Genomic DNA, 63,234 nt, shown 5'->3' with positions numbered 1-63,234 from the left:
CTAACCCAACTACCTCTATATTTTATTACTTTCTGACTATCTTTAATATTTCCTAAATCTCCGCGCATAGAAAAATAAAACAAATATATAAAAGCGGATGGAATACTATTTAGATTATCGCTTTTTAATACTAAATAATTTAATGCTTAAATACGAGCTTTAAAAAAAAAGATATGTATGAAAATGGGAAGAATCAATATAAATGGAGAGAGTATGGACGTATGGTAGATTAGAAAGCTAGTAACTCATATGAATATGAGAAGTTTAGTTTAAAAAAAAAAATAAAAAAAATATATATATTCCAAGAGGTCTCGAAAGCGGCAGGATGTTTCAATGTTGAAAGCGGCAATATGTTTCATATAATAAGTTCCACTTATAAGGTTACTAACAATATGACCATATATGGTACATAGGTTCTACAGCTGTCGTACCACTAAAAATATTTAATGTATCGGATTTGTGATAGTTACATGAATCATGTATTAGTTGCATTTTAGGTTCTACTCCGTATTCTTTTATGTTACGAAGACCATTTTTAAAAGGTTAACTTAAAGTATTAATACACCAATACATGCATACAAATATATACTCCGTAGTACAAAAGTGGGCCAAATACATGATATAATAATAAAGATTATTGCACGTGAGATTCTGTGATAAGTAAGGTTTTGTCTACAACCAAAATAGGTTTGCTAAAACAGAATTTTTGTAAGAAGAAATAGACATCCCATAATATACAAGTAATTTACTAAAGTGGTAAAGCATATTGTGTCAACTGTCAAGTATGTAGTTATGCAGTTATTTATCGGCTAATGGCTGTATTTGGCAAACAACTTATTTGAGCAAAATTAGCTTATTGATTATAAAATAAGCTACTTTATCGGCTAATGTTTTATGAAATACAATGTTTTTAAGAATTATTAATCAATAAGGTGTTTAAAAAAATTGGGTATGCAAAATGAAAATACATATTTTATTATGATTAATAATTCTTAAAAACATCAAATTTCATAAAACATTGAAATTACATTCCCGTAACTCTTGTTGAAGTAATTACACCAGCCGAACCATTCAAAACAAGTACCCAACCAATCAATTAGATTTTTTTCCCCAAAATTTTGTAATATTTGAATGAAAATAGTCATACAATTTAAGAAAAATATAATTTGATACAAATAAGAGAAGTTGATGAATAAAGTCATGTATGCACCATTCAAAAAAAAAAAAAAGTAGGGTATGCAAAGAGAATTATATATAATTAGATAAATTCCCGTTGAAAATTGAAGAGTAAAAAGACCGTTTATTTTAGTTTTCATCTTCAATTGAATCAAGAAAGAGAAGGAATTTAACTAATTGAATATTGTAATGAGATACATTTTGAAAAATAAAATTATCAAAAACGGGGATATAATTAAAATTAATGACATTTTTTTTGTTAATCAAATTCACTTAGGAAAGTGAATAATTTGGGAAAAAAATTAGGGAAGAAATACGTTGACAAAAAATGTCATTTGATATTTTGGAGTTCTACGGTACTATTGTAGTGTTACAGTATACACTTTTTGTTTTCTTTCTTTCTTTTTTCTTAAAAATATATATACATAGTATTACTTAATGCGAACTGTGAAGTAAATTTTTCTGGGGCCTTGTATTGTATTGAAGCTGGGCTTTTTAACAAGGGGCCCAAGCAGCCGCCCCAGCTGCCCTCCCCTTGCTACGGCCCTGGGTGTTTAGTGGAAACTATTTAAAGAGTTTTTTCCACTAAATAAGTTTCTTATTGAAAAATCTTAATTTAAAATCCTACCTAAACTACCTATTCCACAGTTAGGTTTTTAGTCATTTCACATACTCAAACAACTATAAGCTATCGGCTATTTACCAAACACAGTTATACAATCGGCTAATAAAATAAGTTAGTTTAATCAGTTAATACAATCAACCAATTAAAATAAGCTATATAGGGCGTGTTCGGCGTTAGCTTTTGAGTAGCTTTTAGGTAGCTTTTAGTGGTTTGACCAAGTCAAACCACTACTCAACAAAAAATGTGAGTGTTTGGCAAAGTAGTGGTTAGGGTAGCTTTTAGTGGTGGAGGTAGCTTTTGTGAAAAGTTAGAAACATTAGCTTTTGAAATTAGAGGTAGCTTTTCAAGTAGCTGTTGAAAATTTAATCTAAATAAAAAATTGATTTTTATATTTAACAGCTAGTCAACCACTACTTTACCGAACACTCATATCTAAATTATTTATCTTCACAGCTAACAGCTTGTTGACAGCTAACAGCTACCTACACAGCTAACAGCTATCTCCACAGCTACATCTACCTTCACAGCTATATTTTGTCGAACACGCCCATAATCAATTTTAACTTTCAATTTTAAGTTATTCACCAAACACGGCTATAATTTTTTGATACTCTCCGAGTCTCATTTATGACTTTTATGCGGAGCACGTAAACTTTATACTACTAGGATGAGACACTAATAACCGCAAAATCTAACTGAATGATTTATCACTTGAATATTACACTAATCATATTTAATGAATTTCATTGCCAATTTCAACACGGTTTAAAATCATGTCATGTAAGTAAATTTTACGAGTAGTACTCAGTTTTAAAAAATTCGAACTAGGATAAACAATCCACACCAAACAATGGCCATGTTATGAGGGGACATAGATGGGAATTCGAGGCAGGTACAAAAACAGAGGACCTCTTCCTAAATCATGCACATTAGATTGTCCTACACTACATTGGATACCATTACCATCATCACCTATTTTCATTGCTTTCTCTTCTCTTAGATTACAAGTTTAAATTACAACTCGTGACCACCAACAAAATTCTACAAACCTTAACCCTTTACTCCGTCTAGAGCTATCAAGTTAAGTCTATGGTCGGTCACAAATTAAGTCAACAATCGGCTACAAAACAAGTCTAATTAATTCGAGTCATATCATATAATGGTTTATACAGGGTTCATGTGTCGATTTAAATTGAATACGATGAATTTTTTTTTAGGTCACTACAATAATTATCGGATAGCGGGCATATGGGGTCATTTTTCTTGAAGGCCCTAAATCCACCTACCTTAAATTTTTCGCCCGTGATTGCATCATTGTAATGCTCGTGCAAATTGAAATTCTTTCAAAGTTTGGTTACAAAAATAATGAAGAGAATAAAGCCAAAACATTACAAAGAAAAAGCATGATTATTAAAATGCAAGAATAGGCAATATGAATTGTAATTAAAAAAAGAAAAGACTACTAAAAGTGGTAATTATAATAATAACAATGATTCCAAAGTAATAAAGTCTAAAAGAGCATATTATCATTAACAACCACCCCTCTAAAGCTACTTTTCTCACACTCCTAATCTAACCCCACCCCATTCTAAACAACCTGGCTAATCCTACTAATTCTATATTTCATTTTACATTAATCAATAAAAAACTCTCATTTTTATATTATTGTAACTATTACAATAATTACATAACATAGAGGTATTACTCCTTTGAAAAATCCCATCAACTTCACTCCCTGAAAAAAAATTAACAAAGTAAAAGGGTGTCAGTAGTAATTAATTACAATTAACAGAGAGCATAATAGTTTATAGTAAATCCCTTAAATTTGGAACAATCCAAACACACTCCCAAAAGGTTGCATTCCAATGCTATTTTATGACATAAATCCAAACAATGTATTGTATATGTATGACTAATTGACATTAGTTATTTTTAATTTAGACATTTGTTGGCTGTGGCCAGCTAGTCTTTGAAAGAGGGATATGAGTTATATGACTCATGATGATCCCAACCCGCAAGAAAACCTTTATTAAGTCAGTCGGTTTAAAGTCCAAAGGTGATGAGAATCGATCGCTTGAATGGATTCCTAATAACTTGACTTAAAGTCGGAGGTGATGAGAACGGACTCCTAATCTCGTGGTTGGTTGAAGTGGTAGCTCTACAAGCTCTCACTTGAATTTTTCTCTCAAAACTTGCATATTTATTAAAGCTAAGAATCCAATAATCATTGTTCATCATTTTTTTTTCTTTTTTTTTACGAGATGTTCATCATGTTAAATATATTTAAATTTCCAAAATTGACCCAATTATTTAAAATTGTAGAGTAATCATACGAACCACGACCCAAAATCCAAAATTAACTGACACAAGCACATAATTAACTAATAAGGATGTACAATAATAATAAGCCAAAAGCCTAAATGAATCCAAAATCACAAGGATTCTTTTCGTAAAAACTTCAAATTGAAATTCACCCGAACCAAAATCAAATCCATATACGACTTAGGCCTTTTTCTACATGCCTAAACAAAAAAAAATTGTATTCTCTAAATTACATTCTACTTCATCACGTAATTTAGAGACGGAAGGAGGGAGTATGAAGTAATATTAATACTTGCCGCATATTCTATGTACTCGTATTGTTTAGTAGGTAAGATGTGAACGGTTCTAAATTCTATGGTAATTGAACCATAATTATTTTGTGTTCTTATGTCTAATTTTATTAATCTCAATTCAAAATAAATTGTCCTTTAACTGAAAAATCTCTTTATCTTCCAAAAATAGAAAACCCCAATTAAATTAAGCTAAAAGAGGAAAGACAAAAAATATACCTGAGAAGAAGAAGTTTGATTAGCAGAAGTTGGGAAAGGTCGAATAGTAGCAGAATCAACTTCACCAGTAGGCAAAGGAACCGCCGGATTGCTATTAATAAAGGGTATACTTCCCATCGCCGCCGGAGACGCCGTCGGCACCGGCGAGATTCCGATGTCGTTGTAACTTGGTCCGGGACTAGCTCCTTCCTTCTCTCGTGGCTGAAATGGCCAAGGGTACGACGGAGAAGACGAAACTACGCCGCCTGGTGTCGCCGGCGGTGGAAGTTCCGGCGCCGGAGAAGTTGGGGTTGTTGCTGCTGCTGTTGTTGTGATGTTAATGGCTAGTTTTTGACCTTGTTCACATGGGATTTTGGTGCCATTGTTGAAGGCGAAGTAGAAGTAGCCTGTTCTTGATGGGTGCCACTGGGAAAGAAAAATGCAGATTAAGTGTTTGATGAAATGCGTGAATGAAAAAGTAAGGAATTAGAGAATGGGGGTTTTGTGGGGTGTTTTGACTTACTGTGTAGGTTGTGGAATTGTGGTTGGAGAGTGGTGTTGCTTGAGTGAAGTTGCAGGTGTTGAATGCATCTTTTGTTCTGAATATGTAGAGATTGTACTGATTCTTGTGCTTGAAAACTGCAGATAAATAAAAGCATTTTGACATTAGTATAGTATAATGTAGCTCAAAATATGTACGCCGACTAGCTTAATTGGTAAAGTGTTGGTGTCTAACTATCTAACATTCATGAGATCAAATCCCGCTTACATCATTATCATTTTGCGACTAATTAAGAGAATGTAAAGTGGTGAAAATTGAGAATGCTTACTGATAGTATCTCCAATGTTGGCAGAGGGATGATTCCATTGAGTGACACCATCAACAACAACAGTTGCACAATTAGATGTTTGCAATTGCAAAGCAAGCAAGAAGATTGTGAAGAAGAAGAATATGGTACAACAGAATCCATTGAAAACTTTCATGTTTTCTGTGAGTTTTGTTGCAGAGTTTTTTTCTTGAGTTAAAAAAGAGGAATTTGAAGAGAGAATGAAGTAGTTACAACACTCACAAAGTCACAAGAAATGGGATATGTGTAGTCAATAGTGGCGCTCACTTTAAATGAGTGTAGGAGTAGTCTTGTGAAGAGAGAGAGAAAGAGAGTAGTGGTGTTGTTGGGTGTCAGAGTGTTTGCCTTTTCATGGCAACAGTTTTAAATGGATGACAGTCATCATACTTTGGTTTCTGTAATTTTTTTCTTCTCTTTTCATTAACACCAAATTACGGACTATAATAGGACTATTAGTAGAATACAAGGCCATGTTCTTTTGAGCTGCTCTACTTTATTGCTAACACTTATTCTGCTCTATTGAAATCTGTTATGCTCAGAAGCTTAAACATACAGAGCCAATCCTGTCTCACTAAAATTGCCAAACATTCTCTATTTTGATATATCTTTGAGTTTGCCTCATATTGTAGGAGTTACTATAATTTAGTTTTAACATACAAGACTATGATCTTTTTACTTTTCTCTTGTCAGTTTATCAAGTTAAAACGTTTAAAAGTAACAATTCTCTTATGAGACAACAATTGAGACGATGGTAGTACATGCTTAGGGCCTGTTCTCATACGTTTATTTTTTCAGTTCAGTTCAGCTCAGCTTAGTTTATTTCAGTTCAACTCCTAATTTTCTTCTCTTATAATATTCATTTCAGTTCAGCTAATTTCAGTCTATTAGAACATGCCTTTAGATTAATTAATGTAGGAGTTGTTCACATTTAAATCTAATCAAAGGTTTTTATAGACTATTCATCATAAACTTTTTCTAAGAGAGTTTTATTGTGCTCGGAATAAATTGAGATCAGTTAGAATCTATTAGATATTATGAACTATTGATTTACCATAAAGTATGTACTAAAATTTAAATGCACTATCATAGTACTCGTAGTAAATTGCTAGTGCAATTATTTTCAAGCCAAAAGTATAAATGATTATGTATTAAGAAATAAGGAAAATAAGGAAAAAAAAAAAAAAAGGATTATAATTTGGGAAGAAATGAGTGGTTGTGATTGATGGTATGATAAGATGATTATCATTCAAAAATGATTACAATCGTGATTATATTTTTCTTTTGGATAACTTTCATTAATGTAGTGCAAAATATTTTATGATATTTTTTATTGGGAGTCGAGATTGTTAGACGAGTCTTTTTTATTGCAGTACCATTTTAAATTTTTCACTGCTCTACTTTTTCTTTTCTGCTTATCTTTTCCTTTTTATTAACCCATGTTTTGACTTTATAAAAATGCTCTAATCCTCGAGTTTTAAATCTTAAGGGATTTAAATTATTTGTTTAATCAGAGATTAGTTTTTAATGAACTGAAGATTTTTTGTCTGACACAGAATATACCCGTGAAAAAAGTAATGACATATTCTAGAGGCAATAATGTACGTAGTATATTGTATTGTACCAACCTTCCATAATTAGTTTATCAGAAGAAAAAATGAACATAATTTATATCCCAAATTCCCAATCAATCAAGCCAAAAATGCGAAAAGGGTACACATGTTATTGTTACTAGATTTTTACATGGTTTTCGTACGTTGTAGATATTTGGTGTAATGATGTTTATTTGAAAGTTTTACCTACCATGTTGTGCAAAAGAGTCTAAAAAAATTTTATGATTAAATTTTGTTACTCGTATTCATAATATTTTTTCGAAAGTCAACAACGGCGATTGTTTATTAAGTTTAAAGATAATATTTGGTAATCGTCTTTACATGTTTAGGGTTTTTTTAGGTTTGATTGGGAAAGCACAACTCTCTAATCATGAATAGTGTCTAATTGTGCCATAACCTTCACATATATATCATAGGTACAAATTTTGATTGTATTAGTCATGCCTCAGCTCGAAGGAATAATAACTGTTGTTGTAGTTTATTATGCTTAGTATGTTGTGTTTTGCTTCTTTAATTTGAAAAAAAATGTATAAGGTCCACACACATCCAGTACAACTGCACACACATTAACGTATATATTTTTTTTCGTGTTGAAATATTTCATACGTAGTGTCATTTGAGTCTAGGTCAAGGCACATAGATGAGAGAGCCTAGGTCAAGGCACATAGATGAGAGAGCAACTAATAACTTGTGAGAAAATGAATTGGACCTTATAATTGAAGGTAAAAATTAAGTGTAACCAACAAAGAAGAATAGTCGGAAGTTGAAACCGAAATCAACATAAAAAGACCAAATATAATATCAGTTAAAAGTTATGATTAAGGTGAGTTATGCAGATAAAACTTAAATCTTATTACTCTAAACTTTGAGCTATCTACAAATCTCCAATAATTCTACATGACTACATTCACAATGTCTAACCTTTGAGTAACAGAAGATGCTTATTATTAGCAAATGATAGGAATTGTTATTGTTGACTCGAGGAAAGACCTACATGCTATTTTCCAACTAGATTTCACTTATCTTTAGTCTATTTTATTAATTTTCTACCACTTTTAGCCAAGTAAACTAAAGCCTAAGTTAGCTATTTAGCATGGAAAGACGTGAATCAAAAAGTGTAGATGACAAATAAAAAGGTACACCAAATAACATCCTAAGCAAAAAGCATATCGCATGAAAAACAAGCATTGGAAAAACAAGATTTCCAAGTTAAATAATTTTCATGAAAAATTAGTCTAAACGCATGTGTGGCCGTAGAGATGTCCATTTCGGATGTTTGAATGAGGTTTTGTGAAGTCAGGTCGGTTTGATTTAATTTCAAAACTGAGTCATGCTAAATTATTGTGTTCATGCAAATCGAAATTTAAATCGGATATTTTTTATATCAGTTTAGGATTGAGTCGATTGGGTCAGGTTTTAACACCTCTAGGTGTGGGGGGGATAAGATCTTGTAGGTTATAGATATTGTAGCCCAATAATAATAGGGTCAATGTCAAAGTTAAAGAGTCTATAATCGACAATATCTTTAATTTAAAGAGCTGTGATGGGTAAGGTCAATGTAGCGTTAAAATGTTCACCCAATTTAATTGATAAAGAAAATCGATGGTTTTAGAAATTTTCCATCAATATTTTTCGTATTCGTATATATACTTAATAATTATGGCTTTGTCCTATATTCTTTTTAATTAATACTTTATTTGCTTGTCCATTATAGATCCGCTATTGATCCGTGACCACATTATCCACCTTATAGCCAGCCTGGAATCAAATTCAACGGATTTACGGTATTGCAATAAGAATTTTACCAAGTGATCCAAGCCTTGGTAGATGTATGTATCAACCCTAAAATTATTCATACTTATATCAGTATCTATTTAACCGTATATTATTATATATACGTTGTCTTATCATTATAAATTATCTTGCCAAATGGTTTCCCTTGGCAATGATCCCCTTGCACAAGGCATCATTTGAGCAATCTCTCTTTTAAATTTGAGTAATCCTAGACTATGTGATTGGAAACTTTAGATTTATTTTAATCACCAAATACATTGGGAATTAATAAGACTTAAATTACAAAAAAAATCGCTCATTATTCTAATCACAAGTGACAAAGAACTTTAAAGATGTTTAATTTTTAGAAGCAAGGAAGAGCAGAAGATAAAATCAGGCCATTAACGTCCAAAAATGAAGAGCACACTTGTTGGTATGCTTTTAGATATTGTAGGATTCCATGGTATTTCATGTTGTATGTTATGTGACGACAAAAGCTTATGGGTAGTACGAGAAACAAAGGCGACAAGACAAACGAATAACACCAATTTCCTATAAATTAAGCCATACATAAATAAATTGAAACCAGTTTCTTATAAGATTACATTTATATTCTACCACCGTTTTATATTATTTGTAACAATTAGCTATTTTTTTTATCTTTAGTTTATGTCAAATTGTTGTAAATAATATGAAACGGGGGTAGTACAAAGTTTAATAATTCTTGTATTGCAAATCGGTCCTAGAGTAAGTTTTGGGGCGTAAAATTTATACGAGTATACAAAGTTCAATAAGGCTCTGTTCTTTTGAGCTTCTGGGCAGAGCAGAGCAGATTTCAGCAGAGCAAAACAAATTTTTTTTTTTTTTTTTTTTTTTTTTTTTTTTTTATTATTATTATTATTATTATTATTATTATTATTATTATTATTATTATTATTATTATTATTATTATTATTATTATTATTATTATATCTCAAAAACAAAAAGTCATACAACCTACAATAAATTAGTGGGAAGCCGAGATACAATCTGGGCCCCCACTCCTCTAGCTATAGCAAAGCCTACCCTAGTAAAAATATGAGTTGCAGCACGTGCTCCAATGTCTTGCGTCGTCGAGAATCTCTGAATTCGCTTAAGCAACGCAACAACCTCCTTCTCTAATTCACCAAACGAAGAAAAGGAGAAGAGAATGAACCCATATCCAATCGCCTGACAACGAGCCTCATACTTATCCCGCTTCCGCTGAGCTGCATCAGCCACAACCCGTCCAGGAATAAAGTCAGATAGCCTTGACTGTGTCAAAGGAGAAGATCCTGTCAAATCAACACAGACATCGCGACCACGATCCCAAGAATAAAGTAACACATCAGCAGGTCTGAGGGCATCACCGTTCCCTCCAGACAACCCAATATTATTATTATTATTATTATTATTATTATTATTATTATTATTATTATTATTATTATTATTATTATTATTATTATTATCATTACTACTACTACTACTACTACTACTACTACTACTACTACTACTATTACTATTACTATTACTAATATTATTAATATTATCGCATTATTACTATAATTATTAAATATTAATATTATAATAATAACTGTTAAATATTATTAAATTATTATTTTATTATAAATATTAAAAATTAAAAATTTTTATTTTTATTATTATTATTAAAAATTTATAATTAGTATTATATTTAAATACTAGCTTAGAACCCGTGCGATGCAAGGTTTATATAAAACCTATTTTTAATTGTACATTTTAAAAATAAATGGCTATTATACATGAATTAAATAAGAATTACGTACATTTTGTAATTTTAAAATTTTTTATTTTCATTAAAATTATGATGTAGTATCTGTTAAACGTTGTCTAATTCATAGATTAATGTAGGAGATCATTTATTAGTGTGCCATTTAAAATTATTTAAATTTCTTATGATAAATTGATAGGTTTTTAGTTATTTAAATTTTAAAAATGTTTAAATATGATAGCTCTACAAAAAAAAAAAAAAAAAAAAAAATGACAACATCATTGCATTTAGGCGGGAAATTTTTAATTAAAAGAGCGACACGTGGGCAGTGGTGACGTCAACATCTTCTATTTTAGTAATAGTTAAATAAATTAGTTATTATCTTTAAATATTAATTTTTATTATAAAAAATCAATTATTAATTTTACTAATATTATTAATAATAAGTATTATTATTACTATTATTTTCATTTTTTTGAGAAAATATTATTATTATTATTAATTTTACTACTACTATTATTATTATAATAATAATTATAATAATAAATATTATTATTATTATTATTATTATTATTGAATATTAATTATTATTCTTAATATTATAATTATTAAATATTATTATTATTATTGTTATTATTATTATTATTGTTGTTGTTATTATTATTATTATTATTATTATTATTATTATTATTATTATTATTATTATTAAATATTACTTATTTATTGTTGTTATTATTAAATATTAATTTTAAATAATATTGTTATTTTTAATATTATTTATTATTATTATAGTAATAATTCAATATAAATTATTATTATTTATTTATTATTATTAAATATTAATTATTATTATAATAATTCAATGTTAAGTACTTCCTCCGTTCTATTAATATTGCAACAATGGACTTTTTGCACTATTCATCACTCTTGTTTGACCATATAATATGAGTTACGTTAAGCAAAATATAGTCAAGTGGGATCTTGTTGGATTCGTCTCATAAAATACTTTTACAATATCAACTTTTTATAATTTTTACTCTCACACAATTATAGATATTTAGCATATAAAAGGTGTTTCGGGATGCGTAATTTACTCCTTGTTGCAATATTAACAGAACGGAGAAAGTATTATTTTTAAGCAGAGAAGGGCAAGCAGGGCGGAGCAGAGCCAAGCAACTCTGAAGAACGGGGTCTAAGTCTTTTAAGGCTTAATGTGTATCTTTTAATGTGATAAAAGGATAATATGATTAATCTATTTTATTATGAGATTTTTTCAAGAATAAAATTTATGTTAGAAATTGGTAACCTATATGGAGCAGCCAAGCAGTATATAAGGTGTAATTTTAAATACTTTCAAGATAATCTTAAGGTTCTTAACCTGTTTTATAATAAGTTAATGAAAATAATAGAGGTTAGAAGGGTTGGGAAAGGTTTATTTAGAACAAAAAAGAGAAGCTTGACTAATCTAAACCTCTAATAGAAATTAAATTTTTTTCCAAAAAATAAAATAAAAAATGGAAAATGTTATACTTAGTCCTTAGGGCTACATATAAGGCTACATATAATCATTAAATTTATACTTGAAAATCGTAAAAAGTTAAAAAAACATCAAAATATAAACACTAATAACACTGATTTATGCGTCTTTGTGTCATGAATTCCTAATTTTATACAATTTTCAATAGTACATTTAATGCTTAGATATAGCCCTTAGGCTACATATAACATTACCCATAAAAAATTAGAACAGTTGAAAAAGATGTGTAAAAACTAATCTGTGATAAAGAGAAACAAAGCAAATTTCAGATTAGTAGATATAATTAAAAACCCAATGTCAATTACATAAATGTAGCAACATACGAAGCCTTTTTTTTTTTTTTTTTTTTTTTTTTTCACAAAATATGACTATTTTACAAGAACCTAGTTAATTTGTGAACAATAAATGTAACAAATCTATTCACCTAATGAAATTACTTTCTTCAGTCGGACTTCCTAATGTAATTTTCCAAACATAATTTACAGAATGAAATGAATAAAATGAATGGTTAATTACAAATAATGGTATATTAGTATTAACCAACACTGGAAGGCAAAAGCTATACAAAAACCCTACTCTAACTCACACGGTCACACCTACAAAACAGTCTAAGAACAAACACCACAGCAAATTGTCCCAATTTGAACAAAGAACCACTGAATAAGATTTGGACAATTGTTTTCCATTGATGCAGGTGGCACCGGCAATTCATTGGGTAAATGTCGATGAAATGCATCGACAGCAGCTGCAACACCATCTTCATTATCTATCAACCGAGCTATTTCCATTGCTCGACATTTGACCTGATGAGAGGAAGGAGAGTGTAAAGGTTACTACAATGCAATTATGAAATGCATCAATTTAACAATATTAGCACATAATAATCACTTATAACATACAGAAGATTACATTTTGGATAGTTAGCACCAAAACTCAAATAAAGGCTCAGTTAATACCTATGAATCCTATGATACATATGCATAGATGTCTCAGGACTCTGAAATCTATTTACTCCTATATCATTTGAAAGGCGATAACTTTTTATAGCTATTATAGACACGGAGGTTACACTCAGTAAAAGCTAATGTGTTTGTAAGGCGTTGTTAATTTATATCAGAATTCTAAGATGCATTATCCACTGATTTCCCTCCTTGTATTGATCAGAAAAGTTCCTTATCCTAATGACAATTGCCAAACTGCAAACGTCGTAGGCAAAACCTATTTTCAACCGTTCTGGCCACTGGGATAAACATATTAGTATATAATAGTCTAAAACAAGTTAGATGAAGTACAGAGAATGTCTGAGAATGAAATTACCTCTGGCTCTAGCATGAATTCGATAGCATTAGAGAGAGCTTCGACAGTAAGCTCGTGAACAGGTATAGGTTCTGGCCCCAATCCTTTCTCATGAATCCTTTCACCCCAGAAAAACTGATCTCCAAAGAATGGAACAATTGTAGTGGGACACTGCAATTAATCAAATTTTCAATCAAATAATGTCACAACTTCTAAACACAAGCATGAAGTGAAAAATAGAATTATCTGATTTGCATTAACTTGTTAGGAATATACAAGTGAAAAAATATACATATAAACGTGAAATCATTTACAGTAGTTTTGATGGTCTGATATTATAACTGGAGCAACTTAGGGGGTGTTTGGTATCAAATTAGTAAAGGTAACGGATTGGAAACAAATTAGGGGGGGGGGGGGGGGAAAGGGTAATATATTGTGTTACCCTTACTAATTGTTTGGTATTCTTAAGGAAACGTAAATGATTACAACCAATCCGTTTCCTCTTGTTTGGCATAGATAAATTGGAAACAAAAAAGAGCAACAATGAGCCTAGTATATGAGCAACAACAATTTTCTATTTACTGATCTTCTTGATCAACTTAAAGATAAGATATAAGATTGTTTTTTCTTGCTAGGTTCTGTATCTTCCCTTCATCTTAAGCTATCCCTTCATTAATTAGAGAGTATTAGGGAGTAAAAAAGATTAGCCGAATTCGATAAAGTGGATAGAATCAAGCATTTCTGGTTCTGATCATATACAATAAGCAATAACATGCTACCATTTATAATTTTGTATAAATGCAAGAACAGATTTTGTGGTAAAACAGAGACAAACTATCATGTATTCATGTAGTTAAATTTTCAGCTAGGCTTTTTATCAAACAGGTTATGAGCACCCAAAAATGAATTCTAAATTTAGGAAAGATCAAACATGTAGAGATTAGTGTATGCTGTAAGCAATTTGCATTTCAGTTACAATCGTATAAAACAATATCATTAAACTATATACTATAATGTTACAAGACTAATTACAGAATTTTGTTCATTATTAAAAATGAATACCTGGAAATTGGATAAACGTTGGAAGCATCAAGATTATTCAAGCATCATATTAGCAATAATAACATGAAGCAAAAAGCAGGAGATTCAATTAAAGTAAAACTCAAATAGAACAGAAAAATCAGGATAGAACACCCTAGAAATTAACACCATAGATGGAAAATAGCAATCAACAAATAGATCAAAAACTCAAATAGGAAAATTTAACAACTTGATCAAAATTGAGATGTTTTTTTGGGAGATATGTCATATGAGAGCCTGAGAGGATAGAGGAGAGAGAAGAGGTAGAGTTGTCTTTTTGAGTTAGAGGAGAGACGGGATTTGTTTCCCCATGTTTTACTTTGGAAACAAAGTGGTGGAATGGGTTAGAGGAAAGAAACGGTTTCTGTTACTTAACTCATTAACCAAACATGTTCTAACGGAAACGGTAACACGATTCCGTTTCTAACCCTAGAAAAACAGCATACCAAACATCTCCTTAGATAGGAAACTAATGGAATTTAATTGTCTTCTCTAGTTGTATACATCGTCGTCTTACATAAATGTAACAGTCAGTAAAACATACCCCAGCTTTTAGTCCAGCCGCTGTAGTTCCACCACCACCATGATGAACCTGCAAATGCGAAACACAGTTTATTTTATAAGCATCTAGGTTGAAAACTATTACTATCTCCGTTAACTTTTATTTGCAACTTTGGAATATTTTATGTCTCACAAATAATACCCTAAAGTTGCAAATAAAAGTTAATGGAGGTAGTACTTGAACTCTTCATTTCACTACTACAAAAAATTGCCGAGTTTGATGCTTGGACACATACCACTGAATGCATAGGTTAAATACTAACATACATAATAACATTGATATAATGATTAGAACGGGTGATCTTTTGCTACAATGGTTCTTTTTTTTTTTTTTTTTTTTAACTAAATAAATTAAGCCTTCAAAGCAAGGATGTTACGAAAATCTTGTTCAGCTTAGTATTGCTCTAAATATCTACCAGTATGGAAATTCCAATTAGTTACTACTTTGACAGGAACTCACCACTGCAGAACATAGAGGAAAAAGCCAATCGTGAGGGCAATTCTCGAGAAGGAAGACGTCATCTGGAAGTTCAGAAGCTGCAAGACACCAACTAGGCTATAAAAATCCAAAGTACATCATATATATAACAGTCACTCCTTAGAGCATGATATCAAGAACCATTGTTCAACAACAGTGAAAGAGATGGAAAATAGAAAAGCAAATATGAGAGCGAAAAAAGAAACAAAGCTAGATAAGGATACTCACCAATACCAAGGCCTCCCCAACCACAGTCAATTATTCCACGCTGTCCGGTATGCTTCAATGCTTCAAGAATGATATCTGTAGTTCTCTTGGAATCATCAAGAAGCTAACAAGGGGAAAAAAATTACATTTTTTTGTTTTAGTAAATTACAAGCACAAGTAATCAATAAGGAAGCTATTACAGCTAACTACAATCATAAATAAGACGCTGGAAAAAGAGAAAAGGATCTTACCATGCTTCCAAAGCCAACATATATTGGCCTCGGCCCTTTCTTGATCCAATCTACTAACTCTTCTTGAGGTTGATACTTGGACCCAAGGTTTAAGAAACAATAACCAACAACATCAACTTCAGGTCCCCAGTCTGCAAGTCCATTAGATTTTATTAATAACTGTTAGTTAAGTCGTCTAGGATAAAACAAATGATTGAGCAAATGATACAAATTACACTTCATGCATTCTTCATTTTCAACAGCACAATTGTCTCAGCATACTTATTGTTACAGCCGTTGCTACTGTATCACCAAAAAAATCCAATTCCTACCTTTAGGTTTAGGTAAGACATGACGACTCCACATGTATGTCGTTGGCAAATGGTATGTAGATCCATAGTATGTGCTAAAGTATGAAATGGGAGGAAGGTTCAACTTTCTCTTTCTGATGTCATTTATGTGACCCCTTATCAGCCACCAAATCATCAGATCAACAATTACATATGACAACTGCATCAGTTCCACAATATAGAAGGGTCAGTGAACTAGCCAGGTTACTGGTGTACTGGGGCAATTAAGGAGTGACAGGAGCATACCCGGTTACCAGGACTTTGCGGTAGATGAGCAATTGGGATGGGAAATTCATAAGTTGGCCTGCCTATTCAAAAGAATTGTAAGAAGATATTCTTTGTATACAGCAACAATACTCATTACATGGAATTTAATTAAGCACAACAGATAATTCATGTCATTAAGTTTTGATCAAATCCACTACAAATGCTAAGATCACCAAATCCTTATCTGAAGGCATTTTGATCTTCTGGCTTTCAGGTTGTGCCCTCATATTTAAGTCTACTTTCTTTTCTTATCTTGTTTTCCTGTGATACATAATTGATCTCTCCTTATTAAACAAATTTAAAAAATCAATTTTATTTCCTTTAGGAGGGTAAGTCAAGGGGAATGAGCGAATGACATTTTAAGAATCTAAGCAACGAATAATAAAGCTTTTTTTAATCATCTGAAGTTGTCAATATGACCATACTAAAACGGCTCCTCTCACAGCCAGCCCAACTTTATATGTCAACGCTTGAGAGTGAGAGGGGGGGGGGGGGGGGGGATCCCCCAGTCCCAAACACGAGTTAATGGTGAAACTCAAACATGTGACCTCAAAGTCAAAAGGTGAAATGCTAAAAATAAAATTAAAAAAAAAAATGCTTTTTCGTAGTAATACATCTTACAGGAATCATATCTTCCTGTTTAACAATAAAATTCTAATCACGCAGAAATATAAACAGGTAGACCTTAAAAGCTCTAAGCTATTCAAAGTGAATGTCATCTGAGCCTCGTGTTTCAATGCCTCAACACGCTTCTTAACTAATTAAAAAGAAATCAGCATCTCAAGTCACCTTTTTATTGGCTGTAATCTTTAGTTGTTTCACTAAGGTGCCAAAATGACCTTACAACAGTGTCTAAAAACTCATAAAAGTTGCCAGGATGGTTTTAGAGATTGGCAGTCCCACTCTTCGATAAATTATAACCCTCAATCAACATATAATCTACTCTAAAACAAGAAAAATCTTGAGAAGAAAATCATCTAGTTAAAATATATTGCACTTAGTCAGAAAACTTACGTCCATGGCACAGTGAAGAGTATATGTAGAGGAACATTTAGAGCTTCAGCAACATGTAATTGTCCTGCAAGTTATAATGTACTTTCATCAGTGAATCAAGAAGTTATACATTAATAGACATATGCCAAAATACAGCCCACTCCCTCCAAAAAAACACAATGCTCAGTTGCACGCAATAATTACATAACTCCAAGCTCACTCTCTCGTAATGCATTTTAGAACACATGAATTTGCTCTTCGGCATACACCACAGAGATGCAGTTGTCCCATAAAGACTCTTTTTCTTTTTTTTATTATTATTATTTTATTTTTTTATTTTTTATTTTTTTTTGGGGTAAATTGTCCCATAAAGACATTGGTTAATTACATTCTGCTATCCTAGTGGCCAGTGAACACAGACATAGGAATTATGGCATTTAATTAAGATATGATGCTGAGGCATAAGCACATTAAATCACTCAGCACTCAAACCAAAACAATACTCCCTTTGTCTCATTTTAATAGTCAATTTTTCCTTGTTTATTATTCCAAATTAGTTGTCTAGTTTCCAATATAATAATAGGCCACACTTGTGATATGGTAAAAAAAAAAAAAAAAAAAAAACTCAACGGTGAATTGGTGATTGAACAAATGAGATTAAAATGGTGGGATAAATAACGATAAATGATTTTATCTAATGTTTTTCATTTACTAAATGAGATGACTAATATAGGGCATAGGGATTATATGGAGACAAAAAGGATAGCAGAAGAGAGCAATTCAAGAACAAGCTGAGACATTCAAAGATAAATGTCATCATGTGCTCCAGGAAAGGTTCAGATTTTGCAATGGTGAATTGTAAGGGGGAAGAACCAATTAAGAATCATAAACATACCATAAGCAGGAGGGTTAGCAATTATTGCTTGAGCTCTAAACGGTGCACCAGTCTTTATGTCTGGTTCTGTACAAGCAGGTAGGATTGATTCCATAATAGCTTCCAATTGCTTCCTTTGAATTGTTAACTCTCCTTTTGCTAAGGGCAACCCTTTATTTCTCGCCATATCTGATTATTTAAATGCAGGCAAATAACTTATAATTCAGTCATTGATGGGTTTTGTAAACACACTACATTGTGAAGAAATAATCAACAAAATGTGAAGTTTGATATTTATCTTATCAAAAGCGACAATACTTTTGCTATTTCAAATTAAAGAATGAAAAAAAATGGTGAATTAATATCACATATCCATAGCTAAGTGCCTAAGCCATCCGTCAAGATTAAAGTTCTTGCTTTGAATCAAATTAACATCAATATCAATATACCATCACTAACATCAATGTCATCAAGGAGCTTAATATGAAATAGAGCATTATAAGGTATATGAGTGCTTGTCAAAGTTATTTGATTCGCATTGTAACTGCCTGTCTCCATAGAATTCTAAAATCATTTTCATTCAAGCAAATGATATTGTAAATGGATGTACAGGAAACAATTTTTAAAAAAATTAAAAAGTGGGATGGGAGCTAGTAGGAACAGATGCAAGTCTTCTTACATCCTGCTAGAATGCGTGGATCACCACCCAAAGGATAGAACTCAACGCCAGCTGACTTGACAAAGTCACTAAAATTTATATGAGTTGCCAAACGAACATGATGACCAAAATCCTGCACATATAGCACCAGAATTTAGACATGAAATCACTGCACCCTATTTGTGGAAAAGGCCTTTTGAGGACCTCTAGCTTTTTTCTTTTCTTTATTTAAAATTTTATAAATTATTTCACATTTCTTTGCTGAATGAGCTTTATCATTATCTACCACTAAAATGTTAAACTATCATTCAACATTTAAGCCTTAAAGTCCAACCAAATTCTTGGTGAAGAATAAGTGGGGCCATTTCTGGAGATATATGAATATGCACAGCAAATGACAAGCTCACAAGCATATAGCAGCACAGAATTTATATACATGCCTGAAGTTTCTTGGCAACAGCTACAAAAGGTTGCACATCTCCTCGTGTGCCAACAACTAGCATAGCTATCTTTAACCTTGGAACAGATTTTCTCAGATCAGCATCAATGCCATCAACAGCAGCAGAAGCACTTTCAGTAGAAAGAAGCTGTGACAGCTTTGAAACTACTGAATTACCATTAGTCAAATCCTCCTCCGCTGCTCAGTCAGTAAAAATAAGTTATTTTTGTTACATTGATTACAGTCAGAAAATTTGAAATTATCTAATTGTTACAAGGCTTGAATGAGCAAGTAAGCCCCAATCAGCCATTCTCAAAAGAGTTGCAATAATTTACTCATTTACGTCTTTCTATTGTTTTTCCGACATTGGCACAAGAAACATAGTCATTGGAAACTACAGGGTACACCACTTAGCCTAATAGTGATAGATTAAGCAATATGCATGTCAATTTGTTACACAAGATCATTTCATGGACAACAACTTGCATTAACTGGTTACTAGTGAGAGTTATGGGCAAGAAAAAGTTATGATGCTATCACTTCTCTGCCACTATTTTGAGCTTTCCAAACAATTGCATTACCAGCAATTATGGTTTGCGGCCAAGATCATTACTATCTACTTTCAATTTGAAGGGTGAGCATCTCAGCATCCACCATCTCTAGTTATAGCCTTATAAGCCGAGCACAAACTCTTCATGAACTCTTGCACACTACCAAAATCCTTGTGGAGCAATATAAAACAAAAGTTGCACAGGGAGTACAACACTACATTCATCTGCATTACACTATGATGCCATGTTTGTCATCTCACTTATGTTGTAAACGATCTTAGCCCATCGTTTTTAGTTTTATTGACCTGAGTGTTGTAAATAAGACTTTTGTAGGGTCTAATGCCCCTATGTTCTGCCTTCCTCTACATGATGTTTACGACGACATAAACCCTCAAAATTTATGATTCAATAATATTATTGAGATTTGTCCTAAATGTGCTTGTTCTAACATAAGTCATTTTGCCTCATTGTAACAAAACTGGCAAAGGCATAGTTCTCAACACTCCTGTAAATTAGCATTGCACCAAAAATTCTTGCCCCTTATAAATTCAATTATATCCTTTCTTGTAGGGTCAAAAAACTAGTTGGTGATCCACAAATGACTGAATTATTTTCTAATTGACACTCCATTCTATTGAAGATGATAAACATAATAAGTCATTAAAACTAAAGCAATACAAACAACTCAGCCACTCAGGTGCACTATAAGTCTATAACTATATTGTAGCATCAATTACTAATCAAATTAAAATGTAAGCATAATATAACCCCTTCACTATTATAAATTTATAAATGCACCATAAAAATAACGGTCAAACTATTTTAGTTGATTAAAGTCTCGTTCGTGGGTGTAACTTCGTGGCTACCTATACATAAAAAATAACTAAATTAGACATAAATAGCAGAAAAATGCATACCTTCGGTTAAAATGCAATTGGAAGAACCGTTAGAAAGAGATGACTGCTTCAGAAAAACCGTCTGGTCCCTTTCCTCTGCCACATTGTCAACTCCTTCAAAAATTTTCACCAAATTATCACTTGAATTTACACCCATCTTAATTCCTGGGCATTACACTATACCCAGTTCAAGATTCAAACTTTTTTTTTTGGCAGTACAAGATTCAAACTTTAATCCCACAATTTTGCTAAATTGTGAATAAGAAAATGCTAAAAGCTGATTTTTTTTCAAAAAATGGCAATACCCAGAAAGATTAAAGATTCAAACTTGACTAATACACAAGATTAAGACCCAATTTAGCCCTAAAACTCAAAAAAAAAATCTCTTCTTTTTCCCCCTTTTCAAAAAAATTAAAATTGAAAAGTTGGGACTTTTGAGCAGAAAATCATGAAATTAAAAAAAGACCAAAAGTTTTGAAGTTGGAAAGAAAATTGCATACTAGGACCAGCCAGGTTGGCAACAACGAATATATAGGTGTCAAATTTCGAATCTTTTTTACTAAAATTACTGCAATTAAGCATGTCACATGTATTCTATTTATGCTAATTGGACAACAAATATTACAGTATTAAGAAACAAATTAAGGTTTGAATCTTATGATTTGACTCATAACATAAGTAGTGGAGTAGTAATACATACTCCTTAATTCATGCACTCCATCATGAATTTTCATTTGCTAACTTGGTTAATTAGTCAATTTTATTAGTTCACTAAAAAACAAATTTGGGCGTTGAATAGTCAACGCCTTTGGTAGGATTCATCCAATGGGCAATGATAATCATAGAAACAGATTTGCATTCTAAGAATTTCAATAATTTGATTTTTTTTAAAAAAGAATGTTATTTCTTGCTTGTTGTTCAAGTTTCTTGTTGACAATGAATGAAACAAAATAAAAAAACAAAAATAATAAAACGTGTCGTTGAATACTGTTTACTCCCTTAGAGCATTCACAATGGTTGTGCATAAGGACCTACTAGTAATTTCTAAATAATCGTTAGCTACATGCTAGTCATTGTGGTCTTGTGGAGCTACAACCCTTTGTAGCTAAGCCAATCTATATAGTTCTATATGTATTTTCACTCCACTCAACACATACTTCCCCCGTTCTATTAATATTGCAACAATGAACTTTTTGCACTATTCATCACTCTCGTTTGACCATATAATATGAGTTATACGTTAAGCAAAATTAGTCAAGTGAGATCTTGTTGGGTTCGTCTCATAAAATACTTTCACAATATCAACTTTTTATAATTTTTACTTTTACACAATTATAGATATTTAGCATATAAAATGTGCTATGGGATGCGTAATTTCCTCCTTGTTGCAATATTAACAGAACGGAGGAAGTATATATTAATTTTTTTTTTTTTTTAAATTTGTATGTATTTTTTTTTTATAATCTATTATTATAAAAGGATGTAGCTTACTATCGTAGAGTTTGTAGCTTAAATCTTCTAGCCATTGTGGATGTGGCAACTCAAAGCTACATATACATGTAGCTAGCCATTGTAGATGCTCTTAGTTTTTGCCTACTCCCTTAGTTCTAAAATAAAATAACCCAATCAAACTTGTATTATACCAATGTAAAATTTTAAACGGAGGGAGTAATATTTTAAATTAGGTATAAGCTAAAGAACATCCTAGGACGTTGAATAACTAAAAGTAGATTTATTAAACTAAAATGTGCATTAATTATATCGATTGACATCTAATTTTAATATGCATTTCCAAATTAATACTACGTAGTCCGTGCAACTTTAAGAAGTATTTTAAATGCTTATCTAACGTTCCAGCGCGTTCGTTAGTAAGATCCTAAGAGCATCCACAATGGTTGCGTAAAAGGACTTGCTTGCAATTTCTATATAATATAAAGCTACATGCTAGCTATTGTGGAGTTACATAGGTTGTAAGTTATAACTAGGTAGAGCTATATAATTTCATCCACTCAACAAACATATATTGATTTATTTACTCCGTAATATTTTTGTATGAATTTGTTTGTTTATTTTTTTATGGTTTATTTATTACAAAAAGATGTACTTAAATCATGTATTTTGAGGATTAATGATGTGACAACCCAAAGCTACATGTACATATAACTAACCATTGTGAATTTGTGATTGCTCATAATGCAAACATTAATGTTGGTCAAAGTGATTCATGTAAATAATGCAAACAGTCAATTTGAACATTTATTTTGAAACAGAAGGAGTACATTTACAGGCCCTGTTTGGTAGTTAGCTTATTGGGGGTATATTAGCTTATTTGACTAACTTTAGCTGATTGACTAGTCAAACAAGCTAATACAAGTGTTTGGTAGCAAGCTTATTGAAAGAGCTTATTCCACTAAATAAGCTCTTTTTGAAAAAGCTCATTTTAGGAGCTTTTTCAATTAGCTTATTCATTAATTATTGTGAAATGACACTTATAACCTCATTTAATTTAAAATCCTATCTAAACTACCTACCCCACAATTAGCTTATTGGTCATTTCACATACTCAATCACCTTTAAGCTATCAACTATCTACCAAACACTTTTACATAATCAATTAATACAATAAGTTAGTCAAATCAGTTGTCAAATCAGTTAATAAAATCAGCTAACTCAATCAGTTTCAGCTTTCAGCTTTCTCCCAAACAGGGCCATTTTTTAAATTAGTCATCTTGTACAGGATACTGCTCAAGTCCTGACCATTAAAGTATTTACCCAAGTCTCCGACTCTCCGTGATTATGCTAAATCAATTTCTAATTATTGTTATAAAGTATGATTTATAGTTTAATGCACTTTAGAAGAATTAGGAGCTTCATTTACCTTTATAATAAACTGTAAACAAAATTTCCTGCATTCCTTCACATAAATTGAACTCGGCAACTATTGTTAGTTTGCTACCCTATTTCATCGTCCATACTGTGGTATGTGAGAATCATAAGGAACTGCTTCCGATTTAAAGAACTGCTTTCAATATGTTGAGATCAACTTTATCCTTCTTAAAGACCATATTCTGTCATGGTGGTCTTCAATCTCCTTGTTCGCGGATCATCAAGTCCCAAATGCAGTCGCATACCATCAAGGCATCAACCTATCTTCGTAATCATGGTATTTTATGATTTCCAATTGAACACAACATGAATCTTATTGCTGATGTTTGGAAACTTGCGAATTTCAGATAACTGGAATCTTCTGCACATAATTACCACCCAAAATTTACAGATGCTTTTACTAACTACACTAAGATGATTCAGCTAAGAGCAGCCAACCACAAACGAAATTTATATTTGCTCACTTATATTCTATTAGGAGTTACTAATACTAACAGTCAGGTTAGATGTTTCCCCTTGCACATGAACCAGGGGCGCTTGTATTGAGAGAGCATCTAGCTAAGCAAACTTGTGCATCTACAAGCAATGACTTGTATTCCACTGGGATTTTCTATCCATCCACATGTCGAGAATAGTAGTGCATTGCAATTGATGTAAGAAATGCTCTCACTCACAAACAAGACTTCATTGATGAGATTGCTCGCCAATCAAATACAAAGTACAACATTCATTCCAAGGGACTACCACTGCATTGAACGAACTCTCCTCAAAACACGTGGTGGCCTTTTCTTCTCCACAACTGGGACTACTTTTTCCATGAGCTGCAGAGGAGATTAAAGTCAGATATCAGAAAACAGAGTCTTAAATTACACAAGTGATTAATATGGAGTAAGTGATAAACGCTTCCTACTGCCCACTTTCACCTCTGCATGTAGATAGACTTGGACACCCTAAAATATTCTAGTAGTTCAAAGAAATTTAGAATTACAATGAGCAGAGCAACAAGAGCTTTTACAGTATGCTTATGAGCTAGTATAGGGAGGGAAAAACAACACAGAAGATGGGTCACCTCTCCTCACTAAACGAAAAAGACACAAAAAGGAATAAGAAATGACCAACATTGTAGTAAAAGCAATATGCGATGAATGTAACATTCATGATACATAAGAGCTATTGAAAAGTATGCTCAAATTATGATTACAATGATGGTTGAAATCAGCTTATCCAAAAACAAAATCACTACTGGAGGTTTCTTCCACCTAAAATGACTCAAGCAAGATGGGAGAATGCATGGATTACATCACAAGGAGATAGGAGTCGAGGTGGTGGTACATCAAACTTGCAAATGATCAAGAAGTTTGCATTCTTTTCAAAGCAAACCAAAAACAAAAGTTTCAGAATCAATATAAAAAAAATATGTATATCAGTGGTTAGTGCAGCTCACACACATAAACAGAATAAAAAGGCTTATCCGCTTACCTGATCTTAACACCCATTGATCAGGTAACTCCCAAGGCAGAATATAGCAATAGGATAGAAGAGGTAGGCATCTCAATAATGACCAACCTAGACTCATCCTAGAAAAAGAAGTATGGTTTCTTGTAGACAAGAACCGTAAAATTCTTAATTTTTTTTTTAATCAAATAGTCTAGACAGTAACAATCCAATGTTGCTTTTGTTTGGACACTTAAGGTACATATTCCTTAACATATACATACCAAACAAGGGTAAGGTTGAAACTGAAAGAAAAACACTTGCAAACAGCTTAAGAGGGAGCTCAGTGAACACAAGCAGGTACGCTATGGTCATATGGCCAACCAACATATTTAGATTTCTGTTTTTATTTTTTTTTCCCCTTTTCCTTTTAAGGTCACTCAGTATACTATTTCTTGAAGGTCAAGTCTTCCACCTGTGCACAGTATCTGAAAAACAACTAGTTCATCCAACTATCCACAGTTTAAACCACCTCCCTCTGCCCAAAACACACATCCGAAAAAGGAAAAAAAAAAAAAACTATACAGGTAAATCTTCACTTCCAAATAAATTCATTAAAAAGTCCTATGAGTCTATGACTAATAAATCTTATAAAACATGAGCCTTGGTATTCCATCGGTTCATTATTGCATCATCATTCAATTCAAGTCCTTAAGACCCACTCATCCAAAAACAGAAGGGCCAGTTATTATTGTCAAATATTGATTGAAGCTGCAGTCGGTTAAATATCATCACCCACTCTTCAATCTATATTGCTACTCAATTGCCTAACAAGTTGCCAAAATTTATAGATGCCTTTCTAGACATGTATTCCAACCTTTAATAAACAATATATCTAATAATCAACAGTCTGAACCACAAAATTATTCAGAGTGAGTCATCAGCTAGCTAACACTCAAGTATTTGCTTACTGAGTATATTGCAAAAAGGGAATTGCCGCATATCTGGCTAATCAATAAAATTGATGCAAAACGGGAAAGGTTTTGGTACTCTTAACAGCTTCTTCATTGTAAATACTAATTTCATATAAAACTGGTGCACTTCTCAAAGGTGAACAGACAAAAACTAATTTCATAAAGATCTACATTCACTAGTTACCAACCAGACTGCTAAGCACAAAAAATTGACTCTCAAATCTATAGCTAACAAAAAAATCTCAAATCACCTGATCTACTAGCCTAAACAAATAGATAAACTATTCAACTAGCCAGGTAACTATAATCATCCAAAAAGTCTATATTTTAAATCTGTTACAATTTTCAATGTGCAAATACCAGATTTTCAAATTTTACAGCATTAGTCATCATTAAAAAATAATAATAAAAATATATGATGATAGCACTTGCTTTAGATCTTGCAATAACAGTAAAATGACACGTATCTCACGCGAAGTTCATCAAACGGATTAGATTTTCATTCATATTAAAAATAGTACATAAGAATAATTACCTGCTTCAACCTTTCATTTTTCCGCTCTGCCTGCATGACGATAAAAAAAACCACCATTAGATGCAAAAAAAGGTATTTCAATACTTCATCCATCCCACAAGTCACTATTACAATCTTAGTCTGTAATCTGTATCAGGATGCTGTTAATTTCTTAAAATTGTAAAGATCTAAAGGTTCCTAATTCACACGCTACCCAAAAAATAAATAAATACTACCTCTTTGCCTGCACAATATTCGTTACACTTGCCTTTGGCACAAAATTAAGAAAAGTGGATAGCAAGAGTAACTGAGAAAGTGTGGGATTGAATAAAGAAAATCTAGCCTAGATAGGAGAAAGTATGGGGTTGGAGAGAGAGTTCATAAGAGCAATTTTAACTGAAAAAGCATGTGTGCAATAAAATTTAGTCAAAACAAAAATGGGACGGAGGGAGTATATTATGTTGATCAAATTTTTGGGTGATATTGAAAGAAATTTTATTTTTTTTATTTTTTTCTCAAATTTCAAAAAGTGTAGCAAGCAGAAGAGCATGATATGGAGACAAAGATAGTTCAATTACTGTCATTCATTATAGAAGATGGGGATGAAGCAACCCTCTGTCCTCACCACCCCCTGGCCCCAAGATATAATCACATAACAAGCTTAAAAGAGCATAATGCAATTTACACTTTCTTTCAACTTCAAGACAAGATATTACTCCCCCCGTCCCAATTTACTAGCTCCATGGCCATTTGCAAACGATTTTACGTAAATAAAAATTAGAGATAAAAAAAAAAATATTTAAAAAAAAAGAGAGAGAGAGAGAGAAATACTTATTTTAAATGGAAATGGAGTACGTAAATAGGGATACCCCAAATAGAAAAACATAGCAAGTGAATTGGGACGGAGGGAGTAACAAGGCAGAAATAGGGCATACAGGTAGTCAGATACAGTCTTAGATAATTAGTACAAAAGATCACAACCCAGGCAGGGATGATTGCCAGGATTTTGGTTTGGATCATGTCGACAATCTTGACATTCATCATATGGAGATCCATGAATTACAGCACAATCAATCAATCAATCAAAGCCTTAATCCCAAAAGTGGGGTCGGCTAACATGAACCAAATTTGATTATTCCGTGTAGTCATCAACATAAATCTTTCTCCTCCATCCCTTACGATCCAAAACTTCATCCTCACGTAAATCCATGCACTTCATATCCTTCCTCACTCCTTCCAACCAAGTCATCTTTGGTCTCCCTCTTCCTCGTTTAATCCCTCCATGGTCCCACTCTTCCACTCTTCGCACCGGTGCACCCTCGGGTCTCCGTCTTACATGTCCAAACCAACGCAGACGATTTTCCCTTAATTTATCTACAATGCCCGCCACACCTACTTTCTTGCGAATAACCTCATTTCTGATTCTATCTCTTAAAGTGTTTCCACACATCCACCTTAACATGCGCATTTCCGTAACCTCCATCTTTTTAATATGCTCTTTCTTAGAAGCCCAACATTCTGTACCATAGAGCAACACTGGTCTTATGGCAGTCCTGTAGAATTTTCCCTTCAACTTTAAGGGAATGCTGCGGTCGCATAACACTCCCGTGGCCGCTCTCCATTTAAGCCACCCTGACTTAATCCTGTGGGTCACGTCTTGATCAATGTCACCATTCTTCTGGATGATCGACCCTAGGTACTTAAAACATTCACTCATGGTCAAATCCTTTCCATCCAAACTCACCACTTCATAGCTTGTCCCCCTCTGAGTGCCAAAACGACATACCAAATATTCAGTCTTACTCCGACTTAGCTTAAACCCTCTAGATTCCAACCTTTGCCTCCATTGCTCCAACTTGACATTAACCCCATCCTTAGTCTCATCCACCAAAACGATATCATCTGCGAACAGCATACACCATGGAACCTCATCTTGAATTGGTCTAGTTAATTCATCTAGAACCGTTGCAAAAAGAAAAGGGCTTAATGCAGACCCTTGATGCAATCCGATTGTAATAGGGAAATCTTTTGTCAACCCTCCGCATGTCCTCACATTTGTTGACACATCCCGATACATATCCTTAACTAGGTCTACATACCTTCGTGGGATACCTTTCTTCAACATTGCCCACCAAAGTATCTCTCTTGGCACCTTGTCATATGCCTTCTCTAAATCAATAAAGACCATATGAAGATCTTTCTTCTTTACCCTATAAAACTCCATCATTTGTCTTATCAAATGGATTGCCTCCATAGTAGATCTCCCAGGCATAAAACCAAATTGGTTATCTGAAATGCTTGTGCATGCCCTCAACCTTTGTTCAATCACCCTTTCCCACAACTTCATAGTATGGCTCATAAGCTTAATTCCTCGATAGTTAGAACAATCTTGAGCGTCTCCTTTGTTTTTATAAACCGGGACCAAGGTGCTCTTCCTCCAATCTTGTGGGATCCTTGTAGCCGTCCATATCTTGTTGAAAAGGTTTGTTAACCAATCAATACCAATCTTACCCAAACACCTCCACACCTCTATCGGTACCCCATCAGGGCCAACCGCCTTCTTAGGTTTCATCTTCCTCAGTGCAATCTCCACCTCTACTCTCCTAATCCTTCGCACATACTCCATGTTGATTTCTTCATCACTCATAGAGGTATCTCCTATCACAACTCCATTACTTCTATTAAATAATTCATCGAAGTACCCCTTCCACCTGTCCTTGATGCCCTCCTCTTGCACTAGGACCATTTGGTTCTTATCTTTGACACACTTCACCATGAATTACAGCACACCTAATAGGAAACTAAAATCATGCAACTAAAAATGATAAATGTTAGTTCACAATATATAAATGGTTTTTGTGTAGATAGACAAGATATAAATAGTTCCCAAAAAAAAAAAAGGGAGAAAAGGGAAGCAAAATTACTTCATAAGGTAATGCACTAATGCATCATATGCAAGCACCTGAGAACATTGAAGGCTATTTCTAACAAACAACCTCTAAATTTTTTTTTTCACCCACTTACTATCGATACAAAGACCAAGGAGAATGAGAGAGAGGTACCACCCATGTGGGGTATAACAATTATTTCAGAGAGAGAAAGACCAAGGCATTGTTAAATGGTTTAATTACATCCCATGAATGGACCAAGGGAGGGCAAAAAGAAACATAATTTTCTTACAAAAGTGGGTAAACTTGAAAAGATGAAATAAGAAAGTGGGAAGAGCAAAAACAGAACAGAGAGAGTATCAATGTCAAGTTCTTGGGTAATTTGACAAGAAACATCAATAAAAGCCAACCCAGATTCTTTGGAGGGAAAAGGAAGCAGGGGTGCTTAATAAGGTAATACCAATTCCTGTACTAAATGGCAAACATATAACAAAGATATGCAAAGACCTGTATACTATACAATCGCGAAGTACGTCAAAAATAAAAAGATACATGACCATGTAATAGGAGTCATATTCTCTTTTTTTTTTTTTTTGGGGGGGGGGGGGGGGGGTTGGCCTTTATCAATTCTAAGCAGTTTAAAATGCTTTTAGGCATAAAAGGCTCAGGCCAATACAAAATCAAAGCTAGAATAACTCAAATGCCACTATCATAGTACATTGCTGATTAGGTTGAGCTAAGAAGGCCTATTATCAAACTGTTATGGATTGAAATCATTGAATCATGGATGAAATTCAAAGCCAACTAATTATCAATTTATATCAAATATTATTGACAAGAAAAAATCTACTTCGTAATATTCTGCAATGAAATATATTCAATCCAACTTCTAAGTAGAGCTTTCAAAAAGAAACAAATATAATCGACAGGCAAAAATCTACTTCGTAATAGTCAGTAATGAGATATGTTCAATGCAAGTTCCAGTAGAGCTTTCAAAAGGAAACGAAAATAATCAACGGGCAAAAATCTACTTTGTAATATTCTGCAATGAGATGTATTTAATCCGACTTCCAGTAGAGCTTAAAAAAAAAAAAAAAAGAAAAGAAAAGAAAAGAATGTAATAGTTCCAAAAAGTGAACAGAGCACCAGTTCACTAAAAAAGATCCCACGTGATCGTATAAGAACTACCAAAGGTGGACAACTTGTTATGTCACTCTCTCACCATAATTTCCAATTCAGACCACTTCTTTCAGATTTCTCACATGCTAAAATATTGCTACTCCATCTAATACTGGCAAGCTACATTTTTTCAAAAGGTCAGATGATTTTATCACTATATCATAATAAATAAAGAAATTACAAAATGAAAATCTCACTCACATACTTCTTAAAATAAATTTAGAAATGTTAACTCATCATCAGCATTACCATTTACCAAGTTCAAATGTTGCCTATTATTATAAGATAGAGATGCAATTAGCAACTTGACATTAAGAAGCATTTACTGATATCTTATGAAAGCATTTGACAGCTAGTGGAGGACAAACCACAACTTTGGAATATAAGTACAGAGTCTGATACTTAGATATGTCCTTAAAAATTTAGAGTATCACTTTATACATTTGATACTGAGAATCACAAACTACATACTAAGCATCAGAAACTACATTTGACACAGCCCACCTTTCTAGTACCAAATGATACCTAACCAGCAACCAGCCAAATCATACCAAATCCTCCTTTCACAGACAAAGGGAGCATAAAATTAAGATACTAAGTATAACCGTTACAGGTATATAACAATGCATATAAAAAGTCATAAAAGAATATCTCTAGAGTCTAGATTAACTACTGAATGGCTAAGCAACTTAAGGTTTAACTAGCATTTTAGCCCGTTCAATGCACGGGTTATAACTTATGTTATTTTTCATATAAATGTATGCTTTTTAATAGTTTAAACTACGAAGTTATTGTTTCATGATTTTTGAGGTGAATGCTGTGAAAACTTATAAAAAAAAAAAAGTGAGGGTGGAATTGTGGAAGAATATGAAGGGATTTAGTTAACTATATATACATGAATATTGTAGAATATGAAATGACATACTCCGCACTTCGTATTTTAAGCTATATTTTAAGTTTAAGAGATAGAAATACTTTATTATTATTATTATTATTATTATTATTATTATTATTATTATTATTATTATTATTATTATTATTATTATTATTATTATTATTATTATTATTATTATTATTATTATTATTATTATTATTATTATTATTATTATTATTATTATTATTATTATTATTATTATTATTATTATTATTATTATTATTATTATTATTATTATTATTATTATTATTATTATTATTATTATTATTATTATTATTATTATTATTATTATTATTATTATTATTATTATTATTATTATTATTATTATTATTATTATTATTATTATTATTATTATTATTATTATTATTATTATTATTATTATTATTATTATTATTATTATTATTATTATTATTATTATTATTATTATTATTATTATTATTATTATTATTATTATTATTATTATTATTATTATTATTATTATTATTATTATTATTATTATTATTATTATTATTATTATTATTATTATTATTATTATTATTATTATTATTATTATTATTATTATTATTATTATTATTATTATTATTATTATTATTATTATTATTATTATTATTATTATTATTATTATTATTATTATTATTATTATTATTATTATTATTATTATTATTATTATTATTATTATTATTATTATTATTATTATTATTATTATTATTATTATTATTATTATTATTATTATTATTATTATTATTATTATTATTATTATTATTATTATTATTATTATTATTATTATTATTATTATTATTATTATTATTATTATTATTATTATTATTATTATTATTATTATTATTATTATTATTATTATTATTATTATTATTATTATTATTATTATTATTATTATTATTATTATTATTATTATTATTATTATTATTATTATTATTATTATTATTATTATTATTATTATTATTATTATTATTATTATTATTATTATTATTATTATTATTATTATTATTATTATTATTATTATTATTATTATTATTATTATTATTATTATTATTATTATTATTATTATTATTATTATTATTATTATTATTATTATTATTATTATTATTATTATTATTATTATTATTATTATTATTATTATTATTATTATTATTATTATTATTATTATTATTATTATTATTATTATTATTATTATTATTATTATTATTATTATTATTATTATTATTATTATTATTATTATTATTATTATTATTATTATTATTATTATTATTATTATTATTATTATTATTATTATTATTATTATTATTATTATTATTATTATTATTATTATTATTATTATTATTATTATTATTATTATTATTATTATTATTATTATTATTATTATTATTATTATTATTATTATTATATTTTATATGTTTATGTAATTGTTAATTCAACTTTATTCTATCATGTTAGAAATGAAACACTTCATTTTCTTACTTAAATGTGCAAGTTACGCATAAAGACTTTAACATTATGTAATATTTTTAATTTAATTTTTTTAATATTAAAAAGGTAAGAGAAGTAACATGTGGCATATGAGTGAGTTGTGAGGACATGTGGCATATGAATAAGTTGTGAGCACATGTGGCATATGAATGATTGTGGTTTAAGTTTTTAAATACTAAGTATAGAAGTATAGAAGTATAGATATAGATTTTAAAAAAACCATGGCACCTTGAACGAGAGTTAGTACAAACGTAAAATGCCAAGCAACAAAAGTTTAATTTCAAGATCCTACCTTTTCTCTCAATAGTTGTTCATTCTCCTCCTCCAACTTCATAGCCAATGATTCCAATTCAACTTGATAAGCCTACATGGCAATAACAAAAAAAAATCAACTCACACTCTTTTCTCTACACTACATAATTGGAATATCCAATGTTACCTAATTCCCTAAATCCCGGCGGACTACAATCTAAAACAATGGATCCCTTTTACGAACTAATACAACAAAATCACGTATTGAGAATTGTATTCCCATACTCATTCCGGTACCAAAGCATACCATGAAATAGATTAACACTCTACCACCTAAGTAGAAATTCTCATGATACATTTCAGGCATAAATTTATTAGTCTAACATACCATGCATATTTGTCACCCAAATATAATTTAGATTTCTATATAGTACATACCCACTTCCATAATTCAAAGATATACAAGTATATTCAATTAATCCTTCAATTCCATCAAATATATAGAGAAAAAAATTACCAATAATACAGAAAATTATACCTGCTTGCGCTCCCTAGACCTGGCAGCAGACTCCCTATTCTTGATCATCCTCCTTTGCCTCTGTTGAGCAGCCTTATCCAAAGGTTCCATTATTGGCCCACCTCTTCTCTTTCCTCTCACTCCTCCCATAACCTCCATCCCACCTCCTCCAACACCAACACCACCATTCCCATACGCCATCACACCACCAATCGAAACCGGCATCGGCCCCGGCTGCTGCACCGGCAAATAAGAACTCTGAACCAACGAATGATAATGATCAAAATCAAACAACCCACCACTACCCATCTTCATCTCCTCAGAAACCCCAACTTTAACATCCTCCTCCTCCATCTCCCCCGCCACGGCCGCAACCTCTTCTTCCTCCATCCCAGCCCCGGCTTTCGCCAGAAAATCCTCCAAAGTCATCATCTCATCCACTGCCTCAACCTTACACTCCTTCCTCTCGTTTTTCCCAGATACAATATCTCTCCAAACCTCCTCCACCGTCTTCCGCTCACTCCCCTGCTGCTGCCCTACCACCGCCGCCTCCTCCGCAGTAGAACCAATCGCAGAAATCGCACCCGCCGCATCAATCAACGTAATCTCAGCATCAAGCAACGCCGATTCCGGCGGATTATCAGGAGCATAAACTTCATTAATCCGGTGTTGAAGATCGGAATTGGTGAAATCAGGGATCATTTGAGAAGGCGAAGAAGAACGATTTCGATGAAAATGGTGATGATTATGGTGATGATGATGAGAATTGAGATCCGAATTTGTAGAATTGGAGGTAGAAGGCATCACCTTAGATGACGCCATTTTTCCCTCCAAAATCTTAGGGATTAAAGTTTTGGGGGTTTGATTGAAAAATTGAAGGGAAATTAAATTAGGGCTTTGATTTGAATTGAATTGAATTTTAGGTTTGAAAGTAAAGGGGGAAAAGAGAGAGTGAGGATGATTGAGTGATGAAAGAGACAAACACTGTTTGATTAGAGAGAGAAAGATCAAAACCGGGAGATGTTTGGGTTTTCTGGAAACTGCGCTTTTTATGGATTTTTTAACGTATTCCGTACATGGATTTTATGTTATACCGATAACTTTACTAGGTGTAGTGGTGATTGACTACACTGAGGGTATGTTTAGCCAAGCTTTTGGAAATCAACTTCTATTTCTTAGAATTTCTTAGAAGTAGTTTTTCAGAAATTATTTCTAGAGAAACACTTGTAAAAAAACAGAATTATTTGGCCTAATAAATTTAGAAGTGATTCTTAGAAATAGAAACTATTTTTCCCTATTTGGCCTGTAGTAGTTTTTTTTATAATTCTGAAGCAAAGTAAGCTAGTTCTTTATCTCAACTGCTATTCGTCGCTCCCATTTTACCGGGTAACGCTCCCTTTTTGACTGAATGGACAACTATGCCCTTTATGCCATTTGTGTTATAAAAAGGACCTTGTTCCCCATTTGGACACATTACAAGAAACGGTCCCCTCACTTTACGACCTTGCTATCCCGAGCCTCCCAAAATCGGTCCCCACGACCTTAAAACCAAATCGGTCCCCACGACCACCTAAATTTTATATTTTAAAAAATCGTGAAATTTTCCAACGGGTCTTGGGTCATGGACGACGAGTGGAACATACGTACGCCGGAGAATGCGTCGGATCATTCCGTAAGTTTTTTTTTATTTTTTATTTTCGGCAATTAGGACATCCGCCTAAAATTTCCGGATGTCCTAGGTACATCCGCCTAAAATTTCCGGATGTACCATGGAACATCCGGAAATTTCAAGCGGAAGTAGGGATCCGCCTGAAAAATCCGGATGTTCCATGGTACATCCGGAAATTTTAGGCGGATGTACCAAGGGACATCCGGAAATTTTAGGCGGATGTCCCTGTTCATATTTTTTTTTTAAATGTTAAGTACGTTTATTTAATTTTTTTTATGTTAATTAAGTTTGTTTTTTTTTATGTTTTTTTTTCGTGGTCTTGTGATTTAGTATTTGATTATTAATGTAATTTTTTTGTATTAATATGATTATTAGTAATATGATTATTTTTTGTTACATTATTATTATTATTTATATTATTATTATTATTTATATTATTATTATTATTTATATTATTATTATTATTTATATTATTATTATTATTTATATTATTATTATTATTATTGAAAATATTATTATTATTATTATTATTATTATTATTATTATTATTATTATTATTATTATTATTATTATTATCGTAGTTGTTGTTGTTGTTGTTGTTGTTGATGTTATTGTTGTTGTTGTTGTTGTTATTTTTATTGTTGTTGTTGTTGATATTGTTATTATTAATTAGTAGAAATATAATTTTAATAATAATAATAATATTATTATTATTATTATTATTATTATTATTATTTAGTAATTAATGTTATGGTCTTATAAATTGTTTTGTAGTTGTTGTTATAATTTTTTATTATCATTAATATTGTTATTGTTTTGTATTTGTTGTTATTATTATTAGTATTGTTATTATTATTATTATTATTGTTGTTGTTGTTGTTGTTGTTGTTGTTGTTGTTGTTGTTGTTGTTGTTGTTGTTGTTGTTGTTGTTGTTGTTGTTGTTGTTTTTATTATTATTATTTTGACATAAACCATGTTTTGTTTAATTTGTATATGTAGACACCCATTTGTGTCTCCCCAAAACCAAACCCAGTGATGAGTACCTTTCACATCGAATCATAATCGAATGAAACGAAAGTGTGGAAAGGTCTAGTGTTGCGGATTCTCTTCTCTCTGTTTTTGAAAACTTTATTTTAAGAAAACAGCCAATCCAGTTTGGTTGGTCCATGATATGGGTCCAATAGTGGTGTAGTTGGATGGGGCTTGCAAAGACCTTTCCAATGATATATTATAAGCCCAATTCCGATGAATATTGAGGAATTTATGGCCAATTTACTAAACTGGGCCTGGTTTGAGCTTTAAGTACGGCCCAATGATCTAGGGGAGGGCCTAATATGATTTATCATTCCTAATGCAATTAGGAATGGTTTTGGTCTTCTAGAACATTCTAGAAGGTTTTATCATTCTTAATTCAATTAGGATTCTTCAGAGTTTTAATTAGATCAAATAGCATTTTCGACTGAAATTATATTATTTTATCTTCCAGTACAATAAAATTATCAGATTTTCGAAAACGTGTTAAAATCCGGTTTGGCGTCCAACCCCAGGCCTTGGCGCCTGGAACCAGGATTGGCGCCAGACGCACGCCATTGGCGCCTGGCGCTAGCCACTGGTCTTGGCGCCAAGGTGGTTTTTCGATCTTCAGACTCTGTTTTGATAAATTATCTTTTTTGGATGTTTTTCTCTATAAATATCGTATCAAAAACTCCGTTTTGATTCACGGATTATCAATATTCATTCACCATTCATTCATCTACATCTATTATTCACCAATTTCTTTTATTCTTAAGTTTTAATAAACTCCGTTTTCATTCATCATCTACAATCATTAATCGTCAACAATTAGTTTATGAATCATTGATCTTTTAGCATTCTTTCTAAACTTTACTCTTTAATACAAAATTCCGCATTCACAAGATCTTGATACACCTAGCCATATTCGAAGTTGCCTTCGCCCTAGACGTGAAAGGTTTTAATTTCTGAGGGTTTGGTCCCAAATCTTTCTTTCAATTAATTTAATTGTTTTGTTTATTATTTTCCTTGAAGTTACTAACGTGTGTTTTTTGTTATTAGAAAGAGGTACAAAGCATCAAAGTAAGTACTTTAATTGATTTGATTAATTTTATGATGTAGATATCATGTCTATATTGTTATTATGATATTCCTAGTATCATGTCTAGGGTAACTTTAATATTAAATATGATTGTTATGATGCCTTTTATTCTCTTCCTAATATTTATTCATGTTAGTATCATGTTAGGGCTAAAGCTTTGATTTTTATTGCTTAGTGACATGCTAGGGTTTGTTATTAATCTTGTTAGTATCATGCCTTGGATCTTGCTATTTTTATTATGCTATAATATTAACATGAATATGATTATGATTATAATTGTTATAATGATTATGAATATTATTATTTTGATGATTATTTTATTTATGATAATTATTTCAATTATTATTAATATGATGATTATTTTCTTTTATGATTATTATCATGATTATTTCAATTATAATTTATTTTTATGATGATGATTATTATTATAATTATTATTCATGATATTGATTATTTATTATGTTGCTTGATATTTATTTATTGCTTGATCACCTTTATTGTATGTTTAAAGGGAATTGGTATTTGCAGTAACGCTTAATAAGATAATTAATAATCTTGTTAGGTTAATTTTGATTATAATTTCAAGTGATCGCCAATAATAGATTTATTTGTGCATTAAATTCAACCAACATAGATTAAACAGGTTTAGGGTTAATCTATTGATTGTATGTTAGTCAGAAAGCGCACATGAATACGAGCAGAATAAAGTAGAGGCCTATTATTAGGGCAGGTTCAATCTCTTTTAGGTTGGATTTGTACCATCATCCCCGAACCCTTATTTGGTTCATGACCTTATGGAGTTGACGATCTCTTGGATCGTTAAGGGGTGTAACCTTCACCTCGTGAACGGTTTACAAGTTCCTTAAAAACTTGTTGGCGACTCTTTTGCTCTATCTTCTTCCCTTTTGGACGCCACCGTACTTTAGTGTATGATCACAGTGGGGTTCAAGCTAGTTGGATTTTAAAGGCTTGAAATTATTCCCTACAGTTTTTGGCGACTCCACCGGGGAGGATTTCTATTTTAATTCCTGAATTTGTTTCGGCAATGATTTAGAATGAGTGGATGAGACTCGAAAAGTTCTAAGTATTTCATGTGCGTAATTTTGATTAACATTATTGTCATATGCATAAAAAGGTTCTCATTGGAAAGACCATCCGTAATGAGTCAAAAACATAGGATTTTACACGTAGGAAATTTGAGAAATGTCTTTCACAACTAGGACTGAAATAACACCACGCGAAACTGGATGATTTTATTGAGCACAGAAAGCTGCTGAGGCATGTGGGAAGTAGCGTCAGGGGCCAGAGCTTGGCGCCACACTTTTAGCTGTAGCGCCAGACGCCAATATTGGCGCTAGGCGCTACAGTTAAAAGTTGGCGCCAGTCTCTGTTTGCTGGCGCCAATTTCCCCCAATACCGAGCCAGAAATATGCGTTCTAATTTCGACCGGTTTTTCGTATTGTTTGCTCGATCCTACTTCCTGATTGAATTTTTTCTCACTTTTCTGAAACCCATATGTGTTCTACATATGGACATAACCCTCTAGGAATTCATGCTCTATCTACCCGATTGAACGCTCCTGGAAACAAAGGGTACATCTGAGAGGTTGAATTCACCAAACCATGGAAGTGAGTTTTTTCTAAAAACTTGCGGTGTCCTATCCACACGCGTTAACCCTTCACGGTTAGGCTTCTACGCGGTGCATCTGGAAAATTAACCATGGACCCTATTTGACTAAACCATATCCCGAACTTTAGAGAACTAGAGCCATGGTTAGGTTGCAAACTCATTGCATCATATTGTGCCTACTTGACTAATTGTGCATTATTTGTTGTGCATACTCTATGTGATTTTTCCTAACCGTTTTGTTTGACTTGTGTTAAGACTAAATAAACTGATTAATGACAAAAGGACTTTGTTTAATTAATTAATTAATTAATTAATTAATTTGAGCTAATAAATAAACATAAAATCGAGTCAAAGCTCCTTTAAGTCAACCCGGAATTTTATTCCCGTATACTGCACAAACGTCAACTTGTTTTGGTCATAGATGGAGTTATAGAAAGAACTACGAGTAATACAACCTATGGATCTGTAGCCCCGAGTTTTATCTTTAATTTGGCGTTGGTTTCATCCCAATCAGAGTCGCAGATCAAAAGTTATGACTAAAATACCACAGTCTGTCCAGTTTAATGCATATACGTGAAGTCTTAACTTAGTCTTTGCTTGAGTCTAGTCACATAGTCTAGCCACATGGTCATGACACGAGCCTTAACATGTCATCTACACTCACTAATCTTAGCACACACTTTGAGTACACGTCACCATGACCATGTCGTAGGTCCATGCATGAGTCGATCTTTCCGTCATTTGAGTTGGGGGGTACATTCTATTCCTAATTCTTCATATCCCTCCATCTAAATCTTCTTTCACATTTTATTCCAATTTTCCTTCATTCCTCCATCCATTGCATGTTGAATAAAGTTTGAGTTAAATAATTAATGATAAGTATCCCCAAATTCCTTTCCCACAGTACTTGGTCGAGGAGAGAAGGGCGATTAATCAAGGACAACCTCTTTATTCAAGTCTCGCTTTTTGATAAACCGATTCGTCAGAAGAGGAAGGCTAAGAAGATAATGGCAACTCAAGAAGAAGTCAATGAGCTTAGGAACCAATTGGTTACCATGACTGAAACACTGAAGCTACTCACCCTCAAGGTTGATGATCCCGTGAAGCAACAACAGATGGATCTCATGCAAGAGAGTCTAAGCAAGCTATCTAGTGACTTTAAATTTCAGGGCATGAGTTCGCAAGGGGTCTCGCTGGACAAGGAACTTCTTCCGCATAAGTTCAACGCCACTGACATCCCTAAATTCAAGGCAACAGACAACCCTTACTTCCATCTAAGAGCTTTTGAAACTATAATGAACATTAAGGGTATCGATAAGAAGGTTTTCCCCTCTCTGTTCCCACTATCTCTTGAAACCGTTTGCCAACAATGGTTCTTCTCCCTTGACAAGGAGAAAACCTCTACCTGGGAATCGATAGCAAACGCTTTCGTTGATAGGTACAAGTGCAATATCCAAGTTGAAACTGACCATAGACAACTTGAGATTCTAAGACAAAAATAGAATGAAGGCTTTACTTCTTTCTTTAATAAATGGAGGGAAACTTCCGCCAAGATGATTGAGGTCCCCACCGAAAAAGAATCCGTGAGGATGTTTATCAAGAATCTCCAAGAAAAGTATTCAAAGCACTTAAAATATCAACACAACTTGAATACTTTCAAGGCCGTCTATGACATAGGTATCGAGATCGAAGATGACCTCGCAAAGCAAAAAGCTACTAACAATAGCAACCACGGTGGCTGGAAAGGAAAGAAGAGCGACAATCCTTCTTCTTCCGAAAGCGCCCACTCTAGTAATAATGTTAGTACCTTTGACCATAATGATGTCTTAGCCGTGGACAATCAAGGATCTAAAAGGAAACCCAGGCGAGAGTTCACATCCATTGGAATGACCTACGATGCTGCTTTCAATCATCTCTATGATCGAGGATTAATCAAACCTATTGGCCCTACCGAGGATCCAACACCAGAAAATCGATCTTCGAGATGGAATCCAAATTCCTATTGCAAGTACCATCGAGGAAACGGTCATACCACCGATCAATGCTACAGGTTTCAAAATCTCATTCAAGACCTCATAGAAGCAAACAAGGTCCCATTGCCTCTAGTTAGCGAGAAGACTGGGTGATGATGGAGCAAACAACACAAGACAAGAGGCGAGCTGCAACGACAAGATTTCATGGCCTCTTTTTTCTATTTCTTTTTCATTTTTTTCCTTTCCCCAATAAGTCTAGCATAGGCACCTTTCTTTTCCCTTAGATTAATTTTTGTAGATTCTTTATTTATTTTCCTTTAATAAAATGAGCATTTATTTCCTTGCATATGATCATTTCATTAAAAAAAAAATAAAAAAAAATCCATGTCGAATTAAGCATAAGGTATACCAATGATTTGAGGCACCTCTTGTAGCCACATCATATCTCCTTTCGCCCTTCAATTATACAATCCTTTCTTCATAAGCCACTTTGAGCCTCGTCTAACGATAAACCCTTCTTTTTTCAACCTACATCTACCTAACCTTGGGATGGGATGGTGTGCAACTTATGCAATTCTAAAGAAAGCTTGAGCAAATTCAAAAGAAAGCAATAGCAAAAAATAAGCAATAATAAAAACCGAAAACAAGTGTACAAAAGGGTAAGTGTTCCAATGTCTTTGATATGAAAGTATCTTCGATAAGAACATGTCTCAGATTGCGTCTCTTATCGAGTGCTCGGTACCGTGCCTGAGAAACATGAATGTCAAGTGAGTGATAGACCGCATGATCGAGATTGCCCACACTTATTAAAATAAAATAAATGCTAAAGCAAACGAAAGAGCTAAAAAAAGAGTAGAAAACCTCAAGCATAAAAATACAAATATTCAAAAGCAAGGTTGCACACCTTGGGGGCTTATCTAGGGTCTTGAGCCTTTATCCCCTTCTTCTTCAAACCTTTAGCCTAACCACGTTACAACCCTTAAAAAGACCTTTTTGAGGTATACACACTTGTGCGAGGTTTGGCTAGAGCTACGTTCGGCCTGATTCCTAACGGATACGTAGGCAACCTCACATCGAGGTGCGGCCGTAATAAAAATGCATTCATATTCACATTCACACACTTCCACCATGATCATATCAAGGGATTTACTATGCTCATCCATTTTAACTTAGAGCTAGACTTGGGGGCTTGATCCCTACATCATTAGCTTACCTAGCCTAAGAGTCACCACCATTTGACTCTTTTCAATAATATATTTTTCCACACACTTAGCTCTTGCGGCCTAACTTTAGTGTTACTATCACACACTGCACAGATACATGACCAAATATACTTCCCTTAGGAACCCTTTGTCATGAAATCTTAACGCTGAAGCATGCTTCGTCAAAATCACTCATAATTGTCATTGCATCATGAAGTATGAAGTGCTTAGCCTCCGTGCCTAAGTTACCCAAATACTTTCATTATGGAGTCAACCATTGAGATAGCCTAGGATGGATTAATCCTTGAAACTTGAGAGATAGTATCAAACAACATTTGACTAAGCTCATTCTACATGCATCTTCAAACTTTTGATTTTCTTTTTCGCGTCTTTCTTTTTCGGGAGAAAGTCGGTACCCTCCACAAAAATGACGGAAAATTCTTTGCATTTTCGAGTCGCATAATCAACACTTTGCACACACGGGTCATGAGTCTAACACATGTGTCATTACACTTTGAGTCGAGTCAACCTCGAGTCAGTCAATCAGCGAGTCAAGTTTATACCTTGAGTTGTGTCGAGTCAACGAGTCAAGCAACATTAAGCCTTAGGTCAACCCTAAGATAATTAAAAAAGATTGGCAAAGTTCTATAGTCAAAAATAAATACAGATGCAACAGAACAGGGAAGACCCTACTCCAGCGCCTAGCACCAGAGATATTTCAGCAACGACAGAGCTCGAAGCCTCCCAGAAAGGTGATTTCGACCTCATGCAGCAGTTTCGGGTTCCTTGGTACGCCAGTTAGCCCCTATAAGCAATTTGACATGATTAGTAGTCGGCTCGATTACAATCGTAGTAAGTGATTGACCTGACAAAAAATCGTCTCACTTAGCTTAAGCGCCTAAAACATTGGCTCATTACAATCGGTTCAAAAGCAAGCACTTAAACGACGATATTTCCAAATATGGATTGTCGCGCATTCTTATTAAAACGACAAAGTTTTCCAAAAATTGGATTGTCATCCCCAACTGACAATATTTCCAAAAATGGATTGTCGTGCATCTTCTTCAACGACAATTTTTCCAAGATTGGATTGTCATCTCTGGCAAAGTTTCCAAGCGTGGATTGTCGTGCTCCTTCTTTGTTGGCAAGTTTTTCCAAGTTCGGATTGTCATACATTCGTCAACTCGTTGGCAAGTTTTCCGAAATTGGATTGTCATACACCCAGTTCCCTATAGCAAAATTTCCCAAAGGATTGTTGTAGGTTTCTATTCATCATATATATCGGCAAAAGTTCCTCAACGTGGATTGTCATTCATTTCAGTAAGTGGCAAATTTTCCCGAAGTGGATTGTCGATCGACTCTTTTTTGCAAATGTTCCAAGACGCGGATTGTCAATAGTGGCAATATTTTCCCAAAAGGATTGTCGCATAGAGTTGGCAAATTTCCAAGGTGGATTGCTTTCAAGAGTTATATTCCAAGATGTGGATTGTCGATCGTAGCAAAGTTCTTATGAAAGATTGTTACGAAGCATTGGCAACTTTTCCAAAAATTGGATTTTGGCAAATTTTCCGAGGTACGGATTGTCGCTTCATCGTGACAACATTTCCAAGGATGGATTGTTACGTGGCATTGACAACTTTCCCTAAATCGGATTGTCATACATCATACAAGAGTTGTGTTGGCAACTATTCCTAAAGAAAAGAGGATTGTCATCACAGCAAAAGCACCGACATACTGGTTCACAAGCAGCAAAGCGCCGACGTACTGGCATAGCATCATTAAGGATTAAAAAGCAGTGATATTTTCGAAGACTATCACAATGGAAATTGGAGTCATAACAAAAAAGAAGATCTTTGTTCAGAGACGAGTGAACATCGAAACAACAAGGTGGCGTTCCCTAGATTGTGGAGAGTTGTCACAAACAACTGAGGATTGTTTCAAGAGAAGCAATCTTCGATAGTAATCCCTTGGATGTGGAATATTATCAAAGCGGAGAGGATAGTTTCAGGCGAAGCAATCTTCTAATTTGAAGCAGTTACAAGGCGTAGCGGTTTTCAAGCGGGATGGCATTCTCTAGCTTGCAGGAGGTCATCAAAACAAATCGGTTACTTTCAGAGGCGTGTGCTCGACGGTGCAAGATACGCGTTTCTTAACTCTTTTATCTATTTAACTAATGCTAGTTTTGCAGGTATCGGCGTTATAAGATTGATTTAGGATCGCAGAACGTTCTGAATCATTCTCCGTCCCTATCGCTACTTTGGCTTTCGTTTTCGAAACTTGCGTTTCTCCAAACTCAGTCAAAGTGGGGGCTTCTGTAGACACCCATATGTGTCTCCCCAAAACCAAACCCAGTGATGAGTACCTTTCACATCGAATCATAATCGAATGAAACGAAAGTGTGGAAAGGTCTAGTGTTGCGGAAAGTTTTATTTCTTTTCTTTTCTTTTCTCTTCTCTCTGTTTTTGAAAACTTTATTTTAAGAAAACAGCCAATACAGTTTGGTTAGTCCATGATATGGGTCCAATAGTGGTGTAGTTGGATGGGGCTTGCAAAGACCTTTCCAATGATATATTATAAGCTCAATTCCGATGAATATTGAGGAATTTATGGCCAATTTACTAAACTGGGCCTGGTTTGAGCTTTAAGTACGGCCCAATGATCTAGGGGAGGGCCTAATATGATTTATCATTCCTAATGCAATTAGGAATGGTTTTGGTCTTCTAGAACATTCTAGAAGGTTTTATCATTCTTAATTCAATTAGGATTCTTCAGAGTTTTAATTAGATCAAATAGCATTTTCGACTGAAATTATATTATTTTATCTTCCAGTACAATAAAATTATCAGATTTTCGAAAACGCGTTAAAATCCGGTTTGGCGTCCAACCCCAGGCCTTGGCGCCTGGAACCAGGATTGGCGCCAGACGCCAGCCATTGGCGCCTGGCGCTAGCCACTGGTCCTGGCGCCAAGGTGGTTTTTCGATCTTCAGACTCTGTTTTGATAAATTATCTTTTTTGGATGTTTTTTCTATAAATATCGTATCAAAAACTCCGTTTTGATTCACGGATTATCAATATTCATTCACCATTCATTCATCTACATCTATTATTCACCAATTTCTTTTATTCTTAAGTTTTAATAAACTCCGTTTTCATTCATCATCTACAATCATTAATCGTCAACAATTAGTTTATGAATCATTGATCTTTTAGCATTCTTTCTAAACTTTACTCTTTAATACAAAATTCCGCATTCACAAGATCTTGATACACCTAGCCATATTCGAAGTTGCCTTCGCCCTAGACGTGAAAGGTTTTAATTTCTGAGGGTTTGGTCCCAAATCTTTCTTTCAATTAATTTAATTGTTTTGTTTATTATTTTCCTTGAAGTTACTAACGTGTGTTTTTTGTTATTAGAAAGAGGTACAAAGCATCAAAGTAAGTACTTTAATTGATTTGATTAATTTTATGATGTAGATATCATGTCTATATTGTTATTATGATATTCCTAGTATCATGTCTAGGGTAACTTTAATATTAAATATGATTGTTATGATGCCTTTTATTCTCTTCCTAATATTTATTCATGTTAGTATCATGTTAGGGCTAAAGCTTTGATTTTTATTGCTTAGTGACATGCTAGGGTTTGTTATTAATCTTGTTAGTATCATGCCTTGGATCTTGCTATTTTTATTATGCTATAATATTAACATGAATATGATTATGATTATAATTGTTATAATGATTATGAATATTATTATTTTGATGATTATTTTATTTATGATAATTATTTCAATTATTATTAATATGATGATTATTTTCTTTTATGATTATTATCATGATTATTTCAATTATAATTTATTTTTATGATGATGATTATTATTATAATTATTATTCATGATATTGATTATTTATTATGTTGCTTGATATTTATTTATTGCTTGATCACCTTTATTGTATGTTTAAAGGGAATTGGTATTTGCAATAACGCTTAATAAGATAATTAATAATCTTGTTAGGTTAATTGTGATTATAATTTCAAGTGATCGCCAATAATAGATTTATTTGTGCATTAAATTCAACCAACATAGATTAAACAGGTTTAGGGTTAATCTATTGATTGTATGTTAGTCAGAAAGCGCACATGAATACGAGCAGAATAAAGTAGAGGCCTATTATTAGGGCAGGTTCAATCTCTTTTAGGTTGGATTTGTACCATCATCCCCGAACCCTTATTTGGTTCATGACCTTATGGAGTTGACGATCTCTTGGATCGTTAAGGGGTGTAACCTTCACCTCGTGAACGGTTTACAAGTTCCTTAAAAACTTGTTGGCGACTCTTTTGCTCTATCTTCTTCCCTTTTGGACGCCACCGTACTTTAGTGTATGATCACAGTGGGGTTCAAGCTAGTGGGATTTTAAAGGCTTGAAATTATTCCCTACAGTTTTTGGCGACTCCACCGTACGTAATTGTAATTATAAATAAACAATTAAAATGTATTTACTAATTAGAATCATTGGCAGGTGCTTTGGATACCGTATGGGCCCGAGTCCATTGTCATATCGGTAATCGCATCATACAAATTCGTAATGACTTGGAGGCATCAAGGTCTAAAATTGGTCAAATGTACAGACAGTTGCCACTGTCATGTATAAATGGCAAAGTGTCTCAACATTGCTTGAAAGTTCTGGATAACGAGACGAAAAGGATGCGGGATTTGAGTTACCAGGTCCATGAACGGTGTGGATGTGCTATGCGTGTGACCCATGGTCTTCCATGTGCTTGCCAGATACATGATTCGATAGTTGCACAGACAGGATTGTACAGCAGCCAAATTCATTCTTTCTGGAAGACACTGATTATTGGTGATGGTGTTAACATTCCTGAAGTGGTTAATGATTCGATCGAGGAGGCTGCACATTTTCGGTCCCTAATTGATGAAGTCATGGAAAGTGACCCGGCCGTACGTCGAAATGTAACGCGAATCATTGAAGAGGAGCTACATCCAGATCATTCACACCTTGAAGAACCACATATCAACCTTAACACTCGTGGTCGACCGAAGAAAAATGACACCAGGCGTGATCGTAGCTATTTCGAGCATGTGAACCGTCAACACACTCAACGTGGTGGTGACCCAGAACCAGGTAATATTAAAATTCTATATGTAATATTAAAATATGTAAACTTAATACTTGTAGCTTTACTAATAATTTATCTTTTAATTTTGTGTTGTAGATCCAAGTGACATTAGTCAATGCAGGTATTTGAACTTGCTTCCAGCCCCAATGTTGCCGTACATTTCGTCTTGGAAGGATGTCATTGGTGATGGGAACTGTGGCTTTCGTTGTGTCGCCGACTTCTTCTTTGACGATCAAAATCAGTGGTTTAACGCTCGGGAAACAATAGCGAACGAGATCGCTGGTCATCCTGATTTGTACGAACGGATTTATGGGCTTGGGCGACTTTGGATGAACGTAGAGCGTATTCGATGGGATTGTGGGGCTGTCGGGGAGCGGCATTGGATGGTTACAATTCAAGATTTATTTCCCATTACTACGTGGTTCAACGCAAGGGTGATTTGTCTCGGGGTAGGCCTAGTACCAACTTGCTACTACCCATGCATCACAGTCTTACCGCTGAGGGCACGCAACGGGGTTCGGTCACCGACTCGAGAGTTTGTGATTGCTACAGTTGGTGGATCACATTTCTTCCGTCTTGACCTTGTACCTGATTCACCACTCCCGCCGATCGCCGGTTGGTGGACGGAACACCACGAGGATACTGTCAATGGATGGGATCAAGCATATCAATTGAGAAGGGACATGTGGGATGCATTAGTTAGGTAGTTTGTAATGTACATTCACTAACTTTGAACATTTGTAAGAAAATTAGAATTATGAAATTAATTTTAAATGTATTTGCTTTTAATCTAACATGATATGCAACAAAACATCAAATATAAAAATAAATAAGTGTCCAGTTTATACATTACATTTTAAAACAAAAAATAAAAATAAGTTCATAACATAATTAAAACCACTAACAGAACATCTAATCAAAATAATCTAAAGTCCCATTTTTTACTTCCAATCAAATACAAGCTGCTCAGTCATTGTTCGAGTCTCACTCGACATTTCAGGATACTCAGCCAGTGCTCTTTGGTGAATCTCCATGGACCGACCCATCCACTGCAAATCAAACAATAACATATTATAAACACAAAAATTCATAGAAGTCATTGTTAATATAATAATAAGCATAAATACTTACGTAATCAGTGTTAGTCCGCTCAGGCATGTTGCTTGTAACTCCTGCACCTGGAGATACCCGCGGGTGAGAAAACCTGTACAGCCACTACATGTAACCAGGCGCAACCGAAGGAGCTGCAGCACTAAGCCTGGTGAGGGAACCTAAAACTACACTCTGAGATACCCCAGGGACAAACCTCTTCCACATCACATCTGTCATCTCAGTCGGGAAGTCTACCCGATACATCTTCAAGTTAGTCGACCTCTTGGCCTTCTCTGGCCTGATGATCTCGCGGGGAATGCCTTGCACGAAACCAAGCTGGCGCACCACTCTATCAGGCATGTACGGCTCAATGATGTTACGGTACTGGATGCAGCCAATGAATAAAGTGGGGGGCACTCGTAATGCAGGATCAGCTCCGTACGGTAGCCAGTTCACCTCACGGTCAGTAAGCGCATCAATTCTAGTACGAAAATCTAACAGGCGCTCCAGGTTCTTGCTAGGACATCCCGCTCCAACATCCCAAGCAGACGCACGAGGCATTTGAAGGTCCCGGGTCAAGGTACCCTGCTGTGGCCGAAAGCACGGAAAGTACTCGTAAATCCACGCTTGCAGAAGCGTGAGACAACTAGCAATCGAATCAGCACCTTTCCGTGATGCCGTGCCCAGTTGCCGATACAAGTAGGCCAGTGCAGCTGTTCCCCAAGCATACTCGTTAATAGGGACATCCATGTAACATAGCTCGTGGAGGAAGGAAGGATGTGTACGGTTACCACTCTTGTTTACAAACAGTGTACCTCCAAGCACTAACCACAAGTATCCATCAAGCTGATCACTAAACTCCCGGTCAACCGCCAATGTCGACTCAAAAATCTTATCAGTCAACACCCCACTACCCTGACAAATGGTCTTTGTGCCGCAAATCTCAGACAGATCATCTGGAGTCATATCCATGGTGATCGAGCACGCGTCCCGTAACACGTCCGTGCTAGGAGTAGTGGTCACCATATTGCCTGCGACCCGTAACCTAAGTATGTTGTACACGTCGTGCAGCAAGATCGTAATCTCCCCAAATGGCATGTGAAAAGTGTTCGTATCTGGCTGCCACCTCTCAACAAAAGCAGAAATCAACGCCCAATCAAGTCTTTTAAACATCAGGCCGGGCAAGTGAGACAACCAACTAGCATCAATCGCCGCGAGGTCCTCCATAGATTGACGACCTCGCCAAGTGAACAAGTCAGAACATAACTTTGTCCTACTCAAACAGCGCAAAACACCACGCTCCTGCTCCATCCAGATATATAGGTGCCACGTGACCGCCAAAAGTAGGGATAATTGACCCATCCTCAGGCCCACCCGGCATCGGTTTTTGCACTAACCATGCCTCTGTAGAGGTGGAAGTAGGCTGACTCGATCCACTACCAACAAATCTCCCAAACTGACCCCTATATACCATATGGAAATCCTGAGGGTCCTGTTCTTCATCCCGGTCACCAGCATGACTAGCCGAACATTTGTCTTCCTCGTCAGATATGGGTGCTCCACTTGCAGAGTACAAGGGCCGACTACTACCAGACTGTTGGTCTCCCGACCAACCACTAGTAGACCCGTATTGCTGCTGCTCGGGCTGAAGCGGTGCAAAACGAGATGTATGTCTCCTAACAGACGCATTCAGACGTCGTGATATTGCATGTCGAGCACCAGAACCCTCGATCTACATAAAATAAGAAAATAATCCGATTTTAATAATAATAATAATAATAATAATAATAATAATAATAATAATAATAATAATAATAATAATAATAATAATATCTTCACTAGGGTAGGATTTGCAATGGCTAGAGGAGTGGGGGCCCAGATTGTATCTCGGCTTCCCACTAATTTATTGTAGGTTGTATGACTTTTGTTTTTGAGATAATAATAATAATAATAATAATAATAATAATAATAATAATAATAATAATAATAATAATAATAATAATAATAATAACAACAAATAAACTTAACAACAACAACAATAACCATAATAACAATAATAACAACAACAACAACAACAAATACAAATTAACAACAACAAATAAACTTAACAACAACAACAATAACCATAATAACAATAACAACAATAACAACAACAACAACAACAACAAATACAAATTAACAACAACAACAATAACCATAATAACAATAATAATAACACTAATATCAACAACTATAATACTAATCATAATTAAAAATATTAATAATAGTACTACTAATAACAATAATAATAATATTATTATAACAACAACAACAACAACAAAAAATAAATTAAACAACAACAATAACCATAAAAACCCTAATATCAAATTAGTTTAATAATAATACTAATCATATTTTTAAAAATAATAACACTACAAAATATGCTAACCATAATAATAACAATAATAATAATAATAATAATAATAATAATAATATCAACAATAATAATAACAATAATAATAATAATACTAACCATAACACTTCAAAATAACAACAAAAATAACAAAATCCAAAAAAAAAAAAAAATAACAACAACAACAATAACCTTATTAACAATAATAATAAAAACCTAATATCAACAAAATAATAAAAATTATCATATTTTTAAAAATAATAACATTACAAAATATACTAAACATAATAATAACAACAACAATATTAATAATAATAATAACAATAATAATAATAATAACCATAACACTTCAAAATAACAAAAAAAATAACAAAATCTGAAAAAAAAAATTAACAATTAACAATTAAAAATTACAAAACCATATTATTAACGGGCAAAAAAAAAAAAACAAAAAAATAAAAATAAAATTGGAACATCCGCCCAGAAAATCCGGATGTTCCATGGAGGATCCGCCTGGAATTTCTGGATCCTCCATGGAACATCCGGAATTTTTAGGCCGAAGTAACATCCGCCCAGAAAATCCGGATGTTCCATGGAGGATCCGGAAATTCCGGATTTTTTAGGCGGAAGTTCCTGGATCCGTAATTAAAAAAAAAATTACCTCGTCACCTCCGTCGCCGCCGCCTCCGCCGCTGCCACCACCGCCGCTGAAACTCCTCCCTCCGAATTTCAGCCTAATCCGCCTCGAATCACCCATTTTTTGTGTTTTTGATGATTGTTGTTTTTTTTTAAAAATGAAGAAAAAATTTTGAATTTTTTTTTTTTAAATTTTTTTTAGAGTGTTTTAGAGAGTTAGAGAGTAAGAGAGTTAGAGAGAGAAGTAAGAAAGTGAGAAATGTTGATCGGGAAGGAAAAAACCGTATTTATATATTAGGGGTAAAATTGGAATTTCAAGACAAAAAGGGAGCGTTACTCGGTAAAATTGGAGCGACGAATAACAACACCCTTGTTTATTTTTTAATTGAGGGTTATACAATTAGTTTCTTTTACATTATTCTTTATAGTATAAAAATTCAATTTAAAATTTTGAACAATTCGTAAGTGTAATTTTTTTTTTTTTTAAGAATGTGGTCGGGCTTTTATTAAATCAATTCAATTTGCGCCAAAGTGGAAATGCTTTGTGGAAAAGAACTGATACAAACATATTCATCACAATTATACGTATCCCATCTAGCAATACAATGCGCAACTGTATTACAAGCTAGCCCTTCTCACATGAGATAAAATACAAGAATTGAAAAACATGCTATTTTTCCTAATGCCATCATAGATATGAAAGATCAGAGAGAAACCCACATTTCTTTGCTTTACTCCATTGATTACCAACTCTGCATCAGTCTCCAAATGTATGTTATTATATCCCAATCATCGCAATCAATATTTGAATTAATCATCTATAAATAGCACTATTGAATTCAACAAAGGAACCCTACAAGGCTACAATTTCAAACATATGCAAATCAAATTAAATCTTTAGAAAGACAAAGAGATGTTACTTGGACTGGATCCATGGAGAAGAGCTAGACAAAGAAAAGATTTAAAGTAGCAGAGGAGGAAACACAAACCATGGTGGAGGACGCAACGACGAAGAGTGACGATGGTGGCGGTGATGATGACGTTGGATGAAGCATTGCTGATGAGTTTGGTTGGATGGACAAAAAGCTGGCTTTGTTGGTCTCGGAGGACAAGATTGCGTATCGCCGGTGACGTTTTGCCGGTGGGGTTGGGTTTCTTGAGATGAGAGAGAGAGCTCAGACATGTTCATGAGAGAGGAGATGAGAGAGAAAATGGGTTTTTTTCTTATTAGATAGGATATTGGAAGTCTTTTTGTAAAATATTGGGGGTGTTTTTGTCCAAATGAAAATTTAATTAAATGGGGGAAATGGCTCCCCGAGAAACAACTAAGAGAAGCTCCAATTTGGTGCTTCTCATTCTACCCATCCAAGAAGCTATTTTGGGCTTCTTATAAAAGTGTTTCTACTTCTTAGATTTCCTTTGTTTGGCCCAATTTCTGTTTCTTAGATTGAGAAACAGTTTCAGAAACTAGGCCAAACAACTCCTTAATTGTGAGGACCTGTGTTCGATCCTTATAATTTCAATTGGGAGGGAATTGAAACCTAATCACCCAAAACTAAAATACAAATTCTAGGAATTTCTAGGAAAATTTATTAGAAAAAATCATTTAAATGCCTCATTTTGTAAGAAAAAACTTTTTAAAAGGATCTTTGTAAAAAAAAAACCACTTCAATCACTTTTTTTGTTAGATGAAACCTCCTCTTCCTTTTCCGGCATTGACTTAGTTTTTCCGACATTGACCCCTTATTTTCTTTACCTGCAGCCAGTTCTAGGGTAATTTTCCTTCCTTTTTTTTGGCTTACCAATTTTCCCTCTATTTATAGGTTATATATTCTACATTGAAAAGTGAATTAGGGCAAAACTACACCACTCATTCAATTAAAAGGTAAATTGGAGTTTCAATTCTCTTTCTACACCATTGTAGTTGTTAATTATCTTTCTTCCACCACTCTACTGGTCTATTCTCTCTCTCTTCTAACATTGTAGTGGTCAATAATCTTTCTTCAAATCTCTAACAATTCCTTTTTTTGTCCAAATTTGTAGAATCCATGGTGAATTGCAAATGTGTTAAAAAAAACCCAATTTTGATACTATTTATAGCTATAATTTCATGAATTTACACTTATCTCAAATAATTGTTGCTCAATTAATGTTGTGTAGCAGAGGAGAGAGAGCCCAAATGATGTGATTGAAGTGTAGAGCATTCAGGGAAACATAGGAGAGAGAGAAGACATGACATTTACTTTGGAGGGAAAATAAGAGAAAAACATCAAGAGAAGCTAGGAAGGAGTGTAAATATAAACTTAATTGGGTGTAAGTACAAAAAATAAGGGGTCAACGTCGGAAAAGCTAAGTCAATGCTGGAAAAGGGAGAGGAGGTTTCATCTAACAAAAAAAGTGACCGTGATGGTTTTTTTTTTTTTTTTTTTTTTTTTTTAACAAAAATCCTTTTAAAAGGTTTTTTTCTTGCAAAATGAGGCATTTAAAAGGTTTTTTTTGACAAATTTTCCTAATTTCAATTTAAACTCTTTAAATTTTTTTTAAAAACATAACCTTATTTTTTATTGCTAATAATTGTGCCATAGAAAAAATATTTTTATTTTTTTTGAAAAAATATTTTATAGATACTTAAATAATTTATAAAATATATAAAAATTAAAAAATACATGGAGTATTAGACTATTAGTGTATTATAGCCTTATAGGTAACTAGAGCATAAAGAGATTTCAAAAAAAAAAAAAAAAAACAAAAAACAAACTAGAGCATAGAGAAAAGTCACAAAACTAACTACAAAAGCATCTTAAACCTATTTATGTGCTTAATTTTACTGAAGACTCCCAACCATGTCTTCCCCACCCCAACCCTCTAACCATTTAGGGCATGTTCTCTTCAGATTAAGTTCAGTTTAGTCCAATTCAGTTCAGTTTAGTTCATTTCCTAATTTCCTCCTCTCATAAAATATTCAGTTGAGTTCAGTTCAGTCCAGCTCAGTTCAGTTAATTAGAACATACCCTTAGGCTTCTCTTTTTCTTCTATCTTCCTCTTTACTATAAAAATAAAATAAAATAAATAAATAAATAACTCTACCAAATATAATAGCAAACTAGGACAAATCTAACATTTTTTTTATAAGTGAGTTCAAATAACTGTAGACACCTAATTAAAATGTCTCACAAAACCTATACTCGGTGATGAATGACCTTTAACCGCTATTTGGTCAGGTTGAATGTCGAAATTAAGAGTTGCTTGAATTCCTATCCCATTTATATACCAATCCACATAATCAAATCTATTCCTATCCTGAACATCCATTCACACCCTTTTCCTAGCTCAAATCTACAAATCATAACCCAATTTTCTCTTTTCGTGATCACAACACAAAACTAAGAACATTTGATTTTTTTTTTACCCTTAACTTTGATCCAAATCTGATTTTTTTTTAATAAGCCTTGAAATAAGCTTCCCAACGATATATCATAAGCCAAATTCTAATTTACAATGAAAAAGATATAAATGAGCAAAACACTAAAACTCGGACCAAAACAAACACCCTTACACTAAAACGACCATATCTTAAAAATCTACAAAATGTTTTGACCTAATTACAATTGGGATGAAAAGTAGACTTAAATATCTTTCCAACAATATGTTATATACTTCCTCCGTTCTTTTTTATTGCACCATAAGGGGTTTCACGCTTGTCAATGCATTACTTTAGCTATTAATATCTTTAATTATACTTTTGTAAAAACTATAAAAAAAATTGATCTTTGAAAAGTAGATTTCGAGATGAACCTAATTCAATTCCACATGACTTTATAAAAATTATTATTTTATACAAAAAAGCCATCCTTTCCCCAACTAATCAGAGACCCCTTCCCTAACCAATCAACCACTCTTCGCCCCCCACCCACGCCGGCGCGCCAGCTGTGGTACCTGGTTTTTAGTGGACAGAAATTAGTCAATAAAAGGCTTCACTAAAGTGTCTGATAAGACTTATAATTAAAAACTTAGAGTCGCCACCTTATTTTTATCCGAATAAGGACGGATTTAAAAACAGTCAATTTTAAGAAATAAATCTTAAAAAAAAAACAACTGCTAACTCCATAAAAGAAATAAGGCACAGGGTTCGGGGTTTAGGTTAAGAGAATCGAACGTCTGGAACTCGTCTTCCCTTCCGTTCTATGGAAAGGGCTCTTACTATTGCGTTGTTAAAAGTCAAATTTTAAGACAGGTAAACCACAAAAAAAAAAAAAATTAATATAAGGTAGGTTTGAGCACCAAAGTTGCACTACGTACCGATCATAGTGAGATTTTGAATTCACTCACGGATCAAAACCTTCGTAGTTCGGGCAGGTGCTATGTTTTAAATAACCAATTCCATTGGGTTTTTAATTTGGGTAGTTGACATAAACGTCATTTTTGTAAGTGGGATTTTAGTGATCTTTGACGGATTCATTCATAAAAGTAAAATGAACCACCTTGGTTGAGGAAAATCACCCCGATTAGTGATCACCAAAAATGTCTTTTGAATAAGACAATTCAACAAATGCGTCCTAATTGACGACTTTTAAGTGGGCCAAGATATTTTTTAGAGTGAAACTGTAAGGGTTCACTATATAATCTCACTCTGGGTTTAAATTTACTCAAGGATAATTTTTGTAAGGTTTTAAGGGTTATGTGTTTAGGCTTAATGGAATTGGCCAAGTAAAACACGACACCTGTCAAGGCCTTACTTCCAAATAAAAGGGAACAATAAACTATTTAATCATATCCGATTGTCAGTTAATCCATCGGGAAATTATGATGGGATATTATTTATTAATTTATTTTTGTGGAGATGGATAATTGTTACAACCTTATACAACTAAATAATTAATCTTAACCTCATGTTTGGAAATAAGGCTATAACCTTACATTAACCATCATTAATTATTAGAAATAAACAAGCAAGGTTATGATTCATTCTTGTGTCACAAAAGGGTTTGAAATAAAAAGGTTCATGAAATTATAAAAGAAACAATGTTTGCTAAAACTTTTATTTCTGAAGTCATCTTGATGTAAAATTAAAGTCCTTAAGACATCATTTTATAAGATTAAAGATTTTTAAAACAACGACATTTAGAATTAAAGGCTCTTATTTCTGAAGTCATCTTTAAAAATAAGATTAAAGTTTCTTATAAACACTTAGAATTAAGGCTCGTTAAAACTCTTATTTCTAAAAGTACTTTTTAAAATAAGATTAAAGACATTATAATTAAAACTTCATAAGTTAAGGAGTATATATATAATATAGTGTAATATAGGTTTCATACCACCGTTAGTTTCTTAAAAAGAAATTAATACAATTTTAAAAAGCAATTAAGAGGAAAACGTGCATATTTCATCTCTTTAATAGCTTGAACTAAAAAAATCATTAAAAATCATAGAATAATCGAAAAAATTATTGTGAGATATATTTGGAAAGATCTTGAAAAGTTCTATACTATGACTTGAGCTAAAGAAATAGAACTGATTCTTGTCATAAGGGTTACTTTACAGGCCATCTTAGGGACGTGGTAAATAGTTCTTTACTCTTGAACAACCTTTGCTTAAACTCTTAATTCATTAGGTTTTTAAGCTCACTTTAAGAAATAAATCATTCCTACAAAAAAATACTTTAGGCAGACATATGAAGTTATTAACCTTCCATATTTAAAAATGCATTAGAAAGAGATGCAATGCAAGATGCAATTACCCCCCTTTTTTTTATAACCTATCACCTTACCAATAGGCTTGGCTTTCTAATGTGGAGTAATGAAAGATTTACGGCTAATTTAGCACTTAATATCATCATTACCCCTATTGGTAACATCACATGGAAACAAACATATTAGTTAGCATAATAATAATAAATAAGGAAATTAAGAAAAGATTGAAGATAATACCTTGAGCTAGATGTAGCAATTTTTTGGATAACCTCTTTGGTTTATCAAGGCTGAAAATATGATCACTCCTTAGTTAAAATGAAATTAAAGATTCTAAGTAATATTTTTTTTGGAATTTTGAGATATTAAAAGAAACTGATGCAAAAATAAATCTAAAGAACTTTTTTTTTATTATAGAAAATAATCTTGAAAAATAAAACTAAATCTTAAGAAATAAACTTTTTTTGGTTTTTAATATAGACTAGGAATACTTGAGCAATTAAACTAATATTTTTAACAAAGATAATAACAACAATACTTGAACTTGATTATTTTTTGTGTTTTTTTTTTAATAGGAATTAAAGATAATAACAATACTTAAATAAAAAATAAAAATAGCAACTTAATTATTATAAGATGCTTTTTAATAAGCTAATAACTTAATAATAAAGCTAAATTAGAGATTTTAACTAAAACAAAAATTAAAGGAGAAATTTTTAGAGAGAATTTTTAGAGAGAGAAGTTGTAAGAATTTTTGATGTGTTTAAAACTTGAGAATTAGGGGGGTATTTATAGGAAAATAAAGGGGTTAATTTGTAAATAAAATAAAGTAAATAAATTAAAATTCAAGGATTATTTTGGTAAATATCAAGATTTGGTAATAATGAGAATCTTGATATTAAATTCTCTTGTTTTACATGTAACAAACTTGCTAATCTGTTTTGCAACACTTAAACTGATAAAAAATAAAGAAAACTATAATAAAAGGTTTTAAAATGCCATGGTAAAAAAAAGAAATTATATGACCAATGTCACAACTCAAAAAAAAAAAAAAAAAAAAAAAATACTCACATGGTATACAATATCAGAGTGCCTAAATTTATTTAGTGACTATTTTACTCACCAAGGTACTAAAACAACACTTATAAAATAAACATCAGCTTTGAGATGTCAGCTCTAAAAGATACACAAAGACATTAGGTCACAGTATTAATAGGGTTGGACAAAATATTTCAGAGTAAGTAAAAAAGTAAAAAGAAAAATAACCCCTGCCCTTATTAGATAGTACATATAAATTTACTCAAAAACATCTAAACATACGACAAAACCTTATAAATATGAGCATTTCAAATAATAACCCTTACTAAAAAGTAGATCATAAGATTAACATGGTAAACGTGAAAAATACATCATACAATATTAAATCATACAACATAAATTTAAGGTGGTCAAGAGTAAAATATATTCGCTTGACCGAAAGACCTTAAAAAAAAGGTGAACTCTTATCTTGCTTTACTCTACTAAAACACAAATTTATATTTATCATAGTTGTAAAAAAAAAAAAAAAAAAAAAAAAAAAAAAAAAAAAAAAAAAAAAGATACACAACTAGATCAAAACAACAGGAAAACAAATAAAACGGAAGCCAAATTCACGTCGGCAAAGTGAATTATCATAACAGAAATTACTATTTGGAATAGTGCCAAATAGTGTTTTGAATAGTGAAATACATTATATGACGCGTATGAAATTCAGTCGTCCCAATTAGCGTCAGATAAATATCGATACAATTGGTCCAAATTGAAATTTATTGGATACAATGTTAACCGCGGGGATAATAAAAAGTAACGTTAATTCACTATTGACAATCGTACATCAAAAATTGACAAAAGAACACACAAACTAGACTAAATAAGCAAAACAAAATGATTGGAAAAGAAAAAAGTAAAGAAAGAAAAGAAATAAAAAGATATAAAAATAAATAAATAAAGTTACATACCACCATGGCCTACGGTGGTATGCTGTGCACAAAACAACCAAAATAAAGATGAAAAGAATACTACCAGATCCGTAGTATACGCTGTATTCAATATATGATTGCTTCAATATAATTACTAAAATACGTATTGCACCATCCATTGTATGCGTAATATTAACCATCAAAATCCCACTGTCCCGTAATTTACTCACATCCACGTATCTATCATGTTAGATAATATTGGTACAACTGGGCCGAATTGAAATTTATCGGATCCAAAATAGATTGAAGGAATATAAATAAATTAAAAAAAAGGTGGTATTATCTTAGTCCATAGCTCATAATGGTAAAAAGTGCTCACTCAAGAAAGAAAATGTTTGTCATCTCCCTACCTTGGTCGGACATGAGTCTTTAGAGTAGTGGACTTTATAGCTTAGCTTAGGTAAACTGGTCATATAATAAGGTAGTGCACAAATCACAACAAAAATCACTAGATAAAATAAAAAAGCACTCTAACAGTCTAAGTGAACATATTAATATGCTTACTATACTCTAAAGGGTTATACAATGCTTGTTTATAAGGAAAATGACATATTCCCCTGGCGAGACAAAAAAAAAATGTACTTTATACTATACGATTATTATACATAAACGTATAAAAATACGGCCTAAAATACTTACTTTTTACTATAAAAAGAAATTACCCTTATCCAAAATCCCCACTCACCACTTACTTCTTATCTTCTTCCATCTTCCTCCTTATCCGAAAAAATCAAACAAAAACCACCATTAAACTCAACCACCATGTTTTGAGAAAACCAAGAAGATCAGCCTGTCTTTACATTTGAGGAAGACATGAGGATGATAAGGGTGTACTTCATGTACATTGTGGGGCTAGTGGTCCTCCTAATGGCCGTATTAATTTACTTATTAATCCACAAGTAAAAACTCGAGAATTACTTTGGTGGAGCAGGGTAAAAATGCATGTAGTGTCAGTTGTACTTTAATATTTTGTAACTTAGTAATTTAGAAGTACAAATTGTAACGTGTATTTTGGAAATTATGAATAAAAATCATTATTATTACTCGTTTCCTTTGTTTTACATAATAAAATGAGCTTCATTAGCAAAATAATAATAATTATTTGCAAAAATGATAACTATAATAATAAAAGATAATTAATAATGTTAATTACAAAGGTAAGATCAAAATTTGGTGTCTACAGATTGCCCCACATTGATTGAGTTTAAATAAAAGGATAATCAATGTTTGAGAAAAGACACAAAATTTTGATGTACGTACGTTTCTAAAAAAAAAGGAGGAAAATCCCAATTGATTTTCATTTAAATATTAGCTTGAGTGCAGTTGAAAAACTGGCTGAAAAATAGAGCGAAATTCTCACTCAATTGCAACACAAATGTTGGCTTGAGGTGCAGTTGAAAAACTGGCTGAAAAATAGAATGGAATTCTCACTCATTTGCAACACAAATGTCGGGTTAGGGTGTAGTTGAAAAACTGGCTGAAAAAAAAATAGAGTGAAATTCTCACTCAGTTGCAACACAAATGTTGGCTTGGGTGTAGTTGAAAAACTGGCTTAACCTTGCAGAAGATTAAAACTCCGATTTGCATGAGCTTGAAGAAAAATAACAATCATTCTTGAAAAAACACAGTTTATGGATTTCGGATGCAAAAACAGCAGGAGGTTTGTACTGAGTTTTCGGAAAAGTAAACTCCTTCGGCCTTTTCTCCCTGGCTCCATTACCACCACCATCCCTATAAAAAAAGGTGGTATTCATTCTTTTCTACACCAAATCAACTCCCTTCTTCTTCTTTCAAGCTTCTTAAGTCTTATTTATTCTCTCCTCAAATTTCTAAGAAAAAAATGAATGCCATGTTTCAAGAATTCAATGAAATCAGTGGAGCTAGAAAGCTCCAACTAAAAGGGGTGGTAGAAAATATTTCTCCACCTCGCCTTTCCCCTTATACAAGTGTCTTCACCAGAACCATCACCCCTCTCCTAGTTATTCAACCTTGGTATGATATGATTCATGCTGCTGTTGAATTTTGGGATGAAGAACGTCATGTTTTTCGCTTTGGAGAGACAGAAATGACTCCTTTTCTAGAAGAAGTGGAGGGTTTACTTGGTCTTCATAAAGAAGGCCGTGTGATTACACCTGCTGACCCAAGGGCAACTAATGCGGTTATGAGGGATTTGCTAGGTGTACCATTAAATATGGAAAGCAATTATCGCCTGCTTGACATTTTAATTTTAGAGAACTTCCTTGAAACCTTCTCTTTATCTCATTGGGAATTTGCCAACAATGAGGATTTCAAAAAGTGCCAAGAAAGAGCTTGTATCCTTTTATTGCTCGGCCTTGTTTTACTCAAGGAATCATTATTTTCCTGTCATGTTCATTGCCTTTCTTTGTTGTCACAGATTGAGTCAGGGAACAGTTTAGGGCCCCTTATCCTAGGGGAACTTATGATGGGGTTTGACCATCTGAAACAAAATCCAGGTGGTTTTGTTAACGGGTGTCCAATTGTGCTTCAACTTTGGTTATGCGAGAAATTCAAGCTGTCTAGACCACCTTTTCGAACTTCTTGCCAAACTCGACATATTCGGCAGAGAGGCTTTTTTCCTATTTTTCGTCAATGTTGCAACCATGGTGGATGGATAGACATCTTTGCCGCAGCTGATGTGGAATGGATCATTTCATTTCTTAACATAAATTCCATAACAATTAGCACTAGCAGGCGCAGAGGTGTTCAACTTCCAAGATTGTGTCGCGTCACATTCTATCTTTCTTGGAGATGCTTGAGACAAGCGGTCCAACTCCAACGACTCCTAGAGCTCCATGAGCTCCCAGTGGTACCTTGTACCACTTATGAAATTGGTAGTGTGGAAGCTCTTAGGGCGTCATCTCGTGTATGACAATTTGCACGAATGCTTCCAGCACTTTCAGTCCTCGAAGATGATGTTCCAACCGCGTCCTATACAACATGGTTGTTGGAGGACCTCGAGGGTGATGCTTGAATAAATCCTTAGAGGGATTTCGTTATTTGTTGTGTTTCCCTTGCTTATGTATTTTCAATTCCAAAAGAAGAAATCGTATCCGAAGGCATTGGTCTCTCGGGTATGGTGTATGTGGTTGTTGTTTCCATGGTTAAAAGTGGATGTAATCTCGCTAAAAAGCGAGAGAGATTGTGTTATGATTAAACAAAAAAAAGTTTGTTTGTTGTAATCATATTTTGTTAAGTATTGACTTGATCATAATTTTTTAATAATAATGAATAATTCTACATGACCCTTAAGCATGTAATGCAAACATGAATGAAATCTAAACTTTAACATGATACACATAACTATCTAAAGATAGTAGGAGATTCAAGTTTTTTTTCTTTTTTTTTTACGAATCCCACAAATACAACACCGTACTAATCAAGCATAATACTTTTTTAACTGATCAAGGTTGGTGAAATAAACAAATCCATTTCCATCAAGATCCATCAATTTTACTGCTCCCGCTGGCGTAAGATGTTTGACCAGGAAGGGACCAGACCAGTTCGACTTGAACTTTCCACGTGGATCATGAATCGGTGCTCGATTTTCCTTGAGCACCAAATCTCCTTCTT

General features: G+C 32.9%; 4 protein-coding genes across 4 annotated transcripts in view; all 4 read right to left on the bottom strand.

The window, feature by feature from the left end:
- Positions 1 to 3,238: 3,238 nt before the first annotated feature.
- LOC145638039 (uncharacterized) lies at positions 3,239 to 5,836 on the bottom strand. Its single transcript, XM_081689012.1, has 4 exons — positions 5,442 to 5,836; positions 5,135 to 5,250; positions 4,633 to 5,037; positions 3,239 to 3,536 (listed from the first exon to the last, which is right to left on the bottom strand). The coding sequence occupies exons 1-4, from the start codon at positions 5,593 to 5,595 to the stop codon at positions 3,459 to 3,461; spliced, it is 753 nt and encodes a 250-aa protein (XP_081545138.1). The 5' UTR covers positions 5,596 to 5,836; the 3' UTR covers positions 3,239 to 3,458.
- Positions 5,837 to 12,483: 6,647 nt separating this feature from the next.
- Positions 12,484 to 21,659, bottom strand: LOC145638038 (sterol 3-beta-glucosyltransferase UGT80B1-like). The gene is made up of 13 exons (XM_081689011.1): positions 21,049 to 21,659; positions 19,582 to 19,778; positions 19,163 to 19,274; positions 18,505 to 18,672; positions 17,631 to 17,694; positions 16,596 to 16,653; positions 16,332 to 16,509; positions 16,021 to 16,151; positions 15,791 to 15,893; positions 15,545 to 15,621; positions 15,068 to 15,115; positions 13,465 to 13,614; positions 12,484 to 12,950 (listed from the first exon to the last, which is right to left on the bottom strand). The coding sequence occupies exons 1-13, from the start codon at positions 21,182 to 21,184 to the stop codon at positions 12,756 to 12,758; spliced, it is 1,617 nt and encodes a 538-aa protein (XP_081545137.1). The 5' UTR covers positions 21,185 to 21,659; the 3' UTR covers positions 12,484 to 12,755.
- Positions 21,660 to 24,254: 2,595 nt separating this feature from the next.
- Positions 24,255 to 35,126, bottom strand: LOC145639137 (G-box-binding factor 4-like). Its single transcript, XM_081690303.1, has 4 exons — positions 34,112 to 35,126; positions 33,614 to 33,685; positions 26,857 to 26,886; positions 24,255 to 24,734 (listed from the first exon to the last, which is right to left on the bottom strand). The coding sequence occupies exons 1-4, from the start codon at positions 34,910 to 34,912 to the stop codon at positions 24,654 to 24,656; spliced, it is 984 nt and encodes a 327-aa protein (XP_081546429.1). The 5' UTR covers positions 34,913 to 35,126; the 3' UTR covers positions 24,255 to 24,653.
- Positions 35,127 to 63,040: 27,914 nt separating this feature from the next.
- The window catches only part of LOC145640428 (uncharacterized), a 4,072-nt gene continuing 3,878 nt past the window's right edge, over positions 63,041 to 63,234 (bottom strand). The window contains exon 5 of the mRNA XM_081691712.1: positions 63,041 to 63,234. This exon is cut by the window's right edge and continues 259 nt beyond it. Within this exon, the coding sequence (XP_081547838.1) occupies positions 63,041 to 63,234 (194 nt within the window).

Source organism: Chenopodium album, chromosome 7 (assembly GCF_948465745.1).
Source record: "Chenopodium album chromosome 7, dcCheAlbu1.1, whole genome shotgun sequence".
Taxonomy (NCBI): Eukaryota; Viridiplantae; Streptophyta; class Magnoliopsida; order Caryophyllales; family Amaranthaceae; genus Chenopodium; species Chenopodium album.
Note: the sequence above shows the minus strand (reverse complement) of the source record. Positions and strands in the feature narration are given on the sequence as shown.

What these genes read in the sequence shown, in the direction of transcription:
- LOC145638039 (XM_081689012.1), bottom strand. Translation starts at nt 5,595, where the DNA reads ATGAAAGTTTTCAATGGATTCTGTTGTACCATATTCTTCTTCTTCACA. An exon ending in ACAATTCCACAACCTACACA is followed by an intron (nt 5,038 to 5,134) that starts GTAAGTCAAAAC and finishes TTTCTTTCCCAG; the next exon opens with TGGCACCCATCAAGAACAGG. An exon ending in ATCAAACTTCTTCTTCTCAG is followed by an intron (nt 3,537 to 4,632) that starts GTATATTTTTTG and finishes ATTTTTTTTCAG; the next exon opens with GGAGTGAAGTTGATGGGATT.
- LOC145638038 (XM_081689011.1), bottom strand. Translation starts at nt 21,184, where the DNA reads ATGGGTGTAAATTCAAGTGATAATTTGGTGAAAATTTTTGAAGGAGTT. An exon ending in TCCACGCATTCTAGCAGGAT is followed by an intron (nt 18,673 to 19,162) that starts GTAAGAAGACTT and finishes TTAAATAATCAG; the next exon opens with ATATGGCGAGAAATAAAGGG. An exon ending in CTCTTCACTGTGCCATGGAC is followed by an intron (nt 16,654 to 17,630) that starts GTAAGTTTTCTG and finishes TTGAATAGGCAG; the next exon opens with GCCAACTTATGAATTTCCCA.
- LOC145639137 (XM_081690303.1), bottom strand. Translation starts at nt 34,912, where the DNA reads ATGGCGTCATCTAAGGTGATGCCTTCTACCTCCAATTCTACAAATTCG. An exon ending in GGTCTAGGGAGCGCAAGCAG is followed by an intron (nt 33,686 to 34,111) that starts GTATAATTTTCT and finishes ATTGCCATGTAG; the next exon opens with GCTTATCAAGTTGAATTGGA. An exon ending in AAAATGAAAGGTTGAAGCAG is followed by an intron (nt 24,735 to 26,856) that starts GTAATTATTCTT and finishes TCTCCTCTGCAG; the next exon opens with CTCATGGAAAAAGTAGTCCC.